Source organism: Trichosurus vulpecula, chromosome 1 (genome assembly GCF_011100635.1).
Source record: "Trichosurus vulpecula isolate mTriVul1 chromosome 1, mTriVul1.pri, whole genome shotgun sequence".
Lineage (NCBI taxonomy): Eukaryota > Metazoa > Chordata > Mammalia > Diprotodontia > Phalangeridae > Trichosurus > Trichosurus vulpecula.
This window is the reverse complement of record NC_050573.1, coordinates 434041544-434113632: the sequence shown is the minus strand read 5'-3', so window position 1 is coordinate 434113632 and position 72089 is coordinate 434041544.

Here is a 72089-nt window from a genome sequence, read left to right as displayed (position 1 = left end):
AATATATTTTAAAATGAAGTCAATGTGTGGCCCTTTATAATTCATTCTACTGTACTTTGTGGTACAGAATCTCATCCACTTAAGGCCTCATTTTTAAAATCTATGGATTTGGGATAGAACATCAGGCAAATCAAGTCACTCCTAACCCCTCAGGGGTCCTTATGCATGGATTAGTGGCTCTTGTTTCTATTTGAGTTTGACACCATGGCTATGGCACATAGCCAGTCTTGAAACAACAAAGACTGGGCTCAAGTTCAATCTCTGGTACATGCTATCTATAATCCTGAGCAAGTGCTTAACCTTTCAGTGCCATAAGCAATTCTCTGAGACTATGAGATTCAGAAGACTTGCCAATCTGCATTGGTACAAAGGCTTTCCTCATCTATAAGTTTTCTGTATCAATGAATTCACAGATCTAGTCCTCATTCCTATAATGTATTTTCTTTTGTTTATGGTGCCTTTAGGCATAATGTAAATTCCCTGTTTTTCTCTCTTGACATTACTGGTTTTATCATTGCTCTATCTGAAATCTTGATTATAACTATGTTTAATTGCTTGATAAATTGATTTACATACTAAATTTCATTCTATCCCTTAATTTTCTGATGGGCTCCTATGTTTTACTTGTTTTTCTTGTATGTAATACATTGTTGAGTTTTTCTTTTTTAATCTATTTTATTAAATCCGTTTTCTTTCTTTTAACTGGGGAACTTAATCCATTCACTTTTAGAGTTCTAATTATGGAATTTGTGTTCTTTGACTAAACTCTTTTTTATTGGGTCAAATATTAAGTCAAAATAGTCTGTGGGGTGTGCGTGTGTATGTGTGAATGTATACGTTAATCTAATGCTAGACTTCTCCCACAAATTATCAACCCCCTATCCACAAGTTCCACATTCTCTAAGTTTTCTTTAACTGCTATTTTTTCTTTTTTTGTATTTCCTTTTGCCGGCTCAGATAAAAATACAGTACTGATTATTCTCTTTCCTTCTGCAATCCATTCTTATAATTTCAATGGCACTGATCTGTAATGTCCCTTTCCAAGAAATGTTGTTTAATCCTCACATTTTCTTGATGTGATATGATGACCTTTGCTAGAATATCCTAGAATCTCAAGTATCATTCTCCAGCTTTGTGCTTAAGCATTCCTTTCTTGTTATGTCTTTGACCCTTTTAAAAAACAAATTAGAGAATTTGCCTTCTCACAACTTGTGGTATTCGTCTTGTTCTCTGTATTTTTTCAAGTATCACTGATAGTGGCTCATCATTCATTCAACAAATGTTCACAGAAGACATACCATGTGTAAAGCACTGTGCTAGCGATGTAAGAAAAATAGAAAAAATGTAAAATATGACCGCTGACTTCAAGAAATAAACAATCTTGTCGAAAAAAACCGAGATAAAGATATGAATTGATGCATCGAAAACAGAAGAGAGTACAAAATTACTTGCTAAATAATATAGTACAGATTGTAAGTGCCATTGTAATCTGCTCTTCTTTGGAGGGAATGGGGCTGGGGAATAGTGTGCAACAAACATTTCTTAAAGTCTAGGTAAGACATTAGCATTGAATAGAGACTACAAGCTATAGTCCAGTCTTTGATTTCTGGCAAAATTCTAGAATATGCTATCTAAAAGATGGTTAATGAACATCTAGATAAGGAAATGGTGATCACAGAGAGCAAGGAGGGCTTCAACAGCAGCCAGTCATGGCAGCTGAATCTGATTTTCTTATTTGACAAGGTTACTAAAGTGGTAGGTGAGAAAAATAGAGAGAGACAGACAGACAGAGGCAGACAGGGATAGGGAATGTTCATGATTGTCACACAGAAGTGAAAATGAAGTTACTAATAAAATCATGAACTGACTGAATGGATAATAAATCATTAGTGGGTCCATATTGTTTTGGAAGGAGGTCTCTATTGCACTGCTTCAGAGATCTGTGATGGACCCTGGGATGTTTATCAACTTACTCTGTCAACCAATCAACCAGCCTATTATGGGACAGATACTATGCCAGGCATTGGGGATATAAATACCAAAGTTAGTCCCTGCCTTCAAAGAGCTCACATTCTACTGGAGGATGAAATATATTCAGAGGTAAGTTAATACAGGTTATTTACAAAATGAATACAACATTTTTGAAGAATGGGAGTAATGGGGGAATTGGGAAGATGATTGGAGGAGGTGATGTTTGAACTGAACCTTGAAGGGAGGTAGGCATTCCAAAAGGTACACATAAGGAGAGAGAGCACTATAGGCATGGGTACCAGCCCATTCAAACATGCAGAGGTGAGAGATCTAAGGTAGTATATGGGGAACAGAGAGGGTAGGCCAGTTTGGCTGGGGCCTAGGTTGGGAGAGGGACAATAATTTGTAATCATCTAGGAAAGGGAAGAAGGAGCTAGATTTTGAAGGGCTTTAAAAAGAAGTAGACAAGATCCTTATCAAATGTGCAAATGGAAAAGCTGAGAGAGACAGCTGAGATGCTGGGTGGTGGCATCAGTATCAGAGACATTCTTAATAGTAGAGAATATTTGACTCAATCTACAGAGATGAAATTTAGTAAAAGAAAGAGTTAAGTCCTACATTTGGTTTCCTTCAAATAAATGTAAACAAATGTAATAAACTTCATAGGTCTCTAAGGGGGAGGCATGATAATATGCTTGAAAAAAGCTAGAGATTTTAGTGGCCTTCGAGCTCAACAGAAATGAGTAGTTCCATGCAGTGGGCAAAGAAGCTAATTCCCCCTTGGGATGCCTGAGGACAGTCAGAGCTTTCAGGAATAAGAAAATCCTTCTTTCTCTGCCCTGGCCAGACCACACGTAGACATCTGCGAGTATTGTGTTCAGTTCTGGACAGCACAATTTAGGAAGGACATTGGGAAGTAGAGAGTTTTCAGAGAAAGGAAACTAGGATGGGGAAGGGTTTTGAATCCATGCCATATGATGGAAAAAGGTCTCGAGATAGCACTATACAAGTAGGAGTGTGCCAGATTCTTCTCAAAGGGGATCCCAAGAGTTGGTGGTTAAATTTTCAGCAAGAGCATTTATACCTCAAAATCAGCAAACACTACAAATCAGGCCTTGGTTTTTTTTTTTGGTTTCTTGATTGCCTCAATTTAATAAAGTGATGGAGAAAGTATTAATAATGCAGGTTAAGGGGGGCAGAGCCAAGATGGCAGCTGGAAAGCAGGGACTTCCCTGAAGCTCTCCCCCAGGACTCTCCAAACACCTATAAAAAGGGCTCTGAACAAATTCTAGAACTGCAGAACCCATGAAATAGCAGCGGGAAGCAGGGCTCCAGCCCAGGACAGCCTGGATGGTCGCTGGGTAAGGTCTATACCATGGAGCTGTGAGCAGAGGACAGCAGAGCCCAGCATGGGCCATTCCTGGACCAACCAGACTGGGAGATGGGTGGAACAGGCCCTAGCGCCCTAAATCAGTGAGCTGTGGCAGTTACCAGACTTCTCCACCCACAAACACCAAAGACAACAGAGAAGGTTAGTGGTAAAAAACTGCGGGGACAGACTTAAAGGAGTTCATGGTTCAGCCACAACCCCAGGGGCAGCGGAGGTGGTGCTGCTACAGAAATACAGCTTCAGTTGCTTTCAGCCCCAGGCCCACCTGGTGTGAGGAATTAAGTGGCAGATCAGAGCAGGAGTGCAGAGCCTGCTCAGATCTGAGTCATGGTCCGGGTTGGTGGTTCTTGGGGGAGGAGGAGCACTGGTATTGCAGAGCTTGCTGTGTGGAAATAGCTCTGAAAACAACAATGCAACCCCTCAAGCTTGGGACAAAGTACTCTATACTCTACAAGCAGTCATATCCTGACGAAAAACTCAAGAATCAAGTAGTTAGCTGGGAACATGGACAGGCAGTGAAAATGGACTCAGATTCAGACTCAGACTTTGGAATTTTTCTTTGGTGACAAAGAAGACCAAAACATACAGCCAGAAGAAGTCAACAAAGCAAAGAGCCTACATCAAAAGCCACCAAGAAAAACATGAACTGGTCTCAGACCATGGAAGAGCTCAAAAAGGATGTGGAAAAGCAAGTTAGAGAAGTAGAAGAAAAATTGGGAAGAGAAATGACAGTGATACAAGAAAACCATGAAAAACAAGTCAATGACTTGCTAAAGGAGACCCAAAAAATACTGAAGAAAATAACACCTTAAAAATAGACTAACTCAAATGGCAAAAGAGCTCCAAAAAGTCAATGAGGAGAACAATGCCTTGAAAGGCAGAGTTAACCAAATGGAAAAGGAGGTCCAAAAGACCACTGAAGAAAATATTACCTTAAAATTAGATTGCAGCAAGTGGAAGCTAGTGACTTTATGAGAAATCAAGATATTATAAAACAGAGCCAAAGGAATGAAAAAATGGAAGACTGTGAAATATCTCATTGGAAAAACCACTGACCTGGAAAATAGATCCAGGAGAGATAATTTAAAAATTATTGGACTACCTGAAAACCATGATCAAAAAAAGAGCCTAGGCATCATCTTTCCAGAAATTATCAAGGAGAACTGCCCTGATATTCTAGAGCCAGAGGGTAAAATAGAAATTGAAAGAATCCACCGATCACCTTCTAAAAAAGATCCCAAAAAGAAAACTCCTAGGAATATTGTTGTCAAATTACAGAGCTCCCAGATCAAGGAGAAAATACTGCAAGCAGCCAGAAAGAAACAATTTGAGTATTGTGGAAACACAATCAGGATAACAGAAGATCTAGCAGCTTCTACGTTAAGAGCTTGAAGGGCTTGGAATATGATATTCTGGAGGCCAATGGATCTGGGACTGAAACCAAGAATCACCTACCCAGCAAAACTGAGTATCATGCTCCAAGGCAAAATATGGATTTTCAATAATATTGAGGACTTTCAAGGTTTCTCAGTGAAAAGACCAGAGCTGAATAGAAACTTTGACTTTCAAACACAAGAATGAAGAGAAGCATGAAAAGGTAATCCAGAAAGAGAAATCAAAAGGGACTTACTAAGTTGAACTGTTTTGTTTACACTCCTACGCGGAAAGATGATGTGTATAATTCATGAGACCTCAGTATTAGGGTAGCTGAAGGGAATATATATATATATATATATATATATATATATATATATATACATATATACATACAGAAAGAGGACACAGGGTGAGTTGAATATGATGGGATTATATCTAAAAACAATAACATCAAATTAAGGGTTGAGAGAGGAATATATTGAGAGAGGGAGAAAAGGAGAGATAGAATGGGGTAAATTATCTCCCATAAAAGTGGCGAGAAAAAGCAGTTCTGTAGGAAGGGAAGAGGGGGCAGATGAGGGGGAATGAGTGAATCTTGCTCTCATCGGATTTGACCTGAGGAGCAAATACCATACACGTGCAATTGGGTATCTTACCCCACAGGAATGAAGGAGGAAGGAGATAAAGAAGGGGGGACAATAGAAGGGAGGGCAGATAGGGGAAGGAGGTAAACAAAAGCAAACACTTGTGAAAAGGGACAGGGTCAAGGGAGAAAATTGAATAAAGGGGAATAGAATAGGAAGGAGCAAAATATAGTTAGTCTTTCACAACATGAGTATTGTGGAAGGGTTTTACATAATGATACACACGGGGTCTGTGTTGAATTGCTTTCCTTCTTAGGGAGGGTGGGTGGGGAGGGCAGAGGGGAGAGAATTTGAAACTCAAAGTTTTAAAAGCATATGTTCAAAAAAAGGTTATTTTTGCATGCAACTGTGAAATAAGATATACAGGCAATGGGGCATAGAAATCTATCTTGCCCTACAAGAAAGTAAGGGAAAAGGGGATGGGGGGGGGGAGTGGGATGACAGAAGGGAGGGCTAACTGGGGAAAGGGGCAATCAGAATATATGCTATCTTGGAGTGGGGGGAGGGTAGAAATGGGGAGAAAATTTGTAATTCAAACTCTTGTGAAAATCAATGCTGAAAACTAAAAATGTTAAATACATAAATAAATTTTAAAAAATAATGTTGGTTAAATATAAAAGTGTGTTGTGGGCATGTGTTTGTTTGTTTTCCCAGAGAGCTCATTGTTAAATATTTATCAGTACACCACTGTGAACAGAGATCAACAAAGGAACTAGGGGTATTTTTTTTCTGAAGAAGAGAAAATCTAGGCAATACAGCTTTCTCCAAGAATTTGAAGAGTTATCACATGGAAGAAGGGTAATTGATTATAATCATCCTCCTTCTCCTAATTATTACTGTAATACAACTTATGCCACAAGAGAAGGAAGGGACAGATCCCCTTCAATTGCAGAGGTGATACCCTTTGGCTGTGACTGCCAAACATTCTCTCTTCATGGTAGACACAGACCAGGGAGCCAAGGTCTGTTTCTATGTTGTATCCCTAAAGTAGGAGGAATGTAAGCTCTGAACGTAGAGACCTTTCCCCTGCTTTGTTTCTTCAGCAACTGGCATGGAACCTTGTATATAACAGGTGTTTAATAAAATACCTGCCAGATTTAATTGATAAGCCAATAATAGGTAGGAACCATCTGCTGGTTATTGTAGTACCTGATTATAATTGAATGCAGAGATATTACTCAGTTCAGCAACTCTGATTCACAGAATAGCTTTTCTATATTTCCTAGTCCAGAGGTAGGGAATCTGTGGCCTTGAGGCCACATGCGGCCCTCTAGGTCCTCAAGTCTGACCCCCAGTCAAAGGTCTGGACTTGAAGACCTAGAGGGCTGCATGTGGCCTTGAGGCCGTAGGTTCCCCACCCCTATCCTAGTCCTTCCCCTGCATTGGTAGCTACTTATGAAAACTGTCATGCGTTTTCTGAGTTCCCATGTCAGCCAGCTGATTATTGGGAGACATTAGAGTAGGCACAGCCATGTTGGGCATGCATTGGCTATGAAGCTGACACCACCACCACCAGCATTAGGCCAGCCTTTGAGGCCCCATGGAGTATTAGAGAATGACTGTTGAGGCACCATAAACAGATGTCTTTCTATATTGACTGCTCTTTCTTCTCCCTCCAATACCCTCATACATAAGGGGGCTCTTCCAATTTAATTTGGAGACCGGAACTTTGTCTCAAATTCCCTTCTCTGATTCCTAATAGTCACTCACCAGCACATCCTGTGCTCATTCATTTGTTTGGATGGCAGAATCTGCTTTGCCACAGTGTCATGAATTTAGGATTACAAAATGTAATCATATAAGTCAATTGTAGGTATTCATCTTAGTCATCAAATCCGTTTGACACAGCCCAATGCATACATCTGGTTTCAGTTCCAACTTGTTTCAGTCCAGTGCCAGGGAGCTCTCAATCATCACTGGTACTAACAAAACCTGGCCCTTTCTCCCCAGGGACCAGTTGCAACTTTTAGTTTCAGAGTGGAGCTGCCCTTTCCAAAGTCACTTGAACCCGAGGTTAGTTGCCTGTTCCTCTGTATTCTAGATTCAGAATTTCTCCCATGAATGCCTTTTCCTAGACCCTACCTGCTCAAGTCAGTGTTCACCAGGAGTTTTTCCTCCTCTTTTAGCCTTAAACTAAATTCTCTAGGTTTCTAAAAAACCGAATAAAATAACATGTGAAGTGTTTTGTTGTCATTGTTCAGCCCTTTTCAGCCATGTCTGATTCTTTGTCACCCCATTTGGGGATTTCTTGGCAAAGATACTGGAGTGGTTTGCCATTTCCTTCTCCAGCACATTTTACAAATGTGGAAACTGAGGCAAACAACGTTAAGTGACTTGTGCAGGGTCATAAATCTTGTAAGTTTCTGAGGCCACATTTGAACTCACGAAAATGAGTCTTCCTGACTCCAGGGCCAGTACTCTATCCACTGTAGTCCCTACCTGCCCATAAAGTGTTTTATGATAAAAATGCACATAGCTGAATTCTAGTTATTGTTACTAGTAGTTTGAAACAATAACAATCACCCTCTCTTGTTTTAACTGATTCAAAGGAGTGTTGGATCATAACCGCAGAGGCCATGGAGTCAACCCTCCTCATATTGCATTTGAAGGAACCAATGCCAGGGGAAAGTAAGCAATTAAGGTCTAAGGTCTCTCTGACATTTCTTTTCTAAATATTTTCTCTACCTTACACCCCTCTTCTTCCATTGGCAGGTTGTCCTCAATCATACCTATCCTATTACCTGTGGCTTGTCAACCAACTGCTAACCCATCAGGAAATTAATATTCTTTTTCTTTTAAATTTGTCTGGTATTTTGTTTTTCCCCAGTTACATGCAAAAACAATGTTTAACATTCATTTTTAAAACTTTGAGTTCCAAATTCTCTCCTTTCTTCCCTCCTCACACCCCGTCATTGAGAAAGCAAGCAATTCGATATAGGTTATACATGTGTAGTCATGCGAAACATTTCCATGTTAGTCATGTTGTGAAAGAAAACATAGACTAAAAAAGCCTCAAGAAAAATAAAAGAAAAATAAAGCGTGCTTCAATCTGTATTCAGATACCCTCAGTTCTTTCTCTGCATTTGGATAGCATTTTTCATCATGAGTCCTTCAGAGTTGTCTTGGATCATTGTACGGCTGACCATAGCTAAGTCATTCACAGCTGGTCACCTCACAATATTGTGGTTACTTTGTGCATGGTACATTTCACTTTGCATCAGCCCATGGAAGTCTTCCCAGGTTTTTCTGAGAGCATCCTGCTCATCATTTCTTGTAGTACGATAGTATCCCATCACAATCAGACACCACAATTTGTTCAGCCATTCCCCAATTGATGGGCATCCCCTCGATTTCCAATCCTTTGCCTCCAGAAAAGAGCTGCTATAAATACTTTTGTGCATATAGGTCTTTTTACTTTTTGTTTTTTATCTCTTTTGGGGATACAGACCAAGTGGTGGTATTGCTAGGTCAAAGGGTATGCATGGTTTCATAGCCATTTGGGCATAGTTCCAAATTGCTCTACGGAATTGTTGAATCAGTTCACAACTCTACCAATAGTATATTTTTCTCTCATTTTTCCCACATCCCCTCCAACATTTCTCATCTTCCTTTTCTGTCCTGTTAGCAAATCTAATAGGTATGAGGTAATACTTCAGACTTGTTTTAATTTGCATTTTTCTAATCAATAATGAGTTAAAGCAATGTTTCATACGGCTATCTGAAAACTATTCATATCTTTTGATATTTATCATTTGGGGAATTATTCTTATTTTTATAAATTTGGCTCAGTTCTCTGTGTGTTTGAGAAATGAGGCCTTTGTCGGAGACATTTGCTTCAATTATTTTTTCACAGTTACTATTACTAACTGTATTTCCCTCCATCCTATTCCCCCTCACCTGCTTATTCTATTCTCTCTCTCCTTTCACCCTGTCCCTCCTAAAAAGTGTTTGGTTTCTGACTACCCCCTCCCCCAATCTACCTTCCCTTCTATCAACCCCCACCTTCTCTTGTCCCCTTCCCCCTCTACTTTCTTGTAGGGTAAGATAAAATGAAATTAATATTCTTAATCCATATTTCTGTCAACATATCTAAGTGGTATTCATCGCTATAGTGGAAAAGGAAGAAAATTAAGTAGACATTGAAAAGAGAGGTCATTCATGACAAATAAGTTGTCCTATCCAAAATGTTTGCTCAGAGTCTAAATTTCTGTGATCCACACTAAGATAGAATGAGTTGTTGTTCCAAAATTCCCATAAAAAAGATATATGCTTTTTTTGTATCTTCTGCATTTTTGCCATTTTTTATGTTTTTACAAATTGTCTTTTAGACTTATTAGGAATAAAGTGCTTTGTAGACTTCAAAACATTATCCATGTGATGCTATTATTATTTAGGTGAAAGCTTCCTAGATTCCTGAATGCTTTATTCTTGCCTCTTAAAGACATGGGCGGGGCGGGGGGGGAATTATATTTACTAGTATTTGCTTCTAAATATCTGAATTCCTGAAGTTTTTGTGATTTTCTCTACAATGCAGTTAAATTCAACAAACTTTTCTTAGGCCTATTAAAATTCCAATGTATATTCACTGTAAGAATTTCTAAAAACCCTCATTTCTTTAGAAGTAAAATATAACTAGCCTAACTTTTGTCTACATATTTTCCCCCTGAATAACGATTTTAAAGTTTCATGTGTCCCATGGGGGGAAAAATTAAGAGTGAAACAAGAGTCTTTTCATAATGTTCTTTCTGGCCTCATTGTTGTTTAATCATAAATATTGGTCCAAGTTGTAATGCTCTAGTGGAAACCCTATATGATAATTAACTTTTAAGCTCTATTCTTATTACTCGGGGAGGCCCAGCACCTACTGGCCACACAGTGCTTTGTTCTTCTGGTGTCCTTTTGACCCTCTGTTTGACCTGTATTCATACCTGGGAGTTAATTTTAGCCCTTTCTTTTCAGGAGGTGATTTTCCCTTTCTCCCCTTCCCTTTATTCCTTCTTTCTCCTTTATTTTTTCTCATCCTGTATGGTTTTAAAACCAACTTTTTTGTTACTACTATCCTTTGTTTTACCTCACCTCCACTTCGGATTATACTCTCCTCACTCACCAAGTCATCCCTTATAACACCAACAACAAAAAAAGACAGAAAAAATAGTAAAGAGAACAGAATAGAAAAAAGCAAAACTAACCACCCTATCAACTGTCTGACATTAAATATTCTGTACCCCCTTTTCCTTCAGCTTGGCAAAGAGAGGAGGAAGGGGATTTTTTTCAACTTCTCTCTGGGTCCAAGCTTTTCATTATAATTAATCATATAGTATTCATTTTCATAATTTTTTCTTTCATTTTCTTGCTCTTCCCCCCCACCACTGCACATATTTTATGTATTATTTTCCTGGTTTTGTTTAATTCACTCTGAATCTATTCATGTTAGTCTTTCCATAATGGGCCCCTCCTGTCTTGTTTTTGTTTTTTCTCATTTCCAGGGCCACCTACATCTCACAATTATGCATACTTTCAGGGGAGTGATATGCAGAGTATCTTAGTATGGAGTGCTATTGTGCTGTAAGAAATAACAAAGGGAGTGATTTTAGAAAAAAATGGTAAGACCTATTTGAACCGATGCAAAGCGAAGTGAGAAGGAAACAGGAGATCATTATGCACAGTAACAGCAATGTTGCAATGATGATCAACTGTCAAAGACTTGGCGACTAATCAATACAATGATCCAAGACAATTCCAAAGGAATTGATAAAAAAAAAGTATGGTCTACTTCCAGAGAGACAAATGATGAACTCTGAGAGCATATTGAAGTAGGATTTTCTCCACTTATTTTTTTGGTGATATGACTAATATCTTAATATGTTTTGCATGATTTCACATGTATAATTAGTTAATATCATTTTAATTGCCTTCTCAGTGGGTGAGGGAGAGGGGAAGAAAGGAGAGAATTTGGAACTCAAAATTTAAAAAGAAAGGAATGTTAAAAATAAATTAAAACTTTTAATTTGGAAAAAGAAAGTGTCTCCTTTATATTTTGTGAGTTGTGCAAGGAACTTTTTTTTAGTCTAGTTTCCTCTATTTAAAAAAATGGTGTGGCTTTTTATAACTGCCTTGGTGGTTTTGCTAAAGAATGATACAGAGAACCATAGTACGAAAATTCAGGGTAAAGGATGAAAAATGCAAGGGTTTCCTCTGTTCAATACCAAGGAAAGTGCTGCTCCAAGGTATGAGGAGAAAAGAAAAAGGAGAAAGGAGAAGAGAGGAAAGGAGAGGAGAGGAGTGGAGAGATGAAGGGAGGTGAAGGGAGGTGAAGAGAGAGGGAAAGGGAAGGAATCCTAGGAAAAGAGAGAGGAGGGGACCACTAAAGAGGAGCCTTTTTCATTCCCCTCATTCCCTCAAAGACTTCATCCTGAAGCCTGGAGTAGATATGATCTATGTCCATGTGTTACAGCTACTATTGCAAAGGAAAAGCAAGGCACTGAGGATGTAGCAACTTCGGTTCCATCCCTACAGACATATCTAGGGGATATGAGTCACAGTAGGGCAAGTAAACTGTGCTATTTTCAATTCCACATAGAACTGAGGAAGATTTCTTCGCACAGGTTTATATCCACCTAGATTCTATCCTATGGTCAGAGTTTTGAATGGGGTAAGACACAGGATTGGTGAATGGAGGATGGAATTATAGAATCTTCAAACTTTAATGTTGGTAGAAATTGTAGAGGTCATAGAGATTTAAAACTGGAAGACCTTTAGAGGACATCTCACTCTAAGGTCACCAATTTTTTAAGGAGGAAATTGAGGCTCAGAGAGTCTAACATGCTACTCAATGTAGGGCTTTTTTCTCATGCGTTACAAAAGGGCATATACAAGAACCTAGATATAAGAATGAGGAAGTCTTGAGGCACTAAACTTCATTAGAGTCTGGCATATAGAATAAGAGATAGGAGAGGTATAGATGAATATTAATTAATACTTGTGCTAAAGCATCATATAAAGCATTTAATAAGTGCTTTGCATGCTTATAACAACCATGTGATGAAAGTGCCTTTTTAAAAGTGCTGACTTTGGAACTAGAGAACCTGGGTTCAAATGTCAAATCTGAGATTTACCTCCTGTGTGACCTTGCATGAGTCACTTAACCTGTGTAGATGTCAGTTTCTTCATTTGGAAAGATGAGTGGCTTTGGACAGATAATCTCTGAATTACCTTTCTGCTTTTAATCTATGATCCCATCATTGCCTCCATTTTGCAGATGAAGAAACAGGCTCAGAGAGGAAGTACTCTGGTACGCGATGATTTATACATGGCCAGAGATCTATTTAAGTGTCTAAGAATGGGTTCAAATCCAGTTCTTCCTGACTCCAAATCCAGCACTCTATTTGCTAGTGGGTACAGCAGAGGGGGCACAGTTCTGGCAACTGTGTTTTATGCAGGTGCCACTTGCCTAGAACTGATGGCCATGTAGTCCATTTGATGGCAACAATTTGGTGAGTGCTACGGCCTCCCTTAGGAAAAGGAAAAATGTTATAGTTCCATTCTGAGAGTTCTGAAGCTGTCTTCATACATCTTTATTTCAATCCATTTACTTCCTACCATTTCATTATTCCACAAACTTAGTCTTGTTGTTCAGTTGTTTTCAATTGATTCTGACTCTTCGTGACTCCATTTGGGGTTTTCTTGGCAGAGACACTGGAATGGTTCACCATTTCCTTCTCTAGCTCATTTTACAGATCAGGAAACCAAGGCAAACATGATTAGGTGACTTGCCCAAGGTCACACAGCTAGTAGGTATATAAGGCCAGATTTGAACTCAGGAAGATAAGTCTTCCTGACTCCGGGCCCAGTACTCTATCCACTGAGCCACCTAGCTGCCACATAAAGTTAGTAAGACTGGCTAAAAAAGTGATTCATATTTTATTACACTTTATAATGAGTAATTTTGAAAAGAAATAGCATTTGGAAAGGATGTGATCTGGCTAGGCTTACAAGCACAAATTACTTAATAATTCTTCTGGAAAATATTAAAGTGGGTTGCAAGAGTTAAGGAAAGAGGCCATAGTAATTTGGAAATAATATGTTCCTTAAGAACAGATTTAACGAACAGAATCACAGAACCTCAGAGTTGGAAGAGACCTCCAAAGTCAGCTAATTTAACTCATTCCTGAACAGGAATCATCATCTACAACATCTCTGACCTAGCTCTTGCTTAAAGACTCCAAAGAGGCTCATTCCATTTGGGGCAGCTCTAAAGTCTGGGGAGTTTTTTTCCTTATGTTCAGCCCTAATTTGCTTCCTTGCAGCTTTCACTCGTTGGCCCTAGTTTTGTTCTGTAAGCATTATTCTTTGTCCTCTGTTTCAAAGAGGACCCATGACATCATGGGGTGATGTCTTGACCCATGTGTGAATTGGATTTAAGTGAGGCAGAGTTGTACAAAGTCATCAGCTTCATTCTCTCTTCCAGAATCGTCAAAGTCCAGTGGCAAAACTAAAGTCAGGATGACTAGCAATGGCCCCGGATGCAGTGGATGACCTTGGTGTCTTCAGTGTCTGATCAAGATCTAGGTGCTCCACAGTACCTGCTTTAGCCTCCTTCACAGCCATTGCAACAAATTGTTCTCATTTGCCCATTCCATTGGGGAAGTCTTCGCGTGCTTGAGGGTAGACATGCCCCTAATTCAGTTCTGGTCCATCAATTATCCTTAACTTGGTTTAGGCTGCTCCCAAGATGGTTTTACAAGAATATAGCCATGTAGAATGCTACAGCTTCTTGGAGCCACAAGTGAGAACTCAGTAACTGGGGAGTGAGTAGGCCTGAAAAGGCCTCAGCAAGACCTCATACCAGAGGCTAGTCCTCCCTGAACACCCCACAAACCTCTCTACAAGCAGGAAATGTCTAAATTCTCTCTCACATTTCAAATACTTGAAGACAAAGTGATATTTTCCCTATATCTTCTCTAGTCTAGGTTAAATATTCCTTGATCCTTAAAATAATCATCATATGACATGACGTCCAGGTCTATTATGATCTTGGAGGGGAAAGAAATAAGCATTTATATAGCTCCTACTATGTACCAAGCACCATGTTGTTCGCTGTTACAAATAGTATCTCATTTGATCTTCATAATGACCCTGCAAAGTAGGTCATTATCATCTCCATTTTACAGTTGAGGAAACTAAGGCAGACAGAGGTCAAGTGACTTGCTCAGGGTCACACCAGCCAGCAAGTGTCTGAGGCTGGATTCACACTCAGGTCTTCCTGAATCCAGGTCTAGTACTCTATCCACTGTGCCACCAGATGCTTCTTGGTCATTTTGGGGGTCAATCTTTTTGGGGCATGTTCCAACTTTTAAAACCTTTTTCCAAAAATGTGATACAAAGAACTGAAAGACTGCAAAAGTGCTCTTACCTTTACAGTTGGAAAGGACTTCAGAGATCACCTAGCTCAATGTACATGCTACAGAGATAACGAAAGAAATTCAGTGCATATGGGAACTTTTCCTTTTAATTTGATCAGTAATGGTTTAAAAGTAAAATAACATTAAATTTCAGAAAATGAAGCCAAGATTCAGCTCTTCTAAATCTAAAGGCAAAGATCTTTACATTCGAGCACTGATACTTTGCAATGGTTTGGTCAGAAAGGAGTACATTACTATAGACAGAGAGGTGGTACAGTGGACAGAGTACCACGTCTAGAGTCAGGAAGACTTATCTTTCTGAGTTCAAATTTAGCCTCAGATACTTCCTAGCTGTGTGACTCTGGGCAAGTCACTTAACTTTGTTTGCCTCAGTTTCCTTATCCATAAAATAAGCTAGAGAAAGAAATGGCAAACCACTCCAGTATCTTTGCCAAGAAAATCTCAAAGAGCATGGCAAAGAGTTAGACATGACTGAAGAACAACAATACCTCCAACTCCAAATCCAAAGATATTTCCACTTGAGCACTTTGTGTTTTCAGTGGTTTGGTCAGAAGGACCATCACTTGATTTTGACCCCTATGTTTCCAAACTTGTAGCCTGTGATTGCAGTACTTTTTATAGACTTCATATCACACTATTTCAAAGCAATCATATGAAGTATATAACCCAATAAAATTCTCGAGTCTTTCCTCCAGGGCCACATAGTCAATTTTATACATTTGATTTTGTGAGCTCATATAGGACTTCATGTTTATCCTCATTAAATTCAATATTATTTAATTTTGCTCATTCTTCCAGTTTTTTTTGAAGTCTTACAATGACTTTGTCATCCAAATGTGTTAAAAATCCTTTACAATTCTATATCATTCACAAATTTGGTATATGGGGCAGCTATGCTTTCACATAAGACATTGATAAAACCAGTACCTGCTGATGGCCCCTTTGAAAAGAATGGCAACAAAGACACTACCTTTTAGCCATCTGCATCAATAGGCACCCTTTGGGTCTGGCCATTCAATGAATTCTATATCTATCTAATCCACACATAACTATCGTGCTCATGAAAATGTTTTGTGAACCTTTTTCAAATGTTTTGCTGAAAATACCATTCTGGGGATTACAGAATTTCCTAATCAACTATCCAAGTAGGCATAGGAAGAGAGATTTGATTCACCTTTTCATTTAATGATTAAACTTCCTCTATCATTGCATATTAGCATTTTCTCAATAACTTATAGTCTCAGAGACTTGCCTAAAACAGTGTCAAATTCAAATGGGAAAAAGGGGGTGCAATAAACTACATAAAGATCCCCGTGGGCTCATATGAATTAGAAAACCACATAATGACATTATCTATGTTTTACTGTATTTTAATTTATTTTGATAAATATTTCTTAACTACATTTTAATCTGGTTTGGGGCCACAGTGTGTTTGACAGCACTGAGAGGTTAAGTGATTTGTTTATGGTCACACAGCTAGTAGATATCAGAAATGGAACTTGTACACGGGTCTTCCTGGCTCCAAGGATAGGTTTCTATGAAATATTGCCTCATTCATTGTTGCCATTCAGTTGCATGATTAAAATTCTAGTAACCATGTAAAAATGGAATGCATTTAAAAAATTTTCATGAATTTGTTCTAAGTGAACCCACACTGGCTTGTGAACCTCACTTCTAATTTTAAATGTCAACAAAACTCCCTTTAATAATGTGTAAAGTTTGGGGCCAACTGATTGACTCAATTGATCAAGCAATCACACCAGCCCACTTAACCCTGATATCTTTATGAGGTAAGAAAATGTCCTTTAAATCAATCAAACAGGGAGCAGAGCCAAAGTGACAAAGTAGAGGAAACACTTAGCCAAAATCTCCCCTCCAAACAACTTTAAAACAATACCTCAAATCTAATTCTGGAGCAGAATAGCCAATAAAAGATCAGGGTGAGACATTTGGCCAGCCCAAGACAACTTAGAAGGTTGAAAAGAGAAATCTATGACACAGGGGTGGAAGTTGGCCTAGAACCCATGTGCATACAATTCAGGTGGTAGGACTAGATGGGTGACAGAAGCAGCAGTAGCTTTGGAAACTCTAAAGCCAGACACCAGAAGGGGACATGGAAACTGGTCAGAAAGAGATTATAAGGGACACTTGTAATAGCACTGGACTCAGGACTAGATGCTGTATGGCAACTTCATTGCTTATACCCACTTCTAAGCCATAGTTCAAGGGTGGAGGGGGGCACTTTTGATCAAGAAAAAGCAGGAGCCCTGAAGAGCAGTATTGCTTTTGTTCACAAGGGAACAGGACCTGGAGAGCAGAATTGATCACAATCCTAAGGGATCAGGGTCCCTTCCTGAAGAAGGACCAGAGCACAGACCAGGACAGCAGTGACCATCCCTCTCTCCAGTTCATACCACCTTTGGAGCACTGAAAACTTCCAAACACCCAGAACTAGCTCTGAAAATAGCAGTACACAAAAGAGTCTAAAGCTTGAGACAGGGTCCCTCTCCCCAAATTCCACCATGGGGAACATAGCCCAACTTTAACATAAATTTCAAAGTCAAGACATAAGTTGGAAATATAAGAAAATAATTAAAAAAAAGAATCTGACCATAAAAAAGCTACTGTGCAGACAGGGAAGATCAAGACACAAACTCAGAAGGAAAGAATGATGAAATACAGCTACAAGCAAAGTCTTGAAAAATGTAAATTGGATATAAGCCTAATTAGAATTCCTGAAAGAGCTAAAAAATGATTTTCACAATCAAATAAGAGTGGTAGAAGAAAATTTGGATAAAGAAATGAAACTGGAGGAGGAAAATTATGAAAAGACAAATAACAGCTTGGTAAAAGAGGCACAAAAATATTGAAGAAAATAAAACCTTAAAAAGCAGAATTGGTCAAATGGAAAAAGAGGTATAACAATTCACTGAAGAGAAGAACTTCTCAAAAAGCAGAATTAGCCAAATGGAAAAAAAGTCTTATAAAAACTCACTGAAGAAAATAATTCCATAAAAATTAGAATTGGGTAGGTGAAATTTAATGACTCCATGAGTCATCAGGAAAAATAAAAGAAAACAAAATGAAAAAAAAAAAGAAGAGAATGTAAAATATCTCATTGGAAAAACAACTGACCTGGAAAGTAGATCAAGGAAAGAAAATTTTAGAATTATTCAACTACCTGAAAACCAAGATCAAAGTAGATATCATATTTCAAGAAATTATCAAGGAAAACTGACTAGATACCCTACACTGGAGGGTAAAATAGAAATGGCAAGACTCCCCCAATGACCACCTGAAAGGGATCCCAAAATGAAAATTTCTAGGAATATTGTAGCCAAATTCCAGAGCTTCCAGGTCAAAGAGAGAATACTTCAAGTAGCCAGAAAGAAACCAAATATAAGGGAGCCACAGTCAGGATCACACAAGATTTAGCAGCTGCTCCATTAAAGAAGTGGAGGTTTTGAAATAAGATATTCCTGAAAATAAAAGAACTAGCATTACAACCAAAAACAACCTCCCCAGCAAAACTGAGCATAATTCTTCGAGGGAAGAAATGAATATTTAATGAAATAGAGGACTTTCTGGCATTCCTGAAAAAAAAAAAAAGGACCAGAGCTGAATAGAAAATTTGATATTCAAATACAAAATTCAAGAGAAACATAAAAAGATAAACATGAAAAAGAAACCAATAAGGGACTCAAAGAGGTTAAACTGTTTACATTCCTTTACTGGAAGATGATACATGTAACCCCTAAAAATTTTATCATTATTAGGGCAGTTAGAGGAATTCTACAGAGACAGAGAGTGAAGGAGTAAGTCAACTATTTTGGGATGATATGAGAAAAAGATGTTTGAGAAAGAGGGATGCTGTGCTAGAGGGGGAAGGGAGAGAAAGAATGGGCAGTGGTCAATGCTCAAAGCTCACCCTCATCAAAATTAGTTCAGTGAGGAAAGAAAACCATCTCTTTGCAAATGATATGATAGTATACTTAGAGAACCCTAGAGAATCAACTAGAAAACTAACTGAAAAAATTAACAATGTTAGCAAAGTTGCAGGATATAAAATAAACCCATAGAAATCACCAGCATTTCTATATACTATCAACAAAACCAATAGGAATAGGTAGAAAGAGAGATTCCATTTAAAATAACTGCAGACAACATAAAATACATAGGTGTCTACTGCCAAGACAAATCCAAGAACTACACAAACACAATTACAAAACACTTTTCACACAAATACAGACTTAAATAATTGGAGAAATATTAATTGCTTGTGTGTGGGCCAAACCAATATAATAAAGGGAAAAGGACTTATTTGTTCATAAATATTTATAACATCCCTTTTTGTGGTGGCAAAGAATTGGAAATTGAGGGGATACCAATTTAATTGGATAATGGATTACTATTTTGCTATAAGAAATGATGATTTTAGAAATCATTTAGAAATGATGAATTTAGAAATGATGTTTAAAAAACATGGGAAGGCTTATATGAACCAATGCAAAATGAAGTGAGCAGAACCAGAACATTGAGGAGAATCAAATATGAAAGACTTAGATACTCTCATCAAGACAATTCTTAAGGACCTGTGATAAAAAAGCTATCCATGTATAGGGAGAAAACTGATAAACACTGAGTAAAGATTGAAGCATAATTTTTTCCCTATTTTTTATGTGTATGTGTGTTTTCTTTTGCAACATGGCTAATATGGAAATGTTTTGCATGATTTCACATGTATAATTGAAATCACATTGCTTGCCTTCTCAAGGAGTGGAGGAGGGGTGCTAGGGAAGGAGAGAATTTGGAACTCAAAATTTTTAAAAAATAAATGTTAATTTTTTTGCATGAACAAAAATTTAACAAAATAAATAAAAGTATATTTTAAAAAATTTTAATCAATCAAACAAGGGCATTGGACTAGATGCAAGAGACCTTGAAAGTCATCGAATGAAATGTATTGACAATCCACAAGAAGTGTGTTTTTATTTGCTAAGGAGATTTGGTCCTGCCCTATGGATCTTCTATAAAATAGGAGACCAGTTCTGAATCCAGAAATTTAAGCATCTGCCAGCATAAAAGAGAATTGTTACAATCAAACCTTTTGGATGAAACCACTTGAATGGCAAGAGGAAAAAGAGTCTTCACTCCCACATTGGTCTCAGTATCCTATGCAATCCCACTTGACTTTTTATTTTTTTACCTTCTCTGAACCTCTATATTCCTTGCTTGGTCATGAACTCTTCCCCTTTCCATAGATGACAGGTAATTTCTTCCATGCTACATAAATCTGTTTATGATATAACCCTTTATATCTAAATCATGGACCCATTTTTCACTTACCTTGGCATATAGTCTGACATATTGGTCTGTGTGGAGTTTCTGCCAGACAACTTTCCAGTTTTCCCAGATTTTTTTGTCAAATACTGAGTTCTTGTCCCAGGAGCTGGGATCTTTGCATTAATCAAACACTAGATTATTGTGCTCATTTTCTAATGTATATTGTCAGCCTAATATGTTTCACTGATCAACACTCTATTTCTTATCCGGTATAAAATTGTTTTGATGATTATAGTATTACAGTATAGTTTAATATCTGGTACTGCTAAGCCCCCTTCATTCCCTCCTTTTTTCATTGATTACATTGATATTCCTGTTTTTTTATTCCTCCAGATGAATTTTGTTATGATTTCTTTCTAACTCTACAAAGTAATTCTTTGGTAATTTTATTGGTATGGCACTGAACAAATAAATTAATATAATAGTATTATTATTTTTATTATATTGGCTCAGTTCACACACAGTTCTCCAATTATTTAGATCTGTCTTTATGTGTGAAGAGTGTTTTATAACTGTGTTCATAACAGTACCTTTGTGCGTCTTAGTAACAAGACTCTCAAGTATTCTATATTATCTGTAGTTATTTTAAATGGAATTTCTCTTGCTATTCTTGCTGCTGGTTTTTGTGCGTAATATAAGGAAATTCTGATGATTTGTATGGGTTTATTTTATATCCTGAAATTTTGCCCAAGTAGTTAATTGTTTTAATTAGTTTTTTAGTGGACTCTTGCAGATTCTCTAAATAAAATATCATATCATCTGCAAGAAGTGATAGTTTTTTCCCTCTTTATTGCCTTTAGTTATTCCTTCAGTATCTTTTTTTTTTTACTGTCATAACTAACATTTCTAGTAGACAGCGAATAATAATGATGAAATCGACATCCTCCTTTCACCTCTGATCTTATCTCCACTACAGACAACACTTAACGTGATTTTAGATAGATGTTACTTACCAATATAAGGAAAAGTCCATTTATTCCTATGACTTTTAGTGTTTTTAAACAAGAAAAGGTGTTGTATTTTGTCAAAAACTTTTTTTGCATCTCTTGAAATAATCATGAAATTTTCATGTTTCTTTTGTTAATATGGTCTATCATCATTATAATTTTCTTAATATTGAACCAACCCTGCATTCCTGGTATAAATCCAGTCTGGTCAGACTATTTGATCTTTGTTCTCCTTGCTAGTGGTTTATTTAAATTTTTTGCCTCAATATTCATTAAGGAAATTGGTAGATAATTTTCTTTTTCTGTTTTGACTTTTCCCAGTTTAGGTATCGAGAATATATTTGTGTCATAGAAGGAATTTGATAAAATTCTATATTTACCTTTTTTTCCTTCAGCTTATGTAGCATTGGGACAAATTGTTCTTCAAATGATCTGTGGAATTCATTTGCAAATCCATATGGTATTGAATTTTTCTCCTTAGGGAGTTCATTTAGACTTATTGAAGTTCTGTTTCTAAGATAAGCTTAATTAAACATTCTAATTTTTCTATTGATCTGAGTAATTTTTATTTTTTGTAGATACTCATCTACTTCAATATTATCAATTTTATTGGTATATAATTAGGCAAAAGAGTTCCTAATTTTTGTTTTTATTTCATCTTCATTGGTTGTAAATTCACTTTTTTTTCATTTTTGCTAATGGAAATTTGATTTTCTTCTCTTTGACCCACACATTCTTTAGGATTAGATTATTTAGTTTTAAATGCATTTTCATCTCTGCTTCTAAGTCCTTTTGTTTAATGAAATTTTAATTAAATTATTGTCAGAAAAAGATGAATTTAATTTTTTCTGCTTTTCTGCATTTGTGAGGTTTTTGTGACCTAATACATGGCAAATTTTTGTGAAGGTGCTATTCATAGATGAGAAATAGGTTTAACATTTCAATTCCCATTCGATATTCTCTAGAGGTCACTCATATCTAACTTTTATAATATTCAATTTATTATTTTAACTTCTTTCTTGCTTATTTTTGGGTTAGATTCATCAAAGTCTGAGAGGGGTAAATTAAGGTCTGCCATTAGTATAGTATTATTGAATATAGTATTAGTATAGTATTACTGTATGGGATGTTCAGAGAGAACTAGTACTTCTACTGTGAGAGGTTGATGAGTCATTTTCAGGACTGTTTATCCACCTTTGGTGTCCACCTCTCACCTAACTTTCACACATGGCTCCAAGAAACTGTAGCATGCTCAATGGCCACATCCCAGCAAAACAAATTTGGCTGATAAACTAAACCAGGTTGAGGGTAACTGACAGATTTCAAACCCACTGGTGAATAAGAGCAATGTCTGCACCAGTGAAGCAGGCATTATAGAGCACTTAGAGCTTGGTCAGATGTTGAAGGTACTAAGGACATCAGCTGCATCCCAGGCCATCACCAGTCATGTTTACTTTTGTCTTGCCACTGGACTTTGAGGACTCTGGGAGAGAAAGTGAGGCTGATGACTTTGTGCAACACTGTCTCACTTAAATCTAAATCACACTTGAGTCAAGACATTACCCCATGATATCATTGGTCCTCTTTGAAAATAAAAGACGGACAACAAGATCAACATTACTGTCTGTTTTCTCCTTCTATTGCTGAACCTGCAGTCAGGAAGATTTATCTTCCTGAGGTCAAATGTGGCCTCAGAAACTTACCAGCTGTGTTACCTTGGGGATGTCACTTAACTCTTTTTGCCTCAGTTTCCTAATTTGTAAAATGAGCTAGAGAAGGAAATGGCAAGCTACTCCAGTGTCTTTGCCAAGACAGACCCAAAATGGATCACAAAGAGTTGGACACCACCGAAACGACTGCACAGCAACAACAAAAGCTTTTAGTAAAATGTATTTCCCCTGTTTATGTCTTTTAATTAAGTATGTGTTTGCTTTAAAAAAAAAGTATGTGTTTGCTTTTGCTTTGTCTAAGAGCATGATTGTCACTCTTGCCGTTTTTTACTTCAGTTGAAGCATAGTAGATTCTGTTCTCATCCTTTATTTGAACTCTTTCTGTTGCAAGTGTGTTTCCTGTAAAAACAAAACAAAACATATTGTTGGATTCTGTTTTCTAATCCATTCTAATACTCTGTTCCATTTTATGGGTAAGTCCATCCCATTCATATTCATAGTTATTATTGCTAACTGTATTTCTTTTCATTTTATTCTATTATACCTATGCTTCTTTTCTCCTCCTCCTCTTTAAGAGTCTGTTTTACTTTTGACTATTGTGTCACTTATTCTATCCTCTCCATTATTGTCTCCACTATCACACCTTTTCTCTATTTTTCCATTGCTTAAAATGAATTTCTACACTCAACTGTGTATATATTTATTCTTTTTTCCTTGAATCTGTTCAGATGACAATGAAGCTTAACTGTTGCTTGTCTTCTCCCTTCTCACTGCCCCCTCAGTTGTATAAACTTTTTCTTGTGTATCTCTTTTATGTTTGATGATTTCCCCCATTCTTCCTTTCCCTTCCCCTTTCTCCCAGTACATTACTCTTTCTCATCCTTATATTCTTCCTTTGAAATCATTGCAACATAATAGAATCATACCCATGCTTTCTGTCTAAGTAGAATCCTTCTAGTGGTCCTAATGATGATACAGATCTTAGGGGTTATATATATCACCTCCCATAAAATAATGTAAACAATTTAAACTTTTTCTTAGTCTCTTATGATTTCTCATTGATACTTATCTTTTTTATGCTTCTTTCAAGTCCTGTGTTTGAATGTTAAATTTTCTAGTCAGTTCATCAGAAATGCTTGAAAATCCTCTATTGCATTAAATATCCATTTTCCCCCCTGTAAGATTACAATCAGTTTTACTGGGTTGTTTATTTTTGGATTCATTCCTAGATCATTTGCCTTCCAGAATATCATATTCTAGGCCCTCTAGTCTTTTATAGGGGTGGATGTTAAATCTTATGTGATACTGAATGTGGCTCCTTGTACCTAATATTTTTCTTGTTGTAGTATTTTTTCCTTGACCTGAAAGTTCTGGATTTTTATACAATATTCTTACAAATTTTCATTTGGGGGGTTCTTTCAGGAGATGACTGTTGGGTTCTTTCAATTTCTACCTTATCCTCTGGTTTGAAGATATCTGGGCAGTTTTCCTTTATAATTTCTTGAAATATGATGTCTAGACTCTTTTGTTATTGTTATTGCTGCTGCTGTTGATCATGGCTTTCAAGTAGACAAATAATTCTTAAATTATCTCTTTTTGATCTATTTTTCAGGTCAGTTGTTTTTTCCATAAGATATTGTATATTTTCTTGTATTTGTTCAATCTTTTATCTTCATTGTGTTTTGATATCCTAAGGAGTTCTTAGATTCCATTTGGCCAATTATAATTTCAAGGAATTATTTTCTTTAGTAAGGTTTTATATCTTTTGGTTTTCTTTTTTTTACCAAACTATTAATTCTCTTTTCATAACTTTGTTGGACAATTCTCATTTTTTCCCTCATTTTTCCTTTACCACTCTTTTTGGTTTTTAAAATTGTTTGCTCTTTTTTTAATCTCTTTTCTTAGCTCTTGCTTTAACTCTTGCAGAAATTCTTACTGAACTTGTGTCCAAATACCTTTTCCTTTAAGGTTTTGCTTGTACATATTTTCAAGTCATTGTCTTTTTCCATGTTTGTGTCTTGAGCTTCCTTATTACCATAGTAGGTATTTATTGTCAGGTTCTTTTTTGTTGTTTTTTTCTGTTCATTTTTCAATCCTACTTCTTGACTTTGGATTTAATGTTTGTATTGGACTCTGCTTACTTCTGGGAATGTGTGTGTGGTGGAGTGTTGAACTTTAGCTTTCACTGTATTTCACAGCTCTGTCTGAATGGCCTGCAAGTTTTCAGTGCTTCCAAAGTGTCTGAGCTGTGGAAAGGGTCTATTCATTGTCCTCCTGGTCACAACTATGCAAATTCCTGACCCAGGTTTGGTCTGTTGGCTTGTGTATATTTGAGTTTTTGTAGAATGTTGCTGGACTCAATTACTGTTAGCCTATCAGTAGATTCTACGGGTTTAGAGAGACTGAGCTGCTGGCTCATCCTTAGTCTCGGTCTTGTGCCCTATTTTTTTCTACTGTAGGATTATGTGCTGGGCTAAAGCTTAGAACTGAGTCTCCACTCTGCTCCTGGTCTCAGAGCCACAAAGCTAAGTTTCTGGAATTTATATTGTGTTCAGTTCTCATTTAATGCCCCACATTTCATGAGTTCTCCTCCCCACCTTGAATCTATAACCCATAATTAGACAATAGATAAAGAGATGCCAGATTTCACCCATTCCTGCTACCAGTGCTACTTTAAGGTTCACTAGGATCTTTCTGCCTTGGTGCTTCTTGTTTTGGCTCTGTATCTGAGGTCCTTTTCCATCTCTGGTGTTGGAATGTTCCCAGTCCTATTACCATGCTCTTGACCAGCTTCCACCCCCACCATACACACACTTCACTGTCTTTCTAAGCTGCCCTGTGCTGGAAAAATGACTTACTGAGACATTTTCTTGGTTTTCCTGATCAGAATTTGTTCTGTCACATTTTCTAGGTTGTTATGGAGGAGACGTATTGGGAGAGCTATACAAAAATGCTTCCTCTTATTCCACCATCTTGATTCCATTCCACCCTCCATCTCTCTCTCTCTGTCTGTCTCTTTCTCTGTCTCTGTCTCTCTGTCTCTGTCTCTCTGTCTCTCTGTCTCTCTTTGTCTCTGTCTTTCTCTCTCTCTTTCTCTCCCCCCTCAAAGCTTGAATCCGTTTTCCCCTAGAATCTATAAGTAGTGGTGGGAGATTATATTATCAGCTTTTAGGAGTATATTTTCTACCAGTTATTCTTATTATACAACTTTCGTAAATAACCCTTCCTAAAAGCTAAATAAACCTGTCTGACTTATCAATATTAACAGATATTGGTAGGGGGAACACATGAGTGGGAGCTTCTGTGTTATAGTGTTAGATTGACCCACCACCTCCCACCACCTCCCACCACCTCCCAGAGCTACTCCTAGAATACTGAGGGAAAACGTAGCATCTGTCTTTTGGAAATACAACTGCTAATGTCGATGAAGTGTGGAGGGATAGGAAAGTAACCCCTGAGATTATCTGCTGAAAATGCATTCTATAATTTTAATTTTTCTGAGTCTAAAGTCAATTTCACCATTTTAGAGTTGGAAGAACCTACCTTCCCACCTTTTTGAAAACTGGGAAGGAATCTCCTGTCTGTAGTTTTATAGCATACTTTCTATTCTCCAGGACTTCCAAGACTCAGAAAGCATGACTTCTTGCAGTCACAAGCTTTTTTCTGAGTCTTGAAATGTAATTTGTCAGAATCTAGAAACTCAAACAACTTCTAAAGAGCAGTTAACTCTTTTTCCATGTCCTTGTTCACTTTGAGTTTTAACACTCAGTTTCAACAATTGGTTTCATATATTTCTGTGCTATTTTTTTCCATTCTGAAGATCATTCTTCTTAGAAGAGAAAAAAATAAGCACAACAGAAGTTGGAGAGTTTTGCCTTCTTTCTCTCACTCATTATTATTATCTTATCTGCTCCAAGCAGCAATTCCATCTCTTCTTTAATCTTCCTCTTGCTTTTGACATGCTTTTTTTGTAAAAAGGGCCTTCTTTTGTTGTTGTCCTTAGCATCCATTGAACACCTTAACTTGTACTAGGATTTAACATTCCTAGCATTGTTCTTTCTTTTATTCCCCTGTTTGACAATATACTTTTTAAACTTTTAATAGTATTTTATTTTTCCCAATTACATATCAAGAAAATTTTTAGCACTCATTTTTTAAAATTTTTTTTTTAATTTTTGAGGGGGAAGGGAAGGGCAATTGGGGTTAAGTGACTTGCCCAAGGTCACACAGCTAGTAAGTGTGTCAAGTGTCTAAGCCTGGATTTGAGCTCAGGTCCTCCTGACTCCAGGGCTGGTGCTCTACTCACTGCGTCACCTAGCTGCCCTTTAGCATTCATTTTTACAAAATTTTTAGTTCCAGATTTTTCTCCCTCCCTCCCTTCCCCTCTTCTGTAAATGGTAGGCAGTTTGATATAGTTTATATGTGTGCTATCATGTAAAACATATTTCCATATTAGTCATGGTTCTGGAAGAAGAAACAGATGAAAAGGAAAAAAAAACACAAGAAAGAATAAAGTGAAAAAAAATATGCTTCAATCTGCATTCAGAGTCAATCAATCCTTTATCTGGATATGGATAGCATTTACCTGTGTGAGTCCTTTGTACTTGCCTTGGACCATTGTCCTCTTGAGAAGAGCCGAGTCCTTCATAGTTGATCATCCTACAATGTTGTTGAGCCTGATGATGTTCTTAACATGGCATTACCATTCTTTTGCATTCATTCTCAGATACCTTTCATTGTTCAATCTTATACAGATATAAGACATTCATGTCTTTTGAAAATCAAAGTTGGTCACTGAATTAGTTCCCTATGTAGTCAGCCATATCAGTCTATTCAGACAGTGATGACTTCTTTCTCATCAGAAATGTTTCTGTTTGTATCATCAGAATTGTGTTCAACAGATCATCCCAGATGACTGCAACTATAGAATTGGAAACTATAGTGTCTTCCCTATCCATTAAGCTCCTCAAAATCTTGGCCTTTCCTAAAGCCTAAAGCTAGAATACAGGTCAGACCATGCTAAAATTTCCTCTTCTTCTCTATCAAAAACTCTAAGTTGGAATGATCACTTCATTCTATAGTTTCCATACTTCCTACTTCAGTAACCTATTTTTCCTTCCTGGACAGAATGAATTTCAAGATAATAATTCACTTCATCACTTCCTCCTAACAGTTGTAATGATGATCACAGCAAATCAAGAATTTCCAGCTCCTCTACTTTTGTTTTTATAGCACAGAGAGATTTTTGATTGTTGTTTAGGAGGTGAATGTCTCTTCCCCCTACTCTAGCCTATCTCTCTCTTTGCAATATGCCTCTAAAACTCATCATTAAATTCCTCTTTCTGGCCTCCTTCAAGCTGGGCCAGGGTGTCCCATTGCATCCTGGGCCATCTCCAGTCATGCTGATGAATATCTGGCCACTGGGCCCAGATGGCTCTGAAGGAGAAAGTAAGGCTGGTGACTTTGCACAGTCTTCTCTTAGTCAAATCAAAGTCAACTGCAAGGCATGTCATCATCTCTCTGATGTCATGGTCCTTTTCAAGAAAGAAGGACAAACACAACAACAACTTTTGGTCCATGTGCTTTCATTATTTCTCTTGTATTTTCCTTTTATTCTTTTCATTTAAAGTTCACTGTTTCATGACAACCCCACACACCACTATATGGAATGGTCTAGCTTCTTCTTTTTTTTTTTAGCACAGTTATTAGAAGGCTCCAGAAGGACCTTGTAATAGCATGACCTCAAATCATAACCATGAACTACAATCATGCTTTTACAACCAGGTCTCATTCTGTCTTCTTCTGCTCAGGGGGCTCTGTCACCTAGTCTTATCACAAATTTCCATTTTTGACACACATCCCTTTTTTCATTCAAAAGGAGCATTCCTTGAGGCAATCATCAGGTTCTAGTCATCCAATTTATATGGCTATGACAATCTGTCATGTCAAGCTTTTTGAATGTCCTCTGGCTATCTGGCATTTGGTTTATCTGCTTTGCCTGCATTTTAAAAGACAATATTAGCTTGATTTGGACACATATATTAAAAACCATCTCCTTTCTCCTATCTTCCTATAACCATCCCACAGAAGTACATAGGGATTAGGTACAGCAGGTTCTTCCTGTACCCCATTAACCTGAGAGCTAACTATGCCTGTAAATTATGATTTATTGTTTCTGTTGTGAAGTCTATGTGTACCTAGACTGGATTGATTTCTCAGCATGGCATGACCTACCATGTGACCTATAGCCATTAACCTAGCCTGGCTCTCAGTTGTCTCTTTTTTTTTCAATGAAAACATAATTTATGATTATTTTAATAATCACTTATTAAACATGTTTCACTGTATAATACATTTTTATGGCTAAATCTTTTATTAACATCATCTCTTTGGGAGTTTTGAACCAACTCATAGGTTACAGCTACCACTTCCTCAAAAGTATTTTTTTATTATTTTTTTAACTTAATATATTTAGTTTTCAGCATTGATTTTCACAAGAGTTTGAATTACAGATTCTCTCCCCATTTCTACCCTCCCCTTCACTCCAAGATGGCGTATATTCTGGTTTCCATGTTCCCTAGTCAGCCCTCCCTTCTGTCACCCCACTCCCCTCCCATCCCCTTTTCCCTTCCTTTCTTGTAGGGCAAGATAAATTTCTATGCCCCATTGCCCGTGTATCTTATTTTCTAGTTGCATGCTAAAAAATTTTTTTTGTTGTTTTTGAACATCTGTTTTTAAAACTTTGAGTTCCAAATTCTCTCCCCTCTTCCCTTCCCACCCACTCTCCCTAAGAAGTCAAGCAATTCAACATAGGCCATGTGCATATCATTATGTATAACCCTTCCACAATACTCATGTTGTGAAAGACTCACTGCATTTTGCTCCTTCCTAACCGATCCCCCTTTATTGAATTTTCTCCCTTGACCCTGTCCCCTTTCGAAAGTGTTTGTTTTTGATTACCTCCACCCCCATCTTCCCTCCCTTCTATCAACCGCCCTTTTTTATTTTCTACTTCCTCCTTTTTTCCTGTGGGGTAAGCTACCCAATTGAGTATGTATGGTATTCCCTTCTCAGGTCAAATCTGACGAGAGCAAGATTCACTCATTCCCCCTCACCTGACTTCTCTTCCTTTCCTACAGAACTGCTTTTTCTGGACACTTTTATGCAAGATAATTTACCCCATTCTATCTGTCCTTATCTCCCTCTCTCAATATATTCCTCTCTCATCCCTTAATTTGATTTTATTTCTTTTAGAAATCTTCCCTTCATCTTCACCTCACCCTGTGCCCTCTCTCTCTCTCTCTCTCTCCATATATATATATATATATACATACATATATACATACACACTCACATATACATATATATACATAAACATATATATGTGTGTGTATATGTATATATATATATATATATATATATATATATATATATATATATACATGAATATTCCCTTCATCTACCCTAATACTGAGGTCTCATGAATCATACACAGCATCTTTCCATGTAGGAATGTAAACAAAACAGTTCAACTTTAATAAGTCCCTTGCAATTTCTTTTTCTTGATTACCTTTTCATGCTTCTCTTAATTCTTGTGTTTGAAAGTCAAATTTTCTATTCAGCTCTGGTCTTTTCATTGAGAAAGCTTGAAAGTCCTCTATTTTATTGAAAATCCATATTTTGCCTTGGAGCATGATACTCAGTTTCGCTGGGTAGGTGATTCTAGGTTTTAATCCTAGCTCCATTGACCTCTGGAATATCATATTCCAAATCCTTCAATCTCTTAATGTAGAAGCTGCTAGATCTCAGGTTATTCTGATTATGTTTCCACAATACTCAAATTGTTTCTTTCTGGCTGCTTGCAGTATTTTCTCCTTGATCTGGGAGCTCTGGACTTTGGCAACAATACTCCTAGGAGATTTCTTTTTGGGATCTACTTGAGGAGGCAATCAGTGGATTCTTTCAATTTCTATTTTGCCCTGTGGCTCTAGAATATCAGGGCAGTTCTCCTTGATAATTTTTTGAAAGAGGGTATCTAGGCTCTTTTTTTGATCATGGCTTTCAGGTAGTCCAACAATTTTTAAATTATCTCTCCTGGATATATTTTCCAGGTCAGTGGTTTTTCCAATGAGATATTTCACATTGTCTTCCACTTTTTCATTCCTTTGGTTCTGTTTTATAACATCCACTTGCTCCAATCTAATTTTTAAAGTAGTATTTTCTTCAGTGGTCTTTTGGACCTCCTTTTCTATTTGGCTAATTCTGCCTTTCAAGGCATTCTTCTCCTCATTGGGTTTTTGGAGCTCTTTTGCCATTTGAGTTAGTCTATTTTTTAGGGTGTTGTTTTCTTCGGTGTATTTTTCAGTATTTTTTTGGGTCTCCTTTAGCAAGTCATTGACTTGTTTTTCATGGTTTTCTCACATCCTTCTCATTTCTCTTCCCAATTTTTCCTCTACTTCTCTAACTTGCTTTTCCAAATCCTTTTTTGAGCTCTTCCATGGCCTGGGACCAGTTCGTGTTTTTCTTGGAGGCTTTTGGTGTAGGCTCTTGCACTTTGTTGACTTCTTCTGTCTGTATGTTTTGGTGTTCTTTGTCACGAAAGAAAGAATCCAAAGTTTGAGACTGAATCTGGGTACGTTTTTGCTGCCTGGCCATATTCCCAACCAGCTACATTGAACCTTGAGTTTTTCAGCAGGGTATGACTGCTTGTAGAGTTAAGAGAACTATGTTCCTTGCCTGGGGGAATGCGCCAGCTCTGCCACACCAGCACTCCTCCTTCCCCAAGAACCCCCAACCTGGACGGGGCTTAGATCTTCAGCAGGCTGTGCACTCCTGCTCTGATCTGCCACTTCATTCCTCCCACCAGGTGGGCCTGGGGCCAGAAGCAACTGCAGCTGTAGCTGCCCCACCTCCGCTGCCCCCGGGGCTGGAAGCTGAACCACAAACTCCTTCCACTCCCACAGCTTTCCCCACTAACCTTCTCTGTTGTCTTTGGTGTTTGTGGGTTGAGAAGTCTGGTAACTGCCGCAGCTCACTGATTCAGGGAGCTAGGGCACGCTCTGCCCGGCTCCTGGTCTGGTTGGTCCATGCAGCTCACGCTGGGCTCTGCTCCACTCCACTCTGCTCTGCTCCCAGCTCTGTGCGGGATAAACCTCACCCAGAGACCATCCAGGCTGTCCTGGGCTGGCGCCCTGCTTCCCTCTGCTCTTTTGTAGGTTCTGCAGTTCTAGAATTGGTTCAGAGCCATTTTTTATAGGTTTATGGAGGGACTCGGTGGGGAGCTCATGCTAGTCCCTGCTTTTCAGCTGCCATCTTGGCTCCCCCCCCCCCTCTCAGCTGTCTCTTAACTAGGATGGTTCAGTGTAATGTACTATTGGGTGGATGAGTTTGGAGTTTTGAGAAGAAGGCCCCAGAGACTACACAGAGAAGCCAGATTCTCTCCACCATCCTCCACCCCCAGAACTTAGCTTAAATCTAAAAGGATGACTTAAAAGGATGTCAGAATTAGTATCATGCCCAAGAGCATCTCCCTGTCTCATACTATGAGGTTTGGAATGAGGAACAAATCCACAAGATTGGTGACATAGTCAAGATAAACCACTTACATTAGAGCCAACTAAACAAAACAAAACAACACCCTATTACCCAAACCTCCAATTCCAGGCCCAGAGGAGCTGAGTATCAGGCCCAGGTAATGTTCTACCATGTTCTCGGCATTCTGATCAAGGGATGACTCCAGCCCTGAAACAAATGTACAACTGTATTAGCAAGCACCCTAGCACATCCAGGATGACCTGCTAGCACAGGTTCTTTGATCTGGTTTTCTAAAGGACAGACAGCTTCAAAGGGGTTAATAATCTTACTTTAATTAAAGATATATGGGGCAGCTAGGTGGCATAGTGAGTAGAGCACCAGCTCTGGAGTCAGGAGGACCTGAGTTCAAATCCAGCCTCAGACACTTGATACATGTACTAGCTGTGTGACCTTGGGCAAGTCACTTAACCCCAATTGCCCTGCCAAAAAACAAAAAAAAAAAACAAAAAAAGAATTAAAGATATATAAATAAAAAAGGTAAAGGCCATTCACTAGTTCAGGGTACTATTTCAGTACCCCGAAGGTGGAAGAAATACAAGCAGAGGGAAATTAGCACAGAGATCTAATAGACAGGGCTCCAACTGTCTAAACAAAGTAAATGAAAAATAATAGATAAATAATCACCAGACAGGGAGCACCAATATCTGGGTTCATAAGGCTGGAGGGCTCCTTGACAATGGCCACCCAGAGTCTCATTAGGCCAAATCACAAAGACCTCAGGCAAACATTCTTCCCATGAGTGAGTCCCAAAGCAAAATCTCACCTCAGAATATATATACACTTTTTTTTGGCTAATAGGCTCAGAGCCAGAAGGCATCACAACCCTTATGACTCAGTGCCTAATTATCTTAGTACCAAAATGTGTGAAAGCCTACCTGCAAGGAAGCCTCCCCATAAACAAGCTTCTCCTAAGCAAGCTTCCCCTTAGACAAGTTCCTCCCCCAAAGGGCTCTATGTGACTCAAGATGTATTGCAGCTGTGAACTGGGCCAAAGCTCAAAGCAGCAAGATATCTGTGGTTGAAATACCTGTGTACCTTTAGACCTGGGAACAAGTCCCCTGTTCCAAGGAAAAAAAGGGTACACATGTGGTCACATAGGCCTACTAATAGACAGGGAAGATCTTCATATTCCATTAACCCTTCAACAACCTGTTCATCATCTTCCATTTCTTCCTTATTGTCAACAGGACATCCTTCAGGGACTAGTGTCCCAATGGAAAAAACCCAGCACAGAAGCTGAGACTCTCCAAGTTGAAAGGGACCTTAGGGTTTCATGGATTCATAGGTCATGAGAAATGGAAGGGACCTGTAGATCATCTACTTTTAACACCCTCACTTCACAGATGAGAAAAGTGAGACCCAGAGAGAAGAGACTTACCCAAGACCACCTAGCTAATTGTGATGCTATAGCCCAGGTCTCCAGAATCTTCGTCTAGAGCTCTGTTTGGAGGTCTCTGTGGGATGGTGGAAAGGAGGTTGGACCAGGGGTCTGGGAACCTGCATTAGAGTCCCAGCTCTGAGATACTTTCTTACTAATTGTGTGACCCTGAGAAAGTCATGAGTTTCTTGGGTCTTACTATCCTCATCTATAAAACGAAGAGCTTGGATTATATGACCTTTTACATTTAAATCTAATCAATAGTCATCTCTAAATCAAATCTCTACAATGATTCTGGAAAAGGTATGGTCCTACTCACCATTCCTATCCCTGCCCAGACCAAAACTTCCCTCCCTTACCACTCCTCACAAAAAAGAGCTTATCTTTGTGTTTAGTGGCTAGCACAGGGGCAATAACATAGTAGGTGCTTAACAAATCCATTCATTCATTCATGCATTCATTCAGCACTTCTAGTGATAGGAAATTCATTTTGGAATGATTTTCTCTTTCAATTTTGCTGATGCCTCAACCTGACAGTCCATTTTGTTATACAGTCCTTATTTTTACTCTTGTGCTAGATAGCTGCACATTATTTGTACACTTTCTTGGTTATTTGATCCAAAGCATACCTGAGCAATAACTTCTTCTAAAATGTCCCTAAGACAATGCTCACTTAGTAGCTCCTCAGAAACCTCCAGTGATGGGGAACTCCCTGCCTCCCAAGTCAGTCATTCCTTTTTTGAATAATTCTAATTGTGAGGAAGATTTTTTTTATATTTAATTGATGCGCTCCTAGGCAACTTCCCCCCATTTTACCAAGTAAAATAAATCTGACACCCCTTCTAATAGCTCACTCAAAGGCTGTATTAGGAGGGCAGAGTTTATAATCTCAAAGAGGATCATAAACATGTCTGAAACATTCGGAACCGCCGGATATAAGAAACTCTCAAAGTAGAAGGCAGAAGAATCAAAACATTTATTTAGGCTCCACAGTAACCAACCCATGAACCAGCAACCCCATTTTGATATATTGATCAAAAGCTTCCAGGCCCAATAAGTACGCCTTGAAAGAGTAACCAGGAGGCTACAGAGAAGCATGATTGCGTAAAGCAAAATCATGTTTCCCCCTCTATGGTAATAAGATTACCCACTGGCCTGAAGTCTTTGTTCAGCTTTCTCCCGTAGGTCAGCTCTGCTACTGGCAGCTCCTGCTTCAGCTGTGGCTGTGTCTGTAACTGTGACTGCAACTGTCACTGTAACTGTCGCTGTAACTGTCGCTGTAACTGTCGCTGTAACTGTCTCTGGCTCCAACCGGAAAAGGAAAAGAGGATCTTCAAGCTGTCCTCTCCCCTCTTATAGAGTTTTTGACATCATCAAGCACCGCCTGAACGACCAGGGCCGATTGGTTCTTGACTTGGCCCCTCCCCCTAGCATAGCCGTTAACACCTCCCCTCAGCCAGCCCCATGACTCATCACACAGGAAGTTGTCTGCTTCCTGGAATGCTCTTTGGGCTTCCTGCCCCGGAAGAGCAAGCCACAGTGTCCAGAGGCTCAATGAGGTAAGCTGAGTCATTCAAAGAAAACAAAGGCCATTCTGGCTACAAAGGCCTAAGTTCTTCCTCAGGGAATTATAATTAAATAAGTGCTAACATCATTCTTGCAAAAGGTGTGCCAATGAGCTCCCCTATGCCTCCATTCATCATCCCTATGACTTTCCCAAATCCAAAAAAAAACCTCTATATGCTATCTCCCCCTAGTAGAATAGAAGTTCCTAGAGGGTAGGGATTTTTTCATTTTTATCTCTGTATCCCCAGTATCTGGGCCAGTGCCTGGCTCACAAAGAAGGGAGGTGGTAAATACTTTTCTTCAGGCATCCCATCTGACTTTCTTGGCATCTCAGTAACAAACTTTTTAGGTCATAATCATATTCTTATTTTGTACTTATTGTATTTGTTTTGTATTATATCAATCATGCATTTATTTTGCATTTATTACTTCTGTATGTGTTGTCCCCCCTGCTATATATGTATGTATTTATTCTGTATTTTTTTATATCTACCTGGACATGTATAGCTTGTATCCCCTATTAGAATATAAGCTTCCTGGGGGTGGAGAATACTTCCTTTTTATCCTTGTATTAGCAGCAGCTGGTATATAGCAGGTGCTTAATAAATGCTTGCTGATTGATAGTAATGCCATCTATGAGAATTCAGTCTCATCTAAAAAACTAAATATAACGTTGGGTTTTTTTGACTTTTCCTTGTGCTGAGATGCTTCTGAACCATATTCTGAGAAAATATAATAATAATACCTAATACTCATTTGCTCTCTTTCTCTCTGTCTCTCTCTCTCTCTTTCTCTCCATATATACACATATACATACACATTTATATATATATATACACATACACATACATATCCATACAGATAATGTGCAGCTATCTAGCTCAAGAGTAAGAATAAGGACCACATATCAAAATGAACTGTGCATATATATATATATATATGTACACACATATAATATATATCTGTGTGTGTGTGTATATATATATATATATGTATATATATGGAGAGAGAGAGAGATAATACCCAGTGATTGTTCTAAGAGATTTACAAATATTACCTCATTTTGATCCCTACTAGAAGGTAGGTATATCATTATCTCCATTTTGCAGATGAGAAAATTGAGGCAAACAGGGGTTAAGTGACTTGCCTAGGGTCATACAGCTACTAAGTGTCTGAGGCTAGATTAGAACTCAGGTCTTCTAAACTCCAGACCCAGCATTCTATTCACTAAAACCTCTAGCTGATACATTTGCTGCACATAATGTTGAATATAAAATTGGACCAGAGTAAGCACTTAACAAATGTTTGTTGACTGACCAACAGACTGGACATCAAGGGGTAGCTACTGATGATCCAGCCTGCCAGCCACCTGGTTCTGTGTCTAAAATGATGAAAAACATCTGGGGATTAAGGGGTTGTGTTGTCTAATGTAATGAATTGAAATGTTCTCCAAGTTATTTCCCTGTCATCAGTCAAGTCAAAATAAAGCCTTAAGTTCTCCCTGAATTGTTTTCTTAACATGTCCAGGTGACAAGTTCCCCCATATCCTTCAATTCAGTAGACACTTATTAAGCACCAACTATGTGCCCAGCCCTGCCGCTGGCATCATCTGCCACGAAGGCCCTTACTGCTGATTCCTGGAGCCTGGCCTAGGTTTGCATGAATCAATCCCCCACTGAAATTTCTTGGTACAATTATCTTCTTTAGAACTCACACGCAATAATCCCCAGCTAATAACCCACAACCTGAAGAAACATGTTTGCCATCTGCTCTGGCTCCCTGCTTTGTCTCTCTTATTTTCTTTAGTTATCTCCGGGAAAATGTGAATACTGCCTGTTGAGTTTATGCTCGCCATACAACTTAGAGCCGTCATGGAATGACAGCATCTAAACAAAAATGTCTGGGGGGCATTGTTTTCTCTCCGCCAAACATATTGTCTAATGTGCTAACCACATGTACGGCTGATTTGTCAAAATTAGTCACTTCAGGTAACAGGCCTTGTGCCACAGAGTTTTTATTTTAGCTTATGTCTCCTGCTCATGCTTCTTAGCGAGCCGTTCAGCCAGCCCTGAGTTTCTCCACATCTTTGATTTATCCATTTCTAGATTGTTCTCTATCTGTCATTTCTTACTTATTCCCACAATTCTTCTCCCCATGCTGATCCTTCCATTAAATTGACCCTAGGAACTCTGACATAGAGGTTGGTGCTGTCAGGGGCTAGGCACATTCTGCCTCGTGTAACACATTCCCTATCTTTGTTCCCGAGGCCTGCTGTATCTTGTACAGACTCCAGAACACAATCAAATGTTTTCTTTTTTAAAAACCCTGTTTATTTTGCCCCTTGTGGAGAACATTCTTCATGTTACAAAAAACATTGTGATTCTTTTTAGGCACCTAGGCTAACATTTTTACATTCTTGTTGGACTTTAATCTTTCTCTGTACCTATGTTGTCTCCTGGGAGGTCATGGAGATGGAGCAATTCTGTCTTTTTTTATATCCTCAAGGTCATGAAAACAGAAGCATCTCCTTCACACTCTCAGTGAGTCACATTTGGATGATTTCTGTCTCATCCTACTGCATTTCATAAAGCTTTCTGCCTGTTTCCCTGGCACAGAATGTTCTGTGAACCTTTGAGAACAGTCAAACAGGTAGTAAGCCTCTAATATATATCTGCTTCCAACATAGAATTTTTTATCACCTGTCTCCCTAGATTCCATCTGTCTTTTATTATTGCCTTTTGATCCTCTCACCAGCTAGCACCCTCTCTCCCAAACAACCTTCTCTTTTAACTACTTTGTGTGTATGGTTGTATTTATTAACTTTGCATCTATGCTATATATATATTTTACATACACCTGTCTGCCCCATTAGAATGTAAGGTCCTTATGAGTAGGGATTGTTTCATTTATTACGCTTGGATCTCCAGTGCCTGGGACATGGTAGATACTTATAGCATTGTTGCTACTGAATTCTGTCCAAATATATGATCATCTTAGCTGAGAAATGCCCCAGGCAGCTCTCCAAAGGCACTTGAAAGAACTCAGGAGATCACCACGAGGTTGAATAATTATTTCCACACCAACTGAACCGTGTTACCTCTGAATGGGAAGAGGAAAATTATATAGTACCTTAATGATTAAGACCCCTTATCCTACTTGTTTAGGTTTTCTTAGCCTTCTATATGCATGCTGCTGTTGCATTCCCAGTTAAATGCCTATTGTTCTCCCTCTTTATGTCATCCACATTGACATAGGTAAGTATGAACGGAAATCTCTTAAAACATTACTACATCTTGGCCATTATGGGGAAAAATGATACATGCATGCTATAATGATATCATGTCAATTAAATGAGTGAATTGGGGGGAAGGAGGATTATAATCATCAGTTTTCAAAAAGTCTTTTTTGAAGTACCATCACCATTGGAAACAAAAGACAGAAGAATATTTTTAAAGTATCAAAGTCATGGATGTGTTTCTTCTCCCAGCATCAAGGTGTGGGGAGGGAGGGGGAAGAGATTATAGGGCAGAATATTGCATGTATTATCAGATGCATTCACTGCATCAGTGGTTTTTGACATTTTTTTAAACAAGGACAGTTTCAAGTTTGGGTGGGGATAGGGAGATGGTGGAATAGTTCCATAAATGAGTAATGTTTAAAAAGGTCTTAATATATTTTTAAAAGAAAGAAAAGAAGGAAGACATAAATTTTAATGAAACAACAACATAGATATGGAAGATCAATTCAGAGAGCTGGTTTTGGGTGCTTTGATTTTTTTTTAAGTGTGTGTAAACAAAAAGATCATGAAAAAGTAGCATTGTCTGTCTCAGGATGATCAGGAAGGGGGAGGAAGGTGGGGATCAGATTTCCCCTCTGCCATAACCCTTCCACAATCCATCCCTCACTGCTCACTCCCCTTCCTGAACTCCTTTTGCCCTCACCATCTGGACTACCCAATTTAGCTTCTTCTCCAGCATTGAGCTATTCACTAATTGCTTCATGCAAGTTAGCCTTCTCTGTCCTCGAGGTCAGGAACCCCATCCTGCTCTTCCTCTGTATCACTTCAAAGACTAGCAGTGCTAGACACCTAAGAGAAGCTCAAAACATACTTACTGATTGGTTGAGAGATAGCCGATAATGAAAGTAACCTCTAGAAGAATACAGCAGTTAGACCATAGTCTCTAGTGAAGAGAGAAGGATAATAGGAAAAATCCTGACCAAGGTGTTTCTTGAATGTGTAAGCTCTGGAACATTAGTGGGACAAGAAACTGGAATGTGGTGATATCACAATTCTAAGGTCAGGACCCTGTTTCTGGTACAGGGCATCCATGCATCTCTTCCATAAATGGAGGTCACTTTGAAGAATACTCAACCACTATGTCTTTTATTCTTTGCCTTTGTAAACATTGCTAGACTTTTCAAGAATTTTTGTTCCTCTTCTCTCAAGACACTGGACCTTAAGCAAATCCTTTCACTGAATTAGAAGTTTCATACTGGTTGTTCCAAACCAGCGGGATGCATCCCTTCCCCCCTTGTCCAAACTATATGAGTCACATTGGATTTATGGAGGAAAACTATAAAGAAAGGAAAGTTTCACAGGAGCACTTTTTGAAGGAAGACAAGATTAAATTAGAAGTTAACCTGGAAACAGAACAAATCCTTAGGGAAGGCTGCAAGTGATTAAGAACACATGATGGAAAATTGGATTGAACACCTGGATTCCAGAGATGAAAACTGAGCTTTAAGAAATATCTTTGAGAATAGAAATCTGAAGGAAGAAATTCTGAATCAGACTAAGAGTTTGGTAAAATTAATAGGATGAAAAAAAATCTTGAAAAAATAAAAAAGGAATAATATGAAAAACAACTTGAAAGTGGAAAAGAGAAGGACTGCATCTTGACAGCCAATTTGCTGTGGCACCTTCCCCTACAATCCTGCTACACCTCCAGATCAAGATTTCTTAACCTATTTTGTGTCATGAATCCAAAATGGGTATCAGAGTGTGGTTCCCTTCTCAGAAAAAATGTTTTTGAATGCATAAAATAACACACAGGATTATAAAGGAAACTAATTATGTTAAAATACAGCTTTCAATTTTTTTAATATTTATTTTCAGTTCTGAATTCTCTCTCTCCCTCTATCCATCCACTTCCCCATTCATTGAGAAGGCAAGAAATATAATACTCATTATCCTTATAAAATAATGCAAAATATATTTCCATGTTAGCCATGTTATGGGGGGGCAAGAAAAATAAAGAAAATGAAAGAAAATATTTTGTACTTGGAGTTTATTGGTTTTCTCTCTGGAGGTCAAGAGCCAAAATATTTTTTAAAAAACATGTTCATAGGCCCCAGGTTAAAAACCTCTGTCCTAGATGATATGTTGGTGAAGGTTAGGAATTCTGTCAAAAAATACCTGTGGCATGAATGAGTAGATGAATGCTAGAGAAAAAAGTTAGATGTGGAGGAATAATGCTCAGTTATCTGATCTTCCAATCACAAATAGGTGTTTGGGCAAATTCCAATGATGTAGACAAATCAACCAATTCAATTCCATATTCTGATTGAACCCTTGTTCCGTGCAAGGCCCTGTGTAGGGCAATGGTCCCAGTTCTCAAAGAGCTAGCAATCTTGTAGATTTTATTAGAGACATTTTATTAGAGACATAGAGTAAAATAAAACAAAAACACAAGGTGTAAAATGGAGGTGAAGAAACCCATGAAGTCTGTGTGGGAGAGGCACAGGTTAGAAGGGAGGATTAAACATTGCAGCACTGAATTGTGTTTGCCAGAGATCTGCATCTTTTAACATGTCCCAGGCTAACACATTAAGTCTCATTGCATCAGTCCTATTCAATTACATTTTGTAATTTAATGAAACATGAAGTGCGACCATGCGGTGTGGTTGCTTAGCCCAGTGAGTTGATGTGTCCTCTGGCAATTATGTCAGCTACATCCAAACAATCCTTTTTTATCTGCTCCTAGTGAAAACAGATTGTTCCTATAAGAGAAATGAGATAATCCCTCAATCTCATTTTGGCCAATAGTGTCACACCAGGCTGCTACTAAGGCTTTTACTACTAGAATTACCCACGTAGCACCATTCCTGGCAATCCCCCTCCTCCCACTGCCTCTGCTCCCCGCTCCTCCACGCGGAATGCTCAGACAGCATTTCAGTTAAGTGTATGGATCACCAACAAACCCCTTCAGAGTATGCACAGATATAGTCTGGTAGCCCCCTGTCAGTCATGAAGTCTCAAAGGTTTGTTCTCTCTGCTTTTGAAGACTTTTAATTGGTCGCTCATCCGAGAAATTTGATGGCATGGGGCAACTCAGTGGGTAGAAAAAGAAATGCTTTTCAGTTGGTGGCTATCTGGGAGACAGCTTTTGAGAATATAAGATATGACTCCAGTTGGGGACTGAAAGAAGGAAGGCTCCTACCTACTCTCTCTTGGCATAATGGTGGGACAAGAGTCATCCAGCCCCTCCTACTATGCACGCGGAATATGGGCTCAACTAGTCGAGTTTTTATTGGAGGCCCCTGGCTACTTTGCCTTTTCTTTTGTGCTTTTCTCCTCCCTGTAGTATCAGCCTCATGGACGTCAGTAGGACCTGGAAGGTCTTCTACGGCTGGCCACAAAGATGGCATGGACTAGTACAGCTACATTTGCAGCTTATGACAAAGAAAGTATTGACCTATGAGAAGGAGGCTCCTGCTACTTTTTTTGTAGCTGTATTCCATGGATGTGAAAGGTGAACTGGCTAATTATCAGCCTTGCAAAACTATGTGTGTCCCAACTAGGCTTTAATATCAGCCTTCCAGCTGATGGTACTAGTAGTGATAAGTTCCTGGATTCTGTTCTAATCATTCAATGATTTTATCATTCCCTTTTCTAAGTTGGAATAATCTGCCTTTGCTATGCCTGATTCATGTTTGTACACTGGGTACCTTTTTTACTTTCCTTCTGGGAAAAAGCCTGAAATTTTGAACCCACAATCATTTCTACAATTAGCAATTCTGTAAGTAGAAACTTTCCATGGAATTGGGGATGGGGTAGTGAAAAGTCAATGAATGAGAGAATTAGGAAGCCTAATTCTCCTGTGGAAGAGTCAGGCAGTAGTAGAGCAATGAACCCCTGCCCCCCTCCATGCAAACCATGATACCAAGTAAAGAAGAGGGATTGGTGTGGGATGTCACGTTCTATGGCCATAGCCAAGTTGTACCTAATTAGCCCCTGTTCTAGACTAGTAAGAAGTGAAATAGATGTTTGTTTTTATTTTTACTTCTATCCCTCCGGCAGTGAGTTTAATGAGCAGGGAACATCTTGATACAATCTTAACACAGACATTAAAAAAAAATTAAAAGTGAATCTATGGTCCTCAGTGCCTGAGGACCATGTGTGTTATATTTTAGCCCTCCCTTAGAGTTCTTTGATAACCTTAGAGGGTTAGGGATTCTCCTCTCTGCCATTGGCTCTATCACTCACACACTGTATTATCCCAAATTCAGGAGGTCCAACCAGCCCAGTTCCATTTGACTACTTATCAATCAGATTAGCTTTTACAAATGAATATTTCCTTCAAGGATATAACAACATATAAGCAGTTTCTTCCAGGACCTCATTGACATAATTCCTCCCTACCCTACCTCAGTCTCTGAGGAAGGGAGGAGGACTAAGTTTATAGCTTAACAGTTCCTACATAGTATTAGTTTCACCAGATTCCACATCGAAAGCCCCTCTGCACTTGTACCCATGGACTCTGTCTTCTCAGGCTTCACTTTTGGGCTAGTTACAACTTCCAACATGGAATCCTGAGCTCCCAAAACCCCATGGCTCAAGCTCCTAGTCTGGGGAGCCCACTCTCTGTACCTAGAACTAAAACGGATAAATGAAATACTACTAATCTTCCAAGCCCTTTTCTTGAAGCTATAAAACCTCAGGGGAAAAGGGAGGTGGCCCCAAAATTCTTCCCCAGCTTACGGCAAGGTGTCTCTGCTCTGAGTGAATGCATCCTTCACCATTAGAGAGCAGAAAAGAGAGAAAGACTGTCCCAGCCAGGTAGTTTTAAAGATATAGGCAGTTCTGGCCATGCAGTCAGTGGAAGAGACAGTTCTCAACCACAAGCTAGGCCAAGGTAGAATGTCTACTCATGCACCAGTTCTCCTGTCACCTGGAAGACATCTTCCACAGGGATGCCTCCATCTTAGGCGATCTGGACAAGCACTAAACTGTTGTTACACTTAAAACTTCATAGTATTAAGCATATAGAAGGATATAAGTGCCATCTCACCTTAGGGCTAGCCTTGGGAGTAATGTCAAGGGATCCCTTTAAGTAGATTTTAATTAACTCGTTTTATAATGAGTTCTTCTTTGTATTAGTAACTAGACCTCACTGTATGGGAACCAGAATGGAAATGCCTCATACTAAACATGGTTTTATGTGTACTGAATAGTGGTATAATGAAGTTTGACGGTCATTCTGTTTACTGGAGATAGGATTTTCCATTACTAAGACTTTCAGGACACCTTGTGTCATTTCATGCATTAGAAAACATTTTTCTGAGAAGATACCCATAAGTTTCACTGGACTGCCAAAAGGGCACATTTTAGAAATAAATGGAAGATTTCCTGGACTAGAAGAATTTTCAAGTCCCTTCTATCTCTAAATCTAATAATCCTATGTATACTTGGGACATTTCTAATATATATTAGAGGAGGAAAGGATTACCATTTTTCCTAATGCTATCATGAATAGAGAAAGGTCTGACCTTGGAATAAGGAACACCTGAGTTCAAAGCCTGTTTCTGAAGTACTTAAACCTTATGACTATAGGTTAGTCATTGCTTTAAATTTCAGAGATTTAGGCAGCTCTCTAAGACAATAAGTTAAAGACAAGTGGCTGTTTTGCATTGGTGAAGGGATTTTACACAGTGGGAAATCCTTACTCCAGTGAAATCACAAGTCTAAATCAAACAAATGAATCATAAATGAAGGTGGAGAAGTTAAATCAAGTCTCTCTTCTGGGAACTATAAAGACTTTCCTTGCTTCTAATTACAGAATAATCAAAATAAGCTACATTTACAAGAGTTTTACAAAGCATTCTTCCCACAACAATGCTACGAGGTGAATAGTGCAAATGGCTTTTGTTATAAAAGTGGACACAGACTGGGAGATATTGTAGGTTCTCCATGCCTGTACATGTAACTCTGATGTAGCTGCTTTTCACCTTGAAGAAGATGTCCTCTACCCATGGTTCAAGTACTGGGCATATTCCCAGGGTTAGAATTGTACATAGAGGACCTAAGAAGATATAATGGTTCCTTGCCTATGTCTATTATCATGACAAATCCTATTTGGCAGATGGAGACAGTGAGATGCAGAGAGGTAAAATGACTTGTGCACAGTTACACAGCTAGGACCTATCAGAACCAGACATTCAACATAAATTTTATACCACTAAGACTAGGATTTTTTCTATTGCATCACACTATATCAGTCAATTAAAATGCAACAACTCATACTTAACTAGTAGGATATTTGGATGTATTAGTTTCTTTTTTTCTTTTTTTGGACCTGTGATTTCATCTGCCAAGGACCCCCAGTATATAAATCCCCTTCACCAATTTAGAACAACAACTTCTCCATTATGGTCTTAGAGACTTGCCTTGGGAATTGAGGGCTAGGTGAGTTGTCAAAGACAATATTTGAACCCAAGGTTCTCCAGACTTTGTGTCTATCCTCTATCTGAACTGAAGTGCCATCCCTGAAAAATAAAATCTGGATGGATGCAAGAAATATTTTAGTGATAGAAACCATAAGATTTGGCAACTGATTGTATACACAAAATGGGTAAGAGAGAGCAATTCAGTTATTTGTTGTCCTTTGTTCTTGAAGAAGATCAAAATGACATTACTATGTTGGGGTCAAAGTACACTGTGTCCAACTGTGGCTCATCAGACTAATATGAGCTTTGAAGGCTATACCACAGGTTGAGCACAAACAGTCCATATGAACATTTGGAGTGGGCTGTCTCTAGATTTTTGCATCTCATGTTTCTTTTGAGCTATTACAATTCTGCTTTCCTCATAGAGTGCAGCCCCTTATTTGATGCAGGCATGCCTTGCTAGGCTGTCTTGTGCCAGTGTCTCTCATCTCTCACAACTGATCTCACAGTTCTTCAGAGAGACCTTGAGAGTTTCCTCATATCACTTCTTACCTCCATGTGAGTGCTTGCCTTGTGTGAGTTCTTTGTAAAATAGTCTTTTAGGCAAACATACTTTTGGCATTCAAATAACACGGCCAGCCCATCAGAGGTGCTCTCTCTGCAACAGAGTTTGAATGTTTGGTAGTTCAGCTAAAGAAAGGACCTCAATGTCCATTGCCTTATCTTGACAGATGATCTTCAGAATCTTCCTAAGACAATACAAATGGAAGAGATTCAGTTTCCTGGTATGGCAATGATAGACTATCTAGATTTCACAGGCATAAACAATGAGGTCAGCACAATGGCTCTGTAGACCTTTACTTCGGTAGGTAGTCTAATACCTTTTCTCTCCCACACTTTCCTTCAGAGTCACATAAATACTGATCTAGCTCTGGCCATGTTTGTGTCAACTTCATCATGTTTGTGCACAAACCTAGAAAGTATACTGCCAAGGTAAGTGAACCTGTCCACAACATTCAAAATTTCTCCACATGCTATAACTGGTAGTTCCAATTCTTGGTGTTGTTAGACCAAAATCAGCACAAGCAGCAGAGAATCAATCCATACCTTGCTGCATCTCATCCTCAGAGGCATTGAGTGTGATCTGTGAATGAAAAGCCATGTACCAATGCTCCATCCACTTTAGTTTTGGCTTGTAGCCTTTCTAAGTTAAATAATTTCCCATCAGTGAGGTAGCTGGCCTTGATGCCACTTTTGTCTTTGTTGAAATCATCCAACAACATCACTGAAAAAATCATGCTAAAAAGCATAGGAACAAGCAGACAGCCCTGCTTCACTCCATTGGTGAATGAGAAAACATAAGAGCATCATCGGTGGAGTGAAATAGAATAGAAAGGAATGGAATGGAACAGAATAGAAATCCAGTATAATAGCAATAAACTCCCAAGCCTGGAATCCTGGAAAGATAGATACCTTTCACAAAAATAGAGAAATACAAGAAGGATAGGTTCTGGGGAAAAGTTAATGAGTTCTAATTTGGAAATGCTGGGTTGGAGATATCTACGGGACATCTAGTTTGATATATCCAAAAGGTAGTTGGTGATGTAGAACATGAGCTTAGAGGAGAAACTGGGGATGGCTATGTAGATCTGGAAGCCATCTGCACAGAGTTGATAATTAAATGCATGTGAGTTGATGAGGTCATTATATGAGACAGTGTGGAGAGAGAAGAGAAGAGAGGAGGGCCCCATGACAGAACTTTGAGGTTTATCTTCACTTAAGGGCCATGATAGAGATCTTAAACCATTAAAGGGGACTAATGTGGAGTGACCAGACAGGTAGAAGTAGAATTCATTAAAACCCAAAAGAGAGAGAGTATCCAGGTAGAGATGGCAGTTAACAGGGTTAAATGCTACAGAGATGTCAAGAAAGATGAGTATTGAGAAAAGACCATCAAATTTGCAACTAAAGAACATTGATGACTCTGGAAACAGTTTCTGTTGAATGATGGGAATGTTAGGGAATCCAAGTCCAAATGGACTCAACAAGGATAAAAAGAATTTGTTTGAGAAATAGAGGAGAATTATAGGTAAGAGTCGGGTAGATGGTAGGGTTTATTTAAGACATGTTTTTGTTTTGTTGATGATAACTATCCTTATGTCTACGAGGCATAACTTTGGCCATCTAGTGATTCAGGTCCACGATTGGAGCATGATGAAAATTTTGTGGCTGAAATTTATCTTAAAAATCACTTTATTGATAATAAAAGATAAAATACTTATGATTATTGAAAACAAACAGTACTCCACTATCTCTGGTTTTCCCAGAGTAGCAACACTGAGTCAGAAAGACATCCAGCAAGGCAGTGTGAACTTAGCCAAGCTTCAGGAATATGTCCTCATATAGATTGGGGTTCTTCCCCAGTCGTGGATTTGCCTATAAATATTCAATAATTTGCTCTTCAAGAGAAAGAAAAAGTATGTACCACACATTTTAAATTTTAAATCTGCATTATGAACATCTTTTCAACACTAGCTGTGTGACCTGGGGCAAGTCACTTGAACTTTGTCTCAGTTTCCTCATCTGTAAAATGAGGATAATAATAGCACTTGCCTCCCGGGAGCAAATGAGATGATTGTAAAGCACTCAGCGCAGTGCCTGGTACATAATAAGTGCTATATAAATGCTATTATTATTATTTATTAAACCCAAGATTTACAGTGTTGGCCATTTCCAAGATGTAAATTCTCTCGCACTGAAAATTTAACAATTCCCTGCGGGATTCTGTTCAAGCCGACTTGTGCACACCCCTTCTCCTGGTCCTCTGAAGCAACCAAATACTGAGGATGGTTGTCAAATCAACAAGCATTTATTAAGCTTGTACTAAAGGCTAGGCACCTCGCTAAGTGCTGGGGATGCAAAGAAAGGGAGAACAGTTCTCCAGGGTTTCATAGTCTAACAGGGGAGACAACATGCAAACAGCTATTTACAAACAAGTTATATCCAGGATAAACTGCAGATAATCACCCACAGAGAAAGCATTAGTATTAAGGGGGATTAGGAAAGGCTTTTTATTGAAGTGGAATTTTTAGCTGGGAATTGAAAGAAGCCAGAATATGGAGATGAGAAGAGAGAACATTCCAGTAAAATAAATGCTGATTCTATCATTCAGAGGATTATTTGAAGACAGCAGGAAAGAAACAAGAAGCTAGGGGGGAGATTGAAGGTTAGAGAGAGGAGGGTAGACCAGGGATCAGTCTTCTGGAGGAGACAAGATAGAACAAGATGGCATTGGCTAGGAAAAGGGCTACCTTGTTATCAGAAATTAGAAGAAAAGAGGAGAGATCGGAAAACTCTGAGATGATTTAGCAAAATCATTGAGCTTATGAAGACTCCAACAAAGACAGAAATAACCAGCTGTTTTGTGTCTTCACTGAAGAGAGAACAAGAGGAAACAGGCTGAAATGGCCCCTTAAGGAGGAATTTCCGCACACTGAGGATTGTTGACCTCTACTTAAGTCCTACTCTGATGCCTTATCTTGGAGCAGAGGTGACTCTGCATTCTTGAAGGCTATGCCAGCAGAAAACAAGCTCTGGTTGGTCCAACTAAGCTGGAAAGGGTTCAAGCACAAAATGCTGAAAATGGACTGACTGTGTCATCCAATACAAAGCCTAGCTAAGGGCAGAAATGCTAAGCCTTAGAAAGCTAGAATGCTTTTTTTCTGTATATATTTCATTTAATATTTTATTTTTCAACATTGATTTCCACAAGATTTTGAGTTACAAATTTTTTCCCCATTTCTACCTTCCTCTCATTCCAAGATGGCATATATTCTGATTGCCTCATTCGCCAGTCAGCCCTCCCCTCTTTCAAAATCATTCCCACCCTATCCCCTTTCCCCTTACTTTCTTGTACGGCAGGATAGGTTTCTATGCTCCACTCCCTATATATCTTGTTTCCCAGGTGCATGCAATTTTTTTTTAATTTTTTAAGCATCAGCTTTTAAAACTTTGAGTTCTAAATTCTCTCCCCTCTTCCCTTCCCACTTACCCTCCCTAGGAAGGCAAGCAATCCAACATAAATCACACATGTATCATTATGCAAAACACTTCCACAATGCTCATGTTGTGAAAGGCTAACTATATTTCCTTCCATCCTATCCTGTCCACCTTTATTCAATTTTCTCCCTTGACCCTGTCCCTTTTCAAATGTGTTTGCTTTTGACTACCTCTTCCTCCTATCTGCCTTCCCTTCTATCACCCCCGCCTTTTTATCCCCTTCCCCTTACTTTCCTGTGGAGTAAGATACCCAATTGAGTGTGTATGTTATTCCCTCCCCAAGTTGAATCCAATGAGAGCAAGATTCACTCATTCCCCCTCACCTGCCCCCTCTTCCCTTACAACAGAACTGCTTTTTCTTTCCACTTTTATGTGAGATAATTTACCCCATTCTATCTCTCCCTTTCTCCCTTTCTCACTATGTTCCTCTCTCACCCCTTAAATTGATTTCATTTTTTAGATATCATCCCTTCATATTCAACTCATCCTGTACCCTCTGTCTATATTCCCTTCAACTAACCTAATACTGAGAAAGGTCTCCTGAATTACACAAATCATCTTTCCATGTATGAATGTAAACAAAACAGTTCAACTTTAGTAAGTCTGGTATGAATTCTCTTTCTTGTTTACCTTTTCATGCTTCTCTTGTTCTTGTATTTGAAAGTCAAATTTTCTATTCAGCTCTGGTATTTTCATTGAGAAAGCTTGAAAGTCCTCTATATTATTGAAAATCCATATTTTGCCTTGGAGCATTATACTCAATTTTGCTGGGTAGGTGATTCTTGGTTTTAATCCTAGCTCCTTTGACCTCCGGAATATCATATTCCAAACCCTTTGATCCCTTAATGTAGAAGCTGCTAGATCTTGTGTTATTCTGAGTGCATTTCCACAATACTCAAATTGTTTCTTTCTGCCTGCTTGCAGTATTTTCTCCTTTACCTGGAAACTCTGGAATTTGGCCATAATATTCCCAGGAGTTTTCTTTTTGGGATCTTTTTCAAGAGGCAATCGGTGGATTCTTTCAATTTCTATTTTACCCTCTGGTTCTAGAATATCAGGGCAGTTCTCCTTGATAATTTCTTGAAAGATGATGTCTAGGCTCTTTTTTTGATCATGGCTTTCAGGTAGTCCAATAATTTTTGAATTATCTCTCCTAGATCTATTCTCCAGGTCAGTGGTTTTTCCAATGAGATATTTCACATTGTCTTCCATTTTTTTCATTACTTTGGTTCTGTTTTATAATATCTTGATTTCTCAGAAAGTCACTAGCTTCCACTTGCTGCAATCTAATTTTTAAGGTAGTATTTTCTTCAGTGGTCTTTTGGACCTCCTTTTCCATTTCGCTAATTCTGCCTTTCAAGGCATTCTCCTCATTGGCTTTTTGGAGCTCTTTTGACATTTGGGTTAGTCCATTCTTTAAGGTGTTATTTTCTTCAGTATTTTTGGGTCTTCTTTAGCAAGTCATTGACTTGTTTTTCATGGTTTTCTTGCATCACCCTCATTTCTATTCCCATTTTTTCCTCTACTTCTCTTACTTGTTTTTCCAGATGCTTTTTGAACTCTTCCATGGCCTGAGACCAATTCGTATCTTTCTTGGAGGCTTTAGGCTCTTTGACTTTGGCTGTATGATTTGATCTTCGTTGTCACCAAAAAAGGAATCTAGAGTTTGAGTTTGAATATGTGTTTGAGTCTGAGCTCATTTTTGCTGCCTGTTCATGTTCCCAGACAACTACTTGACCCTTGAGCTTTTTGTCAGGATATGACAGCTTGTAGAGTAGAGAGTACTTTGTCCCAAGCTTTAGCGTCCAAGCACTGCTGTTTTCAGAGTGACTTCTACTCCACCATCACCCCAGGCTCTGTCACAGCAGTGCTCCTCCTGCCCCAAGAACTGCCAACCAGGACCGCAATTTGGATCCAAGCAGGGCACAGCAAGAGAATCTGCCTTTGTGCTTACAAAGCGCTCCTTACATTCCCACTCTGATCAGCAGCTAGATTCCTCCCACCATGTGAGCCAGGGACTCAGGAAGCTGCTGATGCTGGAGTTCTGAAGGCAGTCTCAGGAGCTTCCTGATGCTGCTTCCACTGCCACTGCATGACCTCCTTCACCCCCAGAGCTGGCGGCCTGACCTCTCTGAACTCGCTCCCGCAGTTTCTGCTAATCTGCTCTTTGGCATTTGTGGGTTGAGAAGTCTGGTAACTGCCACAGCTCAGTGTTTCATGGCCCCAAGTCCTCTTCCAGCTGGCTGACTCCAGGTCTAATCTGTCCTGGCTCGGCCCACATTGGGCTGCCCTCCACTCTCAGCACTGTGCGATCGACCCTTCCCAGCGACCATCCAGGCTCTCCTGGGCTGGAGATCTGTTTCCCTCTGCTATTTCGTGGTTTCTGCAGCTCTAGAATTTGTTCAGAGCCATTTTTTACAGGTGTTTGGAGGGATTTGGCGGGGAGCTTAAGCAAGTCCCTGCTTTCCTGCTGCCATCTTGGCTCCACCCCCTAGGATGCTTTTTTGAGTGCAACTATTCAGTAAGCTCCCTACTGATACATGGAAGGGTTGGTATTTTCCTTGGTAGAGTGATTATTCATATGGAGGGAATTACATGTCTTTTCAAGTATTAAATTCCAGTAGAGTCCTACTCTGATGCCTTTTTGTGGCATGGAGGGGACCTGGAATATCCAAAGGGTCTTCCAAAAGAGTCCCCTACCAAACTGGAAAGACTTAAAGTGACAGTCTAAAATCAAAGGACCACCCTAGTGACATCACAAAATGAATTGCATTGATTTTTTTTTGGTTACAGAAAGTCAACATAGGCTCATAGATTGAGATACATAAGGAATCAGAGATGTCATCTAGTTCAATCCCTTCACTTTGCAGAAGAGGAAACTGAGCGTCAGAGAAGTGAAAGGACCTACCCAAAGTTAGCCAGGTTATGAACAACAGAACCAGGATTTGCACTCAGGCCCTACCTACTGCTCCCAGTTCAAGTGCTCCAAGTTTAATTCTTGGAGCTCTATATAGTTTGAATGGACCTCAGAGGCTACAGATTTCCAACCTCCTCATTTTGCAGATAAGAAAACTTAAACATATTGATGTTCCAGAGGCATGATTTGAACCAGTGCTTTTGCCAATATATCATACTCCCTCTTAACATGTATGTGAAAAGAGGGAGTTGGGTTGGATGTCCTCCCTTCCAGCTCTACATCATTTCTGCTAAGACAAAGGGTGTGCCGGAGCTGGTTCCTACTAGCTGAGAACCTATTGTTTAATTTTCAATCTGAGTATTGACACCTCAGAAATGGGTAAAACCCCTACCAATCAGGGCTTGATTTATCGTTTTATTGATTGCCTAGACATAGGAAAGTGATGTAGGAAATGCCAATAATACAGATTAAGGGAGCATATGTTTCCCACCCCTGAGAGTCAGTATTTAAACGTTCCTTAGCACATCTCTGACTAAGACTATCTCCTAAGTTAGAGAGGGCTTGTGAACTGTAATGGTGGATGAAGCCCCCAGATCAATGAAATCATAGCTCTTTTGAGTACTGTAATATTGAAATTTAAGTATTAAAGGTACTGAAAAAGAGGTCTCACACATAATGTAATCAGTGAACAAGGGAAATCACATTCATTCATTCAACAAGCATCTATGTGCTCCCTATGTGCATGATCTGCAGGAAATTTAGGTTTGTTTCTGCCTACAGGCAAAAGTGTAAAGCATCCGTTAGAAGAGGTCTCAATATCTCTTCCAATTTTGTGATTCTATGCAGTGTGTATACTACATCCCTTCGGAGGTTGCTGTAACTCCTTCAGAACACTTGGATGCAACTTAATGAATTAAAGCAATCATTTCAATTATACATCACTCAGTCAACCATCAGGCATTTATTAAGCACCTTCTATGTGCCAGGTACTGTGCAAAAAAGTTGGAGTTACAAATTAAAAAGCAAAGCAGTCCTTCCTTCTAAAGGACTAATGAGTTCCAAGAAATTTCCAACTTATTTCCATGAAACAGCTTATGCAACAGAATAGCCTGGAGACTAACGTCCACTGAGACTGGGATCCAAGTACTTTGAGTGTTTTAAAGGCTATAGAGAAAATGAAGCTCATGGCATGTAGGGGCCTATAAATCAAAAGAGAGAGAAGTCAACAGCCATTAAGGGGAGATTGAGTAAGAATTCTGTCATGTTCTTTGTATCATTTATTTTAATGTGAGAGTTTGGAGTAATTCTCAATTAGACTCTCCCAGTCCTAGCTCAGTCTTTTGCCTCAGCCCTCCTCGGGTATTTTTGCTGCCAGGTACTACAAGGTATCAGTTATTTTGTAGATGAGACTAGAGGTATGATCTGCATTATGTATGCCTCTTAGTCCTGGGACTATGTAAATGTTGATACAGAGATAATGCAAATAAGGAACCCAGGGCCTTGATCTAGGACTCTACAATTCCCATCTCTTTTAATTTAACCTTCTGCGGTCCTTCACTTTAGCTCTTCCTCTCTTATGATATTTAGTCCCTCAATGTCTCTCTTTTCTCCCAGTTCATTACCCCTATTCTGGCTTCATTTTCCTTCCTCATTTTGACTCATTGGCCAGTCATTTCCAACATTTTTTTTCTCTTCCCTCATCTCAGATCTCTTGTTCCCCCACAGGTCCTACCCTGCTAGTCCCCAACTCTACCCCTTCTCATCTCCTGCTCCCAAGTCGATGTTGTTGTTTATTCTTCCTTCTTGAAAAGTGCCAATCAATTCAAGGGGGTGATGTCTTGACTCACAAGTGAATTGGATTTAAGTGAGGCAGGGCTGTGCAGAGTCATCAGCCTCACTATCTCCTCCAGAGTCATCGGAGTCTAGTGGCAAGACATAGATCAAGACAATGGGCAATGGCCTTGGATACAGTGGAAGACCTTTGCCTTTTTAAGCTAAGGTCCTTCCCTGGTCTCAGTTTTTCTGAGGCAACACCCATTCAGTGATTAAAGGCTAGGTAGGAATTGGAACAAAATATGGCCTAGCTTGCCTTCCTAAAAGAACCAATCTGGGAAGGGAAGGCCCTCAGAGTTTCTGGCCAGAACAGAAACAATTGTTATTTACACTTACTCTGAGCCATCAAAACCCAAACAATGAGCAAGTGAGGCTTCCCAAGCCACTGAGCATTGTTGGGAGACATCACCTAACTGGGCTTACTAGACCCTCTGCAGTATCACTTACAGTATCTTCTATCAGCTTCTTTCACCATACAGATGTAGAGCTAGAAGGAACCTCAGAGTTCATCTAGTCCAACCCCTCATTTTTTAGATGAGGAAACTGAGACCCAGCAAAGTAAGTGACCCATCCAAGGTGACACATCTAGTAACCATCACAATTGGGATTTGAATCCAAGTCCTCCAACTCTAGAACCTTGGGACTGATCTTTCCATTGTGCCTTCTTCTGAAGATGTGTCCTTTTAGACGAAAATGAAGCCCCTAAGCTTAGAGGTGTTCTCTCCTTCTCTCTATGATGTTCCTCCCACAAAGTAGAATCAATTTCTGAACTGATAAATCCTGGGAGAGTGCCTATGTATATATTTACACATGCATGAATGCACATATGCCCATGCAACACAAAACACTCCTATGTGGATATTCACTGTCATACATGTATTGACACATACATGCAAGCACCCAGATCATGTAAGCACATGTGTACAAAATGGGCATGCATACACATATTACACACATATATATAACCATCTATGTGCACATGCACACACACAGCAATACACAATACATTGCATAAACATTAATATACATAACACAGACACACATGCGTATATACATACATATATGTATGCATTAACATACACACTCCTGGAATATGTAATATATACATACCTGGAATTGACTCCTTTCTCCATTTCTTCTTCTAGAAATTTCTAGTTTCTTTCAAGATTCAAGTCAAGTACCACCCTAAACAAGAAGCCTTCCCTGACTGCTCTAGCTGCTACTGCCTTCCTCACCAGAATCACCATGTATTATCTCTTCATTTCTCACCAGGCTGCAATCTGAACCCCTCAACAATGCCCCCAGAAAGCACTTCATCCTGGAGTTTACATCTGGAGTAACTTTAACCCCTGGCTCTTCTCTCTCTGATTAGATGGCTCCTCCCAGAACCTCTGTTTGAGAAGAACACCTAAGCCAACCAATTCTCACCCGGACACCACACACACTCTATCCTGTCTCATGTCCTTTTTCAGTTTCTTTTATGTATTGTCTTCCCTCATTAGAATGTAAGCACCTTGGGGGCAGATACTGTTTTTCTTTTTCCTTGTATTTGTGTCCTTTGCACTTAGTACAGCCCATAGCAAATAAGAGGTACTTAAAAATGCTTGTTAACTGTTGACTGACTTGTATTTGTTTTGTGTATATGTCACATATATCTATATATATGTATACATGTATACATGCACACATATGTATACACTTATTTATACATGCATGCACACACATGTTGTTTCACCTGATCATATATTAGGTCCTTGAGGACTGGGAGCTATTCATTTTTGTCACTGAATCTGCTTTGCCTGGCACATAGGTAAGCAGTTAGTAAATGTTTTTTGATTGCTACACATTTACATACATATACACCTATATACAATATAGATACACACATACACACATGCACATATATATCACAGAATTCTGTATATAACATTTTCTTAAATTAAAGACTATATTGAAGGAAAGGAGAACTGAACAAATAAAGAGCAGAGCAGAGTGTGAGCCCCAGGTGGTCACTGACTGACCTAGGACAAGTCAACTGCCTATCTTGGGCCTCAGTTTTCCTCAATTGTAAAATGAGGAATTTAACTAGACAGGTAAAAGATACAAAACTGAAAAACTGGGTAGATACAATTTAAATTGTATTTTAAATGTGTGTGGGATGGTTGATGAATTAAAATCTGAGGCTTCTCAAGGTAGAAAGTAGGAACGAATTTTACTACAATCCCGTGGGAAAGGGCAACTCACACCAAGAGTTCTCTCAGTGTTAGAGCATGCTAAATGCAGAAAATACAGGATTTTATAGGTCCTAACCATGATTCCCCCTCCCAACCCCCTTTCTCTCAGCTCAAAATTGCAAGCCTTGAGGGTACAATCTGGAACATGATAAATCTACCCCAGTGACAATGACAAAGGGCAAAAGGTTTGGTTATCTTGACAAGTGGAAACCCGTTGTTTTGACACCTCATCTCCCAATAATTCTCACATCTGTCACAAATTAGTCTTTCCTACCATTCTTACATCTGTAACAGATGTCTCTCACCATTCTTATATCTACCTGGTCTTCTGACCAGGTTTACATGACTAGATTTGCATCTAGCTTTCTGGTTTTTATTCTCTTTTCTCTTGGGTCCCTCGCCCTCAGGTAAGTATGTGGATGTGAGCATCCTGTGTCCTATTCTCATTCCCAGGGGATCTCATGGTCACTAACTCGTCTTCCCACAGTCACTAACTTGTCTTACAGAAAAACTGAGCAGAAAGCTGAGATTTAGATTTTATAAGAGACTTTACTATCCCACTCATTTGGATTTTCATGAGAGGTCTTCACTATCCTACTCAAATGGGATCAAGGGGCTGAACACTTTCTATTAACCCTGTCAGGAAACATCCTTTCGTAAAGTCAAGTCATCTGATAATAAAAACACTCTCTCTCCTCAATTATCTCTTGGTGAATTCAGATGCATTCTCTTAGTCTACATTCCGACATATTGGATTTACTTAGATTCCCCATTGCCTGTATTGCCTGCCTTTCCTCTCCCCACTTTTATCATTTGTCTTTCTCTTCTTCCTTGCTATAGTGAGTCAGTGATGTCTTTTTTTTTCACTTGACATGAGTGTATATACATATACACATATAAACATTTTTACATTTATATATGCATAGGAATACATATGCATGTGTGTGTGTGTGTGTGTGTCTGTGTCTGTGTGTGTGTGTGTGTGTAGAGACTGCCCTGAAAGAACTTACATTCCATTGGGGGGCAGAGAGGGTACAATAGGTAAGTAAAAACAGAAGATATGCGAAATAAACAACTTTTAGTTTTAAGAGGTTACGAAGGATTGGGGGAATCAGGAAAGGGTTCAAAATTAGAAGAGACCTTAGAAGGTGCAAGAAAGGCAGAAGTGAAGAGGGAAAGCAAGGCTGGCAGTTAAAGTGCATGAGGGTGAATAATGTTTAACCAGCTTAGGAAAAGTAGTTGGGAGCCAAATTGTAAAGAATTTTAAATGCTAAACACAAGAGTTTGTACATGATCCTTGAGGCAGGAGGGAGCTACTGAAGCTTCTTTATCAGGGGAGTGACATGGTCTGAACTTTGCTTTAGAAATATAAATTGGGAAGTGTTTCAGAAGATGGATTAGAGAAGGGAGAAAATGAAGGCAGGGAGAATGATTAGATTCTTGCAGCAGTACAGGAGAAAGGGGAAAGCCTGAATTATGTTGTCTTCCACCATTGGAATGTAAGCTTCTTGGGGGCAGGGATCTGTCTTGAATTTTTATCCTCAGAGGTTAGCACAGTGCCTGGCATATACTAAGCACTTAATAAATGACCTATTATCTATCAATTTCTCCCTCCCTTCCTTCCTTCCTCTCTCTCTCCCTTCCTTCCTTCTTTCCTTCCTTCCTTCCTTCCTCTCTTTCTTCCTTCCTTCCTTCCTTTCTTTCTTTCTTTCTTTCTTTCTTTCTTTCTTTCTTTCTTTCTTTCTTTCTTTCTTTCTTTCTTTCTTTCTTTCTTTCCTCCTTTCTTCCTTTGTCTATCTCTGAGAGAAAGGATTATCTTTTGCCTTTCTTTGTATCCCCAGTGCTTACCACAATGCCTGTCACATAGTAGGCATTTAATAAATGCTTATTGACTATCAAGGCAGAACTGACTATGCTAACTAGCCATCTGAACTGAAGTTTTGATATGGTATCTTAATGGTCAGACAATAGAGACCAAATATTTCCAGAAACACATTTGTCGTGAGGATAGATAGCTGTCAGCTTCAGGATGTGCTTCAAAAGATATAAGGGATATACACAAAGCCCTGAAAACTCCAGAAATAGCTCATTTAAGGGACCTGCAGAGGGACCTATGAAGTAATGTGTATATTATTCTGTGAAAGTGAATTACAGAAATACCCAAGGATGGCATCTTCTGTGAATGTCTTTTATTTATAGAATTCAGTCTCTCCGTGCTCTAACCTAGTTCTAGATGACATGTCAAGGACATGATTTTGCTGGGAAAAGTAAGAAAAGGTGGCTAGTTGGACAAATTCTCCATGTGAATGAAGTTAGACCAAATTCCTTTGGAAAACTTTCCTGTGTGGTTTCTTAGATCCATGTCACTTTAGAACCTTAGAAATACAGGCCATTTTCTCAGCAGAAGACTGTGAGATCCATAGAAAAAAAGAGAAGGCATCAGTGTCAATTTGCTATTCTCCCTTCACTCTTGTAAGAATATAAGATGTCCCAGAAGTTTTAGTGCAGCTTTAAGCTATTAATGCTTTTAAGAGTTTGAAGCTATTGAAGCTTAAAACTACACTAAGACTTTTGGGACATACTAAGTTTTTGCCCATTGTATGATGTGTATGGGGAATGGAAATGTTTTGTTTTTTTCCTCTCTCAGGATCACATGGCATTACAGAGTCAGAGCTGGAAGAGATCTTAGAAGCCATTTAATTGGGAGTTTTGGTGCCAAGATGACAGAATGAGGAAGGAACTCTCTGAAGCCCTCCCAAATTCCCCTCCGAGCAATGAGAAACCTGCCTCAAAACTCGTCTAGGATCAGGGAAGCAGATTACCAGCCCACCAGGAAAGGTTTGTCTCATTGGGGTGAGAGGGGAGGGAGATCCATTTACAGCAGCAGCAGCAGAAGCCAGGCTCAGCAGCAAGGCTCTAAGCCTGGGGCAATCCACCAACAAGGTTCAGCTATCCTACAAGCCAGAAGCCCCCTAGACAAATGAGAGGTCTGTGCAGCACAGCAAGGCCCCACCCCAGTGACCCCATCCCTGCACAATCCACTAGTAAGGCCTTGACCATACTATTGTGGATTAGTAGTGAAGCCCCATCCCAGGGATGGTCAACAGCAAGATCCCACCCTAGGGCCTACCAGCAGAAAGACCCTGTTTCCATAGCAACCTAGCAGCAGGGCCCCACCCCTGAGGCAGACCAGCAACAAATTCCCTCCCCCAGGGCCAGCCACTATAAAGATTCTGTTACCATAGCAACCTAGCAACCTAGTAAGACCCCACCTCTGGAAGAGGCCAGTAGCTAAACCCCACACCCAAGGGATGCCAACAAGGAAAGCTATGATAAAAAAAAAAGTCCTAGACAACATCAATTATCAATCAATTATCAAAGAAAACTGCTCTGATATATTAGAACCAGAGGGCAAAAGAGAAATTGAAATAATTCACCCATCACCACCCGAAAGAGATTCCAAAATGAAAGCTCCCAGGAACAGCATAGCCAAATTCCAGAGCTCACAGATCAAGGAAAAAGTATTGCGAACAGCCAAAAAGAAACAATTCAAATATCATGGAGATACAATCAGTATTACACAAGATTTGGCAGCTTCCACATTAAAGAACTGAATGGCTTGCAATATCATATATCAGAAGGCAAATGAATTAGGATTACAACCAAGAATCACCTATCCAGAAAAACTGAATATAATCTTTCATGGAAGAAAATTAATATTTAATGAAATAGAGGACTTCAAACATTTCTAATTGAAAGACCAGAGCTGAATAAAAAATTTGACCTCCAAATACAAGACTCGAAAGAAACATAAAAAGGTAAAAAAGAAACAAGAAAGAGGAAACATAAAAAATTCAATAAGGTTAAACTGTTTATATTTCTATATGGCAAGATAATATTTGTAATTCTTAACAACTTTATCACTAGCAGAGCAATTAGAAAGAGTATGTGTAGGCAGAGGGTGTGGCTATAAGGTGACTTTGATGGGATGATACTCCAAAAAACAAGGGGTGAGAAAGAAAATGGCACTGTAAGAAGGATGAGGGAGATTGAATGGGGTAAATCATTTCACCTAAAACAGGTATGAAAGAGATATTATAATGGAGGGGAAGGTGGGGTGGCAAAGCTTAAACCTTACTCTCATCAAAACTGGCTAAAAGAGTTAATAACATACATACTCACTTGGATATGGAAATCTATCTTACCCTATATGGAAGTAAAAAGGTATAGTGATAATTGAAGGTGAAGGGAGACTGATAAAAGGGAGAATATATTGGAGAAGGTGGTGATCAGAAGTAAAACATTTGTGAGGGAAAGGGTGGTGTATAAGAGAGAGAGGGGGATAAACAAGAGAAAAGTAGCAAAGAGAAAACAAAACTATCCCTCTTTGCAGATAATATGATGTTATATACCTAGAAAATCCTAGAGAATCAACTAAAACACTACTTGAAATTATTAACAACTTTAGCAAAGTTACAAGGTACAAAATAAACCCACAGAAATCATCAGCATTTCTATGTATTACCAACAAAGTCTAGTAGCAAGAGACAGAAAAAGAAATTCCATTTAAAATAACTGTAGACAATATAAAATACTTGGGAGTCTCCTGCCAAGACAAACCCAGGACCTATATGAACACAACTACAAAACACTTTTCGTACAAATAAAGTCAGATGTAAATGACCGGAAAAATATTAACAGCTCATGGATAGGCTGAATCAATACAAAAAAGACTAATCTACCTAAATTAATATATTTATTACATGCCATACCAATCAAACTATCAAAAATTATTTTATAGACCTAGATAAAATAATAACAAAATTCATCTGGAAGAACCAAAACTCAAGGATATCAATTTTTAAAAAAAGCAGCAGAAGATGAACTAGCAGTACCAGATGGCAAACTGTATTATAAAGCAGTAATTATCAAAACAAGCTGCTACTGGCTAAGAAATAGAAAGGTAGATAGATCAGTGGGAAAGATTAAGTACAAATTACATTATAGTAAATGCCCATAGTGATCTTGTATATCATAAAGCAAAAGACCCGAGCTTTAGGAACAAAAACTCATTATTTGACAAAAACTGGTAGGAAAACTGGAAAACAATATGGTGAAACTAGGCATAGACCAACATCTCACACCCTATACCAAGAAGTTCAAAATGAGTGCATGATTTATACCTAAAGGATGATACCAGAAGCAAATCAAGAGAGCATGGAATAATTTATTTGTCAAATTTATGGGTAAGGGAAGAATTTAGGACCAAAGAAGATACAGAGAGGATAACAAAATGTAAAATAAATAATTTTGATAACATAAAATTAAAAAGTTTTTGCACAAACAAAACCAATTCAACTAAAATTATAAGGAAAGCAGAAAACTGGGGGAATTTGTTTTGCAACAAATATCTCTGATAAAGGCTTTATTTCTCAAATATGTAGAGAAGTGAGTCAAATTTATAAAAATTCCCCAATTGATAAATTCCCCAATTGATAAATGGACAAAGGATATGAACAGAGAGTTTTCATAGAAATGAAAGCTATCTATAGTTACATAAAAATGCTCTAAATCTCTATTGATCAGAGAAATGCAAATTAAAACAACTCTGAGGTACCACCTCACACCTCTCAGGTTGGCTAATATGGCAAAAAAAAAGAGAAAATGTTGGATGTTGGAGGGGATATGGGAAAACTGGGACACTATTGCACTGTTGGTGGAGTTGTGAACTGGTTCAACCATTCTGGAGAACAATTTGGAACTAAGCCCAAAGGGCTATAAAACTGTGTAAACCCTTTGATTTGGCAAATACCACTGCTAGGTCTACATCCCAAAGACATCCAAAAAAGGTAAAAGGACCTATTTGTACCAAAATATTCATAGCAGCTCTTTTTGTGGGTGGCTAAGAATTGGAAATCAAAGGGATGCCCATCAATTGGGGAATGGCTAAACAAGCTGTAGTATATGATTATAGTGGAATGTTATTGTGCTATAAGAAATGACAACCAGGATGATTTCAGAAAAATCTGGAAAGTGTTACATGAACTGATGCATAGTGAAGTGAACAGAATGAGAAGAACATTGTACACAGTAACAGCAATATTGTTTGATGAAGAATTGTGAATGACTTAGTTATTCTCAGCAGTTCAGTGATCCAAGATAATTCCAAAGGACAAATGATGAAGCATACTATCTGCCTGCAGAAAACGAACTGATGTTGACTGAATACAGACTGAAAGTATAATATTTTTCACTTTCTTTCATTTTTTTCTTTTATTCAAGTCTTCTTGTACATAATTGCATATGTATAACCTATATCTAATTGCTTACCATTTCAGGGAGGGGAAAGGGATAGAATTTGAAACTCAAAACTTTAAATAAAAATGGTTTTTTTTTGACAGTTTTTTTTACTTTATTTTACCAGAACACAAATACAAAATAGAGAAAAGAAACAAAAACTTAAATATTGAAACTTAAATATAAAGTAAGAAAGAAGAAAAAAAGCATGTCATGGGCATAGCAGAATATAGGAGATGGTTCAAAATATGTAACAATAAATTTCATTTCAAGAAAGCCTGTATGATAATAATACACCTTGTATTGAGAATTGTGCATCTTTTCTTTGCTTCCTTGTATTTTCTTTTGTTCTCTGCTGTGCGCTTTTAAACTTTGTTATTTTTCCCCCTCCCCCTCCCCTAGAAGGCTATAATTTATATATGTTTCTTGATATATACATACACATATAGATATATACATACACTTACACATATATACATGCGTATATAGACATTTACTTTCCCAAACATACTCTACTCCTGCTCTTTGTTTCTTTTACATTTGTACATATCTTTTGTTTCCTATCCCTCCTGCCTCCTCTACTTTACTTCTACCAGCTACATCGCCTTCCTATGACTTCCCTACCCCCCTCCTCCACCAACCACCCTGCCCTCCTATTACTTGCCTTTCCCCCTCCAAGGATCCCTCTCCTATCCTCCCATTCCCATCCTCCACCAACCACCTTGCCCTCCTAATACTTGCCTTCCCCCTCCAAGGATCCCTTCCCTATCCTCCCATTCCCATTGATCTGAACTCCCTTTACCTATTCCCTCATTCTTCCCTCTAAAAATCCCTCCCTTGTCCCCCCCCACTATACCCCTACCATTTTATTTCTTCTAAGTTTAGAAAACTTTTATACTCTTCTAAATATATACATATTAAATCTCCTTAAACCCATTCCCAATGAAAGTAGGTTACCAGAACTACCAGGCCTCCTCCCCCATTTAAATCCTCTGTATCCTTTCTTCTTCTTGCACCTCTTTTGTATAAAATAGTTACTGTTTTTAGCTGTTTCTAAATAGTTTTACTTTTAAAATTCTTATCATTGGTTTATCCCCATCTTTCTAATGAGCTCGACAATTACTAATAAGAATGTTAGACATACATTTTATATGTTACGTTATATAGAAGGTAAGCAGTCTGTTCTTATGAATCCCTTATAGTCAGTCTTTGGTATGTACCTTATGTTTCTCTTTGTTCTTGTATGTCAAATCTTCTATTAAGTTGGGTATTCTTTTTAACAACATCTTGAAAGTCTGAGCATTTGCCAAATGTCCATTTTTTTTATTCAAGATAATACTGAAATTTGAAGGCTATGATATTTTCAGCCAAAGCCCCAGGTCTTTTGCTCTTTGATACATTTTGTTCCAAGACTTGCAGTCCTTTAATGTCTCTGCTGCTAAGTCTTGTGTAATTCTAATTGTGGCACCATCATATTTAAATTGTTTTAATCTTGATGCTATTAATATTTTATCCTTCAGCTGGGGGTTTCAGAATTTGACTATGATATTCCTATGAGTTTTCCTCATAGGATCTCTTTTAAGTGGTGTTCAATGGATTTTCTCTATTTCTACTTCCCTGCCTTGTTGTAATGCTTCAGAAGTATTTTCTTTAATTATTTCTTGTATTATTCTATCAAGATTCTTTTTTTGATAACAAGTTTCAGTTACTCTTATTATTTTGTATTTTCTCTTCCTGATCTATTCTCCAAATCTGTTGTTTTCTTATGTTTCACTTTCTCTTCTATTTTTCATTATTAATGTTTTGTTTAATTATTCCTTGATCTCTTATAATTTCACTGGCTTCACTTTGCCCAATTCTAATTTTCAAGGTGTCATTTTCCTCCTGAGATTCTGGATCTCCTTTTCTAATTGGTTGATTTCCTTTCATAACTTTCTTGTTTTTCTTGGATTATTTTTATCTTTTAGTTTTTCCTCTATCTCTGTCATTTGATTTTTAAAGTCTTTTTTAAGATCTTCTATAAATTCTTCTTGGGCAAGTGACCATTTGAGATTGCTCTTTGGGGGTTTCTTTACTTCAATATCCTCCTCTGAAGATGAGCCCTGGTCATCTCTATTCCTGTAATAGGTCTCTATGGTTGGATTCTTCTTCTCCTTTGCCTGTGCACTTTTTGTGTGTGTGTGGTGGTAGTAACTTGATTTTTGTGATACCTCTAGCCCTGGAGTGTGGAAATGGTGCCCTCTTGCCCCAAATCTTTAATTACTCTATTCTCTAACCTGAACCAAAGCCAACCTCTAACCTCCTGTAAGGTGCCCAGAGCAAGAACAGAAGATGAAAAAGAAGAGAAGAAGAAGAAGGAAGAAAAGAAGAAGAAGAAGAAGAAAGAGAGAGAAGAAGAAGAAGAAAGATAAGAAGAAGAAGAGAAAGAAAAAGAAGAAGAAGAAGAGAGAAAAGGAGAAAAAAGAAAGAAGAAAGAGAGAAAGAAAAAGGAAGAAGGGGGAGAGAGAGAGAAAGAAAAAGAAAGAATAAGGAGGGAAGAAACAAGGAAGAAAAAAAGAAAAAAGAAGAAGGAAGGAAAGACCGGAAGGAAGGAATGAAATAATGTTGCTAAATCCTTATTATGCCCTAAGTATTGTGCTAAGGCATTATGAATAATATTCAAAATCAGACAGTCCCTGATTTCAGAGAACTTACACTCTAATGGGGAACAGAATATCTCTCCTCTCTATCTCTATCTCTATCTCTATCTCTATCTCTATCTCTATCTATAGAGAGATGTATATATAAGAGAATATATATATATATATACACTATTATGTATACACACATATATGTATATGTGTGTGGTATACATATATGTAAGCATGAAATTTCAGAAAGGATGGCAACACCCAGTGGTCTTGAGAGCTCATTGGTAGGGTAGATGTAAGGCCCAGGTTTCCAGAGATCGCGCTACTGGGTAGTTGTCAAGCAGAAAAGTCAGGGGGATGGGTGATATTCCCATGATATTCTCCATCCTCCACACTGCCTGTCTCCAGTCCATTGCCTGATTCCAAACCCTTGGAGATCATCAACCAGGATGTCGTTCTTTTAGCCAGAAGACTCGTGCTTTCCCATAGTAGATTAGGGCAGTTTCTGAGAAATAGCTGAGTTTTTTTTGTTTGTTTTTACTAATTAGACATAAAGCCCCAAAGCGTAAATTAGAATCTGCAGAAGTGACCAAATCTGTCTCCAACAGATGGAAGTTTCATTTTGTGCTTGCATTTCCATTCATGGATCTTCTATGCTGCACTTGTACCACAAGATGAAGCAAATAAGTTACAAAGAGGCAGGGTAATACCCTAGTCTAGGGCTAAAAAACACCATGACTCTCTGTGGAATGGAGCTTTGGTGTGGGGAGTAGAGGAAGAATGAATAAAACAGTTATTCTGTCTGCTTAGATGGAGCATTCTTCACTTCACTGTCCACCTCCTGGAAGGATGGGATCTTTGCATTTAGGCCTTCTTAAAGAGATTGTTCTGATTCATATGAAGAACATTTTGAAAAAGTTCTCCATCTGCCTTAGAATTCTGAATTGTCCTCTTGATACCAGCTGGTTTGAAAACCATTGTTCATAATGAGTGTCTTTTATGAAGAATAAGCAATGTGCTTTCTTCACCTTTTTGGAACCATGAAACCAGTACATGTTCCAGTTGACAGTTTCTAAGTATGTTCAGGGTTGTTGTTGCTTTGTTTGTCCTTCATTTTGAAGAGGATCATGACATCGGGGAGATGATGATATGACTTGCAGTTGACTTTGATTTGACTAAGAGAGGGCTGGGCAAGGTCACCAACTTCACTTTCTCCTCCAGAGCCAGCTGTCTCTAGTAGCCAGATATTCATCAGGATGACTGGAAATGGCCCTTGGCCCTTTTAGGTTAAGATCTTTTCTGGTTTGATGCTCGTGGGACAAAGACATTAACCTATGAGGAATCTCCTAAATATTTCTGTCCTGGGGAACCATCTACCAATGAGATAATCTCTCTCTCTCTCTATCTCTCTCTCTCTCTCTCTCTCTCTCTCTCTCTCTGTCTCCTCTCTCTCCCTTTCCCTCTCCCCCTCCCTCTCTCAGAAATCCTAGTGGAATCTTTCCACCAACGAAGATCAGTAACTTATCTGTAATTTATGATCTTAGAGAGTTGCGAGACAAGAGTACTGAAAGCATAATTGATACTATAATTGACTCGCCCATAATCATACAGTTGTGTCTTAGAGGGACACTTTTAAATTCAGTTCTTTTGAATCCAAGGCCAGGTATCAGTTCACCTGGGTACATTGTGTCTTTACCTTATGAGGCTTGATGCTTTCTCATGAGACCATCATAGCCGCATTATAAGACTCAGGAAATTTCTCGTGGGTAGACTGATGAAGAAATGGTAGTCAGATAGGTGTTCCAAAATGATAGAAGGGAAGGAAATGAGAAGGGCAATCTTGCTAAGAGAATAAAAGAGAAAGGTAGGGGAATGAAAATTTTATTGCAATTGCTTCATAAAGGGCACACAGAACCTTTCACATCAGACCCATAGCCAACTTGTGAGAAAAACACAACCATCAAAATTTCTCAAGCTTTAAATATGGCCAAAAAAAAACCAACCAAAAACCCAAACTACCCAACACCTTGTTGAAACACCTACCTGCATAAAATGAATCATTTTTTCTAAGAAGCCCCTGTTGCCCTTCAGTTGAAACTACAATGGTGTTGGGTGGCTAGGAAATAAATGTGGGCAGTGACCTAGTTAAAATTGAAGAGGCGGGAGAATGATAGTATCTAGTTTATCTTCTTCAATAGTCAGTAAAACAACCACTCTGCTTATACTGCATACTTCCCTTCTTGGATCAACAAGGGAGGCATGCCAAATGTCAGATTATATATTCCACAGCTGAAGTGTTTGCATAACTTTTCAGTGGCTACCATTTAAAGAAAGAAAAACAATGATGGGCCCTCTTTAAAATATTCCCTCAGCTTGACATGATCACAGTGTGCTGCCAGCAATCTCTCTCAGCTTGGAAGACAAAGCTATCAATATCTTGTCCCTGGCCAGGAGGCAAGCGTGCCAGTGAGCATGTACAGACGAGCGTTTTCACTTGCTTGGGGAGCAGAGACCCACCATGGGCATTGCAAGCCCCAGTCATGCCCCGATACATTCTTGAATCTGGCTAGCAGCAGCACTGGCTCTTGAGTGGGGCATTTGAAAAACGATTTCCTTGTTATTGGAGCATCCGTCGTGTTTCAACAATGAGTCTGAAACCTCTGCGTGCGCTTTGAGTTTGCCTTGGCTCCACTCCCCTCCTGAAGAAACCGGAGACAGGGCTTTTATTGAAACAAAATAATAAGTCTGAACAAATCAGCTCTATTATCATTGGCTCTGCAGTTGCTCGGTTGAGTTCAAGTTTTTTCTAAAGGGTTGCTCAAGAGGTGATTTGCTTCAGTTCACAGACCGGGGTAGTTTAGTGTCAACCTTCTTTCAGACTCAAGCTCAGGATTTGAGACCTAAGTCCTTTTAGGCCTAGGATGGTAGGGAGAGGCACAAGAAGGGGGAATGGGGTATATACACTGAGCTGGAAAACTGACTTAAGAGCCTTCATTTCAAGATCTTATCTATGAGTGTGAATTAGGCCAGAGAACCCCACTCTGTACTAGGCCAACCAAAGGGCCATCTTCAGGGAGGTGAGGAAAGGCTGTGTTATATTTAGGTCATACACTAACCTTGAAGACAGAAGAACTGGTGTCAAATTCTGGCTAGGATACTTCCTAGCCCTATGACCAGGCAAGTCATTAAATCACTTTCTGAGCCTCCTTCATTCAAATACGTTTTGTTAATGCCTTTGATATTTCCTCCAGACATGTCTGGGGCAGGGTGGGGGGGCAGGGAAGTCGCACATACAAAAGCTAATCTTCCCTTTCTCTTGATTGAAACTTCCCTTGTGGCAAAGACAAACAATTAAACAAAAACATCCCATAGAACAACCTCGAGTGATCATATATATAATAGCATACTGCCTTAGCAGTTCCTCTCCTTTTTGCTGTGAGTAGACAGGTACATTTCATTATTTGCTCTCCAGATCCTTCAAGAATTGTTTAGTTACTCAGAGTTAGACTCTTTCATTACAGAATCACTTATTTTCAGAAGTCACCAAGTCTTACCCGGACCTCAAAGAAATTCCCACTATAACATACCCACAAGATTATTATTAAGGCTCTGCTTGCTTGAAGACCCTCAGTGGGAAATAACCCAGCACCTCCTAAGCAGCCCACGCCACTCGTGGGCAGCTCTAATGGTTGGGATGTGTTGCCTGACACTGAGCCTAAATTTATCTCTTTTCATCTCCCATCCATTACTCCTGGTCCTGCCCTCTGGGGCCAAACCATACTTCTCTAATCCTTTCCTCATGTGACACCCCTTAGATACTTGAAAACACCATCTTCTCTCCTTCTGACTTGTTTTTTTCTTTCTTCAGGCTAAACGTATTCGGTTCCTTCAGGCAATCTTCATAAGCCATTTTACATTTACATTGTAGTCATTGAATTAGCTTCACTTATTTTTTTAATGTCCTTTCCTCCAAAAAATCGTCCCTGAGCCTTTGCTTTATTAATGACCACTCCCTTTGGGCAGTAGATGCTTTACATCTCACTTATGTAGGTGACACTGTAATGTCATATTCCCCCATTCTAGAATGGAAGCCTCATGAAGCAAAGACTCTATCAACTTTCTTTATCCCTCGGTGCCTAGAACTTGGCTTTCTGCATGTAGAAGGTACCCAATAAATGTTTTTGGAATATGACCTCAGAGAATTGATGATGAAGCATGTCTCCTTCCTCTTGGCAGTCATGTGGTAGGCTATAGTTGTTGAAGGCAGAATAAGACATATGTTGTCCAACATAGCGTGTGTTGGTTTGTTTTGCTTAACATGACTTTCTTTTTTGGGGGAGGAGGTTTGCTTTTCTTGGGATGTGAAAGTTTGTTAAAAATGCAATAATAAATAATCAATAAAACTTTTAGAAAAATTGTTGAACTGAATTGAAAACTAAAATGAGAGATTTTTCCCACCCAAGGAATGTTCAATCATGCTTTTTGTTCAGGCCATTGGGCCAGCTCCTGAATTAAAACAAATCATATCAAATGGTGGCGGAGTAATATAAACCAAAGCCAAGTAGAAATGGAGTTAGAGAGCCTGCGTCCAAGTGCCACCTCTGCTCCTTACTACCTGCTTGACTTTGAGGAAATCACTTAACATTCCTGGGCTAGGTTCATTATCTAAAAATGAAGGCATTAGCCTTAATCTGGGTGTATTATTCCTCTATTTTGGATGATCTTTTAATTTCACCAGAAATATTTATTGGGTATAATCAGAGACCACTCCTGCTGTAAGTCTCTATAATAGACTTGGATCATAGATCACAGATCACAGATCAAGAAATGAAAGAGGCAGTGACCATCTAGTCCAAACTTCCATTTGACAGATGAGGAAACTGAGGCTTAGAGGGGTTCAGTGATTTGTTCAAGGTCACGTAGATGACAAGTAACAGAGTCAAAATTCAAACCTAGTCCCTCTGACTTAAGTATGGTCCTCTTTTCGGTTGCCTGTTAAAGAGATATTATTATGTATTATTTATATATTATATAATTTATTATGTATGTATTTATATATATATTTATTATATAATATACTATATATCATTATATAGTATATTATATTTATATTATTATAACATGCCAGTGAGGACAGCTAGGTGGCACAGTGGATAGTGTGCCATGCCTGGAATCAGGAAGAATCATCTCCCTGAATTCCAATCCAGCCTCAGATACTTATTAGCTGTGTGACCCTGGGCAAGTCACGTAACCCTGTTTGCCTCAGTTTCCTCATCTGTAAAATGAGCTGGAGAAGGATATGGCAAACCGTTCTAGTATCTCTGCCACGAAAACCCCAGATGGGGTCACAAAGAGTCAGATAAGACTGAAAAACGACTGAATAACAACCATATGTACCAGTCGCTGTGCTAAGTATACAAAACTAAGAAGCATCCTATTTAAAAAGGGTAAAAAGATCTTTTTCTGAAATTTGTTCTTCACAGACCAGAATTCAAATTGTGGATTAGAGTACAGTGGAGACAGTCAAGTTTACCCTCTTTCTTTCTAAATTATCTGAAGATTACTTTTGCTCAAATATCCAGATTTTCTCAGATGGCAGACTTAGACAGAGGTTAAATTACTCTGACTTCTCTTCACCCACCAAATGTTATTAAATCTAAGTTCCTGAGAGAACTTCATTGAGTACTCAACATTGTTTTTTACTATAGTTGTTCCCAAAACAAAGGAGGGGGAAGGGAGATGGGCAATGAACCATATAACAAAAACATGTCTATCACTAGTGAAATCAAGAAAGGATAAGATTTCAGTGATTTTCCTAATAGTCCCTGATACTCCTCTGTAGCTTTTTGAAGGAGTAATATGTGGACCATTAAGGTCAAGGAAGCACTCATCTAAGAGAATCCAAATGTTAGAGTTGAAAAGAATCAACTCCCCCATAGGTGAGGACAGGAAAGCTCAGAGAGGACATCTAAAGTCACATAGCATGTTAGTGGGGGCTAGGGAGAGCCTAGGTGTTTTGATTGTTACTGCAACACTCATTGTTTGCATTGTGTTATAACAGATGAATGCTTCTAGACAACTATTCCATTATACCCCACAAGTAATGTAAATTCAGCATAAGAATAATATCTGTACTGAGTATGTGCTACATGTGGGAACATGCCTGCAGTTTACAAGCCAGCAGTTAGTTATATACCTCGATCCTCTTATCCATTTCAGGTGTGGTGCTAATGTGCCAAGGATGTAACAACTGAAATTACAGGATTTAGAACTGGAACAAACCCTGTACGGGAAATACAGAAGTCGGTCAATTAGTCAACAAGCTTTTATTAATGTTTACTATGTGCCAGATACTGCATTAAGCACTGGGGATAGAGATACTAGCAAAAGAAAGACAGTCAAGATTGATACTGTACAAAAGATAAAAAAATATTTTTTATTACTTCAAACTGAAAAGCTTCTGCACAGACAATATTAAAAGTTGGTTGTTGTCCTTGTACTCGAAGAGGACCAAAATAACATCACTTTGTCAGGTTCAATGTACATGTGTCTGACTGTGGCTGATCAGACAAATGCAAGTTTGGAAGGCTCTACCACAGGTCGGGCACAAACAGCCCATATGAACATTTGGAGGGGACAAGTCTCTAAATTGGTACATCTCATGTTTCTTTTGAGCTACTGTAGTTCTGCTTTGCTCATAGAACGCAGCACCTTCTTTGATGTGGGCACACCATGCCAGGCAGTCCTGTGCCAGTGTCTCCCATGTCTTACAATTGATTCCAGAGTTCTTAAGAGGGACCTTGAGAGTGTCCTTCTATCACTTCTTCTGATCTCTGTGTGGTGCTTGCCTTGTAGGAGTTCTCTGTAAAATAGCCTTTTAGGCAAAATTACTTTTGACATTGGAATAATGTGGCCAGCCCCATCAGAGTTGTGCTCTCTCTAGTAGGTTTGAATACTTGGCAGTTCAGTTCAAGAGAAGATCTCAGTGGTTGATTGGGGGAAAATGTTTGTATGAAATTTCTCTGATAAAGTTTTGGTATCAAAGATATATAAGCAACACACACACACACAATTTAAATTTGTATATGGTAGTAAGTATTCATGTGATTTTATTGCTAACCTAATTTTCACTTTTGTGTTGGCAACTGTAC